The following is a 72,089-nucleotide window of genomic DNA, read 5'->3' as shown; positions in this document are numbered from 1 at the left end:
TTGGCTGTGCTAAATTGCTCCTTAGTATCCTAGGATGTGTAGGTTGGAGGAATTAGCAGGATAAATATGTGGGGTTACGGAGATAAGGCCTGGGTGGGATTGTTGTCAGTGCAGGCTCGATGGGCCAAATGGCCTCCTTCTGTACTGTAGGATTTCTATAATTCTTTGTAGGACACTAAGGGGCAATTTAGCATAGCCAATCCACCTAATCCATACATCATTGGAACAAAGAACAAAGAAAATTACAGCACAGGAACAGGCCCTTCGGCCCTCCAAGCCTGCACTCACCATGCTGCTGTATGAACTAAAACACTCTACCCTTCCAGGGACCATATCCCTCTATTCCCATCCTATTCATGTATTTGTCCAGACACCTCCTTAAAAGTCACTATTGTATCCACTACTGACCCCGGCAGCGAGTTCCAGGCACCCACCACTCTCTGGGTAAAAAAACCTGGACTGTGGGAGGAAACTGGAGCACGCGGAGGAAACCCATGCAGACATGGGGAGAACATGCAAACTCCACGCAGACAGTGACCCAAGGCGAGAATCGAACCTGGCTCCCTGATGCTGTGAGGCAGCAGTGCTAACCCACTGTGCTGCCCCATCGACTGAACCTTTGATGCTCCTTCTCCAATGTTCTTCGATTATTTTCGAAGGCGAAAGTAAGGAAATGAGAGTTTTTTACAGTACTCCAGGTGTAGTCACACCAAACACACAAGACCCTTCAATCTTATGCACCAGGCCCTCTCCGATACACGAGCATCCAAGTCTCTCTCGACAGCAACGATTACTGGATCTTCACTCCTTATCTGTCTCTGGATGTATACGCAGGAAAAGACAACAGGAAGCCAGATAAGACAGTATATCTCTTCATTTTGTAGAAATCTCGAGTAACCACTACAAACTGCACCGTTTTCTGCCTTCCTCACATAATCTAAGCAAATAGAGAGAAGCGTGTATCTCTCTATCTCCCGCATCCTGTAAAAGTTAAAACATGTTGACTTTCCAATCCGCTTGTTTGAGATTCAGAATGTTAATCCAATCTGTGCTGGTAAAATCCACGGGTTCCAGTTCCTCTCAAACACGACAATCTGATACATAAATATTTCAGCAAACTGACAAGATGTTTAGTGGAATATTTCATCAGCTGTGTGGGGTTTACAATCGAAAGCAAAAAAAAATGCCAGAGAGAAGATCCTATCCACCTGGATTTTATGGTGAATTGTCCACCAAGAAGTGGAGACAAACAGAAATTAATATTGGTCATAAATATTTCCCCAGCACGAGATGTGGTTGAGGTCCGAGTATTTGCGTCGCTATTAATATGCATCTTATCTCTGAGCACTGAAGTCGTGAAGTGTTGGGAATTGTGCTAATCCCTGATCGAATTATTAATGGAAATCTATTAACTATTCTGATGTGTGCGCCAGCTCTGATTAACATTACCAAAAGCTAACACTTCAACCTCATGATTTTATGCCCTGAATCCCACCGTCAGATCAGCAGAGACGTCCCCTTCCCCACTTTGGTCCATTGCACTCGCTGCTCCCAATGTGGTCTCCTCTATTAATGGGTCGCTCCGATATACAGGAGACCACATTGGGACCAGCGAGTGCAATGGACCAAAGTGGGGAAGGGGACGCCTCTGCTGATCTGACGGTGGGATTCAGGGCATAGAATCATGAGGTTGAAGTGTAGACTGGGTGATCGTTTTGCTGAGCGCCTACGCTCTGTGCGCAGTCAGGAGCCTGACCTTCCAGTTGCTTGCCAGTTTAACACACGATCCCGCTCCCGTGCCCACGTGTCTGTCCCTGGCCTGTTGCAATGTTCCAGTGAAGCTCAACACAAACTGGAGGAACAGCATCTCAGCTTCCGACTCGGCACTTTACAGCCTTCCAGTTTCAACATCGAAATCAACAACTGATTGCTCTACCCCACCTCGACCCCCTTGTTTTCACTCTATTTTGTTTAATTTTTTACTGTTCTCTATCTTTTATTTCTTTATTGTCTTTCTTCATTTTCTTCCCCACCCCTACTCTTTCCCTCTACTTTATCCTCCTTTCTTTTCTTTTTCTCCCCCTTTGCTTCTCCTTTCCCCCTTTTTTATCAATTTTATCTCTCTCCCATTCCCCTCTTTTCCCACATCTCCATCTGTCACAGTTTACCCTCTGATTTTAGTTTCTCTGCCGTTTGGCCATTCACACCCTTTATTCTCTCTCTGGGCTGCCATTAGCAGCCTTTCCCCTGGTTTCTGTGGCTCATCTTTCATTCCCTCCCCCTGCAGTATAAATATCTCCCACTTTCTCTGCCTTTTAGCTCCGACAAAGGGTCACCTGGACTCGAAACGTTAGCTCTTTTCTCTCCTTACAGATGCTGCCAGACCTGCTGAGATTTTCCAGCATTTTCTCTTTCTCTCCACTCTCTTCATGAACATTGTTAGCAATGGGCCAAATTTGGGTGATATTTCTTCCTCAACTTTTCACCTCTCGGCATCGGAGACGGTGGGCTCTATCTTTGCGGCCCACCCGCGCCGATGGATCAGTGCGGCAAGCCGGGGGAGTTAGCGCGCGAGGTTTCCTCACTGACCGTGAACCTGGTCTCGCACTGAAAGCTATCCTTCCAGCCCTGTTTCGATGGCACAATTTGCATTTTGGGTGCGAAGACAATTAGAATATAAGTGGGATGAACATCATTAATGGGGCTGGCACGGCTGCTTTCCCTCTTACTGGCAAGAGGTCTCACTGATGGGTGGCATGGTGGTACAGTGGGTAGCACTGCTGCCTCACATCACCAGGGACCTGAGTCCGATTCCCGGCTTGGGTCACTGTCTGTGCAGAGTTTGCATGTTCTCCCCGTGTCTGTGTGGGTTTCCTCCTACAGTCCAACGATGTGCAGGTTAGGTGGATTGGCCATGCTAAATTGCCCCTTAGTGTCAGGGGGATGAGCTAGGGTGATAGCTTAGATAGGAAATATACAGTAAATGGCAGAACCCTTAAGAGTATTGATAGGCAGAGGGATCTGGGTGTACAGGTACACAGGTCACTGAAAGTGGCAATGCAGGTGGAGAAGGTAGTCAAGAAGGCATATGGCATGCTTGCCTTCATTGGCCGGGGCATTGAGTTTAAAAATTGGCAAGTCATTGTGCAGCTTTATAGACCCTCAGTTAGGCTGCACTTGGAATATAGTGTTCAGTTCTGGTCGCCACACTACCAGAAGGATGTGGAGGCTTTGGAGAGGGTACAGAAAAGATTTACCAGGATGTTGCCCTGTTATGGAGGGCATTAGCTCTGAGGAGAGGTTGGAGAAACTTGGTTTGTTCTCACTGAAACGACTGAGGTTGAGGGGAGACCTGATAGAAGTCTACAAGATTATGAGGGGCATGGACAGATTGGATAGTCAGAAGCTTTTTCCCAGGGTGAAAGAGTCAATTACTAGGGGGGTCACAGGTTTAAGGTGTGAGGGGCAAGGTTTAAAGGAGATGTACAAACAAGTCTTTTACACAGAGGGTGGTGGGTACCTGGAACTCACTGCCGAGGGATGCCTCCTTCTGCACTGTAGGGATTCTATGATAAAGGACATTAGTGAACCAGATGGGTTTTTCTGACAATTGACAATGGCTTCATAGATTCTTAATTCCGGATTTTTTTTATTGAATTCAATTTCTGCTGTGGCAGGATTCGAACCCGGGTCCCCAGAACGTTAGTTGAGTTTCTGGTTAATAGTCTAGCGATAATACACTAGGCCATTCCTTCCCAATAAACTTAAACTGATGAACCCTACAGAGTCTCGAGTTCATCCTGGCCTCCTTTGGAAAAACTTGAGGAATGCTTTCTCGACCTGTTTCCAGATGTGAAGAGGTTTGTTTCGAAGCGAGTAAATTGTTGAGTATGTCTGGCTTCACACCTCCTGATTAATGTAATTTTGAAGAACCCTTACCAGCAATATCATTTATTCATATGTTTAAGCTGCGGATACTTAACATAATGAGCAGAAGGCACTATCACAGAGGTCCATCGCTGTTTGCTTAATGAGGACATTGAAATCTACCTGACTCAAGCAACAAGGGACATTCCAACAAATTGTCAATCGCTGTAATGAAGGCAAACGCGACAGACGCAGAAAGAATTGTATTTACTGCCCAATTAAAGGAACAGAACAGGATGGAAAATGAGGATGATTACATTCTTGTGTGTAACAGCTACGCCAGAATTCCAGGCTGGGGGTTGTCAACTCCAACTTCACCTCCTGAATGCTTGACTTATCAAAGCATTAATTAGTGAGGGCATCTCGTTATTAACAACGGGCACACCAACCTTCCTTCCAATGTATTTCCTACTTGCTGAAACGCAAAATACTGGGGGTGTTGGAATTCGAAATAAAAACAGAGAAATGCTGGGAAGTCTCGGCAGGTCTGACAGCACCTGTGGGGAGAGAATAGAGCCAACGTTTCGAGTCTGGATGACCCTTCGTCAGAGTGGAGGGCAAAGAGAATCAGAAAAGATTTACACTATGAGGGTGAGGGAGGGGTTAGAATGGGACAAAGGGAATGTTATTGAGGACACAGAAGGCTGAGAGGGAGCTTAGAAGTGTCCTGTAAGTGATCAGAATGCATAACTGGCAGAACAGAGGGACGTAGAAACTAAATAGGAGCAGGGTGAGGCCATTCAGCCCCTCGAGCCTGCTCCGCCATTCATCACGATCATGGCTGATCATCCAACTCAATAGCCTCATCCTGCTTTCTCCCCATAACCTCCCCAATCTCCCCAAGCGGCTCTTGAGTCGGTTGGTACGTGACCTCAGACTTTTGTATCTTTTTCCCGATGGAAGAAGGTGGAAGAGAGAATGTCTGGGGTGCGTGCGATCCTTAATTATGCCGGCTGCTTTGCCGAGGCAGCGGGAAGTGTAGACAAGGGTCAATGGATGGGAGGCTGGTTTGCGTGATGGATTCGGCTACGTTCATGACCCTTTGTAGTTCCTTGCAGTCTTAAGCAGAGCAGGAGCCCAGACCAAGCTGTGATACAACCAGAAAGAATGCTTTCTATGGTGCATCTGTAAAAGTTGGTGAGAGTCGTAGCGGACATGCCAAATTTCCTTAGTTTTCGGAGAAAGTAGAGGCATTGGTGGGGCTTTCTTAACTATAGTGTCGGCATAAAAAAGAACAAAGAACAACCCAGCACGGGAAACAGGCCCTTCGGCCCAACGAGCCCGCGCCGCCGCATCGCCCTACACCTATTCTACCCTGCATGTCTACGAATGGGACCCTACTCAGTCAGATTCAGGGAAGATATAGTGTCAATTTGGTGGAAACCAATTAGCCTAAGAGCACATCTTTGGCATGGGGGGACCAGGAGTGGTTGTTGGTGATCTGGACACCTAAAAACTTGAAGCTCTCTTGACCATTTCTACTTTGTCCCCGCTGATGTGGACCTGTCGTGGCTGCTGAGATTTTCCAGCGTTTTCTGCCTTTGTCCAGATTCCGTGGTATTTTGCCTTTATCTTTAAGGAGCTTAGTGGATCATTAAGTGGCAGCAAAGCAAGTCTCCCGCTCTCTGCCGCTGCCAGCGTTGCGAAAGCTTCAAGATCTCCCTGGAGGAGACAGGGTCCATCACACAATCCATCGGACCGCAACTGCACCCACACTGGGGCAACTGAAAAATCCTTTCCCTGCTCTCGCTCACCGCCGGAGGGCCGGCTGTATCCGTGCCTCGGGGAATCCTTCGCGGTGGGCGTCGGTAGAAAATAATGGGGGAGGGGCGAAATACCCCGAGCAGCCATTTAAATTTCAAATGACAAATCAGCGATGGTGACAAGACCCCGATTAATTGTTGTTTGCCAGAGCTGCCTGGGTCCAAACGTAGGTCATTGAAAAACACTTGCTTGTTTCTTTTGTGTTCATTTATCTCGAGCGAGGATTCTGTCCACAAAGGACGGAAATTGGGGTCTAACTCTGAGAAATTGCCTTTCCATTTTTAGATTAATTAAGTTGTTCATCAGATCAAAAAGATATTAATGTTCTGAAATATGTATACATTTAGATCGGCTGCGTGTAGGACAGAGCTGATTTCGGGCGCATACATTATCTCTCTTCTGCCTGAGATGAAGTAATTATCTTAATTGATGTCTGAGTGTATTTCACTCATTACAGAGCAGTAACTGCGTTCCCGCTATTATTGTGCGGTGAACTCTCACTTTGGAAGTCCCATTATCTTCACCAGCCAACTGATGGTGGGCTGGGAGGAGGAGGTGGGGAGCATTAATGCTGCACGCGTGCGTGTGTGAGTTGGGTCATCATTTCCCAGCCACACACAATGCTAGATTTCCACTGCCACAGCACCTTCCACTGGCACGGTGCCTCCCAAACCACTTCACGGCCAATGAAGTACTTTTCGAATTGCAGTCACTCTTCCAATCGTAGAATGGGATCATCGAATCCCTACAGTGCAGAAGGAGACCATTCAGCCCATCAAGCCTGCAATGACAACAATGTTACCCCTATTGCTATAACAACACATATTTACCCCACTAATCCTCCAATACTAAGGGGCAATTTAGCATGGCCAATCCACCCTAACCTGCACATCTTTGGACACTAAGGGGCAATTTAGCATGGCCAATCCATCTAATTTGCACATCTTTGGACACTAAGGGGCAATTTAGCATGGCCAATCCACCTAACCTACACATCTTTGGACACTAAGGGGCAATTTAGCATGGCCAATCCACCTAACCTACACATCTTTGGACACTAAGGGGCAATTTAGCATGGCCAATCCACCTAACCTACACATCTTTGGACTCTAAGGGGCAATTTAGCATGGCCAATCCACCTAACCTACACATCTTTGGACACTAAGGGGCAATTTAGCATGGCCAATCCACCTAACCTACACATCTTTGGACTCTAAGGGGCAATTTAGCATGGCCAATCCACCTAACCTACACATCTTTGGACTCTAAGGGGCAATTTAGCATGGCCAATCCACCCTAACCTGCACATCTTTGGATACTAAGGGGCAATTTAGCATGGCCAATCCACCTAACCTACACATCTTTGGACACTAAGGGGCAATTTAGCATGGCCAATCCACCTAACCTACACATCTTTGGACACTAAGGGGCAACTTAGCATGGCCAATCCACCTAACCTACACATCTTTGGACACTAAGGGGCAATTTAGCATGGCCAATCCACCTAACCTACACATCTTTGGACACTAAGGGGCAATTTAGCATGGCCAATCCACCTAACCTACACATCTTTGGACACTAAGGGACAATTTAGCATGGCCAATCCACCGAACACACACATCTTTGGTGTGTGGGAGGAAACTGGAGCACCCGGAGGAAACCCATGGGGAGAATGTGCAAACTCCAAGCAGACAGTGACCCGAGGCTAAAATTGAACCCGGGTCTCTGGTGCTGTGAGGCGGTAATGCTAACCACTGTGCCATCCAAATGTTGGAAGTGCAGCAGGCATTTTATTTTGCGCAGCAACCTCCCTCAATTAGCAACGCAGTAGCATCCAGGTAATTTTTTTTTTCTAAATTTCAGGAAATTTAGAATAAGAATAAGATTCTTGAGGAATACAAAGATAACAGGAAAAAGCTTAAACAAGCACTTAGGAGGGCAAAAAGAGGCCACGAAATGTCCTTGGCAGGTTGGAGGAGATAACAAACAGGTCCAAGAAAAAATAGGGTGGTAATATTAGGGGATTTTAACTTTCCCAACATTGACTGGGACAGCCATAGTATTAGAGGGTTGAATGGAGAGAAATTTGCTGAGTGTATTCAGGAGGAATTTCTTATTCAGTATGTGGATGGCCCGACTAGACAGGGAGTAAAACTTGACCTGGTCTTAGGAAATAGGGAAAGGCAGGTGACAGAAGTGTTAGAGAGGGATCATAATTCCATTAGTTTTAAGATAACTCGGGAGAATGATAGGTCTGACCCAAAAGTTAAAATTCTAAATTGGGGCAAAGCCAATTTTGATGGTATTAGGCAGGAACTTTCAAAAGTTAATTGGAGGAGTCTATGGGAAGGAAAAGGGACATCTGGTAAGTGGGAAGCTTTCAAAAGCGTGTTAAATAGGGTGCAGGGTAAGCAGATCCCGCTTCGAGTGAAGGGCAAGGCTGGTAGAAGTCGGGAATCCTGGGTGACTCGGGATATTGAGGTCCTGGTCAAGAAGAAGAAGGAGGCACATAACATGCACAGACAGCTGGGATCAAGTGAATCCCTTGAAGAGTACAGAGGGTGTAGGAGTAGAGTTAAGAGAGAAATCAGGAGGGCAAAAAGGGGAGATGAGATTGCTTTGACAGATAAGGCAAAGGAGAGTCTTAAAGTGCATCAAGGTAGATAAATCCCCAGGACCTGATGAAGTGTATCCCAGGACATTGTGGGAGGCTAGGGAGGAAATTATGGGTCCTCTGGCAGAGATATTTGAATCATCGATAGTCACGGGTGAGGTGCTTGAAGATTGGAGGGTGCAAATGTTGTGCCTTTGTTTAGAAAGGACTGCAGGGAAAAGCCTGGGAACTACAGGCTGGTGAGCCTCACATCTATGGTGGGTAAGTTATTAGAAGATATTTTGAGAGGCAGGATCTACAAGCATTTAGAGGCCTGATTCGGGCATGGCTTTGTGAGTGGAAAATCATCTCTCACAAATTTGATTGAGTTTTTTGAAGGGGTGACCAAGAAGGTAGATGAGGGCAGTGCAGTTCATGTTGTCTACATGGACTTTAGCAAGGCCTTTGACAAGGTACCGCATGATAGGTTGTTGCATAAGGTTAAATCTCACGGAATCCAGAGTGAGGTATCTAAATGGATACAAAATTGGCTTAATGACTGAGGGTGGTTGTAGAGAATTGTTTTTCAAACTGGAGGCCTGTGACCAGCGGTGTGCCTCAGGGATCAGTGCTGGGCCCACTGTTATTTGTCATTTATATTAATGATTTGGATGAGAACATAAGGGGCATGGTTAGTAAGTTTGCAGATGACTCCAAGATTGGTGACATAGCGGACAGTGAAGAAAGTTATCTCCAACTGCAGCAGGATCTTGATCAATTGGGCCAGTGGGCTGACCAATGGCAGATGGAGTTTAGTTTAGACAAATGCAAGGTAATACATTTTGGTCGATTGAACCAAGGCAGGATTTACTCAGTTAATGGTCAGGTGTTGGGGAGAGCTATAGAGCATAGAGATCTAAGGGCACATGTTCATAGCTCCTTGAAAGTGGAGTCACAGGTGGACAGAGTGGTGAAGAAGGCATTCAGCATGCTTGGTTTCATTGGTCAGAACACTGAATACAGGAGTTGGGACGTCTTGTTGAAGTTGTACAAGACATTGGTAAGGCCACACTTGGAATACTGTGTACAGTTCTGGTCACCCTATTATAGAAAGGATATTATTAAATTAGAAAATGTGTAGAGGAGATTTCCTAGGGTGCTACAGGGGCTTGATGGTTTGAGTTCTAAGGGGAGGCTGGATAAACTGTATGTTTTTCTCTGGAGCGTATAAGGCTTAGAGGTGATCTTATAGAAGTCTATAAAATAATGGAGGGGCATTGATCAGTTAGATAGTCAATATCTTTTCCCAAAGTTAGGGGAGTCTAAAATTAGAGGGCATTGGTTTAAGGTGAGAGGGGAGAGATACAAAAGAGCCCAGAGGGGCAATTTTTTCACACAGAAGGTGGTGAGTGTCTGGAACAAGCTGCCAGAGGCAGTAGTAGAGGCGGGTACAATTTTGTCTTTTAAAAAGCGTTTAGACAGTTACATGGGTAAGATTGGTATAGAGGGATATGGGCCAAATGCAGGCAATTGGGATTAGCTTCGGGATTAAAATAGGGGCAGAATGGACAAGTTGGTCCAAAGGGCCTGTTTCAATGCTGTAAATCTCTATGATTGAGGGGAATCCCAAGGCTTTTTATGTGTGTATCAGGAGGAAGAGGGTAGCTGAGGAAAGGGTAAATCTACTCAAGGACAGTGGAGGGAGTTTGTGTGTGGAGCCTGATGAGGTGGGTGAGGTCCTTAATGAGTTCTTTGCATCAGTATTCGTAAAGGAGAAGGATGGGGTGGATGGTGAGTGTAGAAAGGAGAACGTTGACATTCTAGGGCATGTTGGGATTAAAAGGGAGGAGGTATTGGAGGTTCCGAAAATCATTCAGATGGACAAGTCCCCAGAGCCAGAGAGGGTCTATCCCAGAATACTGAGAGAGGCGAGGGAAGAAATTACTGAGACCACGGTCAAGATCTTTGTATCCTCTTTAGTCGTGGGCGAGGTACCAGAGGATTGGAGAGTAGCGAACATTGTTCCTCTGCTTAAGAAGGGCAGAAGAGACAATCTGGGAAATTACAGGCCTGTGAACCTTACATCAGTGGTGGGGAAATGATTGGAGAAGATTCTTAGAACAAAGAACAAAAGCAGCCCGGGAAACAGGCCCTTCGGCCCAACGAGCCCGCGCCGCCATCTTAACACCACCAGTCCCCCTCCACCCATGACCCTTATCTAATGTTTTATGGCCATCCACATTGAGGGAAACTAATGTAGGGACAATTTATTACACCAATCAGCCTAATAGCACATCTTTGGGGTGTGGGAGGAAACCGGAGCACCCAGAGAAAACCCACGCAACCACAGGGAGAATGCGCAAACTCCCACAGACACCGGCCCAAATCCATGTGTCTGCACAGCAATCAGTGATAGTCACTGAGCTGTCGTCTTGCCCAGTATCTGGTCCAGTTTAAGCACACACTAACAACATGAAGCACTAGGCCAATCTCGGACAACCAAGAGCAGCCCAAGTACGACCCATCGCATGTATGCCCCTCGTTGGACACAAGGCGGACCGACTTCAAACCTGTGAATGAAAAAGAGAAAAAAAACATTATTATTGTACCATATCCATTTACCTTACCAGGGACGCCCCAATGCTAATGAACCTTATTTAAAACAATCTCCAACCCACTCATGTGCCTGTCTAAGTTACTCTTAAACAACTCTAGCGTGTTTGCCTCCACCACCTTACTTGGCAGAGCATTCCATACCCCCACTACCCTCTGTGTGAAAAACCTCCCTATAATATCTGTGTTGTACCTCTCCCCCCTCACCTTAAGCCCATGACCCCTTGTCCTGTGTGTCTCTATCGTAGGAAATAGCTTACCTCTGTTTACTCTATCTATACCCTTCATAATCTTATATACCTCTATTAGATCCCCTCTTAGGGACAGGATGTATTCACATTTGGGGGAGATTAGGCTTATTAGTGATTGGCAGCATGGTTTTGTGAAGGGGAGATCATGTCTTACAAACATGATTGAGTTCCTTGAGGAAGTGACAAGAAAGATTGCCCAGGGCAGTGGACTTTAGTAAAGCCTTTGATAAGGTTCCTCATGGCAGGCTGATACAGAAGGTGAAGCCATAGGGGATCCGCGGTGAGCTGGTAAGATGGATACAAAACTGGCTTGGGTGTAGAAAGCAGAGAGTCGCAGTGAAAGGGTATTTTTCTAACTGGAGGTCTGTGACAAAGCGGAGTTCCTCAAGGATCAGTGCTGGGGCTCCTGTAATATATATAAATGATTTGGAGGAAAATGTAGGTGGATTGATTAGTAGATTTGCAGATGATACAAAAATTAGGGGAGTAGCGGATAGAGAGGAGGATTGCCAGAGGATACAGATTGGCTGGAGACCTGGGCCGAAAGATGGCAGATGGAATAAAACCTGGAGAAATGTGAGGTGATGTGATTTGGAAGGTCTACTGCAAAGGGATAATTTAGCATGGCCAATCAACCTAACCCATGCACCTTTGTGCTGTGGGGGGTAATTGGACCACCCGGAAGAAACTCACGCAGACAACATGCAAATTCCACTCAGTTACCCGAGCCTGGAATCGATCCCGGCTCCCTGGCGCTGTGAGGCAGCAGTGCTAATCACCGTGCCGCCCTATAATAAATCAATCAATTTACTCTTGGAGACTTCAGACCAGCTCTAGAACTGGTAGGAATTGAACTGTGTAGGAATTAAACCTGGGCTGGCCACTGTCAACCTGAGACAGATTTGTTTAACCATTCCAATATAATATTCCTCTTCTCTCACTTACCTGAACTGGGAGAGTGAAGTCGTGAAAATAACTAACAGCCACTGACCAGTCACACTCCAGGGCCATTTCTCAGTTGATGTGTTCTGAATAAATGTTGTTCCTTAGCTTAATAAATGTAAAACTTATTACGGGTTCCATTGATGGAATGGGGTAAGTGGCTAGGATAAGTTTCCGCACCTACTGGGACTGAGGCAGCTCAGTCTCACATTCCCCATGATTTGATCCGGAATTCTCCTGAATTCTCCAAGCAGCCTGCATACTAGCGGTCGTCCTGCTTCCGTTCCGTACCCTGTCAGGCTGGGGAATGGATTGTTCTCTCACACTCCTGTCGAAGGAGGGCTCCCTCTTGTCTTCAGGAGCAGGGAGGTCTTGGTGCAACTTTATGAAACATTGGTTAGACCACAGATGGAGGATTGTGCGTAGCTCTGGTCGGGAGGGATGTGATTATACTGGAGAGGGTAATGTGGAGATTCACCAGGGTGTTGCCTGGGCGGCAGCTCTCAGGAGAGACTGGATAGACTGGGTTTGTTTACCCTGGAGCCGGGGAGGCTGAGGGAGGGGATCTGATATTTGTGATTTTTATCAATGACTTGGAAGAGGGAGCTGAAGGGTGGGTCAGTAAATTTGCTGATGACACCAAGATTGGTGGAGTAGTGGATGAGGTGGAGGGCTCTTGCAGGCTGTAAAGAGACATTGATAGGATGCAGAGCTGGGCCAAAAACTGGCAGATGGAGTTTAACCCTGATAAGTGCGAGGTGATTCATTTTGGGAGGACAGACTTGAATGTGGATTACAGGGTCAACGGCAGGGTTCTGGGGAATGTGGAGGAACAGAGAGATCTTGGGGTTCATATCCACAGATCTCTGAAGGTTGCCACTCACGTGGATAGAGCTGTGAAGAAGGCTTATAGTGTGTTAGTGTTTATTAACAGGGGGTTTGAGTTTAAGAGTCGTGGGGTTATGCTGCAACTATACCGGACGTTGGTGAGACCACATTTGGAATATTGTGTTCAGTTCTGGTCACCTCACTATAAGAAGGATGTGGAAGCATTGGAGAGAGTGCAGAGGAGATTTACCAGGATGCTGCCTGGTTTGGAGGGTAGGTCTTATGAGGAAAGGTTGAGGGAGCTGGGGCTTTTCTCTTTAGAGTGGAGGAGGATGAGAGGCGACTTAATAGAGGTTTATAAGATTATGAGAGGGATTGATAGAGTGGACGTGCAGAGACTATTTCCTCGGGTGGATGTAGCTGTTACTAAGGTGCATAACTATAAGGTTCATGGTGGGAGATATAGGAGAGATGTCTGAGGTATATTCTTTACTCAGAGAGTGGTTGGGGTGTGGAATACACTGCCTGCTGTGATAGTGGAGTCGGACACTTTAGGAATTTTCAAGCAGTTATTGGACAGGCACATGGAGCACTCCAGAATGATGGGGAGTGGGATAGCTTGATCTTGGGATTGGACATAGCTTGGCACAACTTTGAGTGCTGAAGGGCCTGTACTGTGCTGTAATGTCCTATGTTCTATGATGGAGGTTTAGAAAATTATCAGAGGCACTCATAGGATAGATTGTAAGAATCTTTTCCCCATAGCAGAAGTGTCTAAGACTTGAGTGTATGTGAGGAGTCAATGGTTTAGAGGGGATCTGAGGAAAAGGTTTTTCTGTAAAAGTTGGTGAGAGTCATAGCTTGATCTTGTCAAATTTCCTTAGTCTTCTGAGAAAATAGAGGTGTTGGTGGGACTTTCTTAACTATAGTGTCAGCATGGGGGGACCAGGACAGGTTGTTGGTGATCTGGACACCTAAAAACTTGAAGCTCTCCATCCTTTCTACTTCATCCCTGTTGATGTAGACAGGGACAAGTTCTCCTTTACACTTCCAGAGGCCAATGACAATCTCCTTTGTTTTGTTGACATTGATGGAGGGATTATTGTTGCCGCACCAGTTCACCAGATTCTCTATCTCATTCCTGTTCTCGGTCTTGTCATTGTTTGAGATCTGACCCACTACGGTGGTGTAGTCAGCAAACTGGAAAATGGAGTTGAAAATCGATTGGCAGCACGGGGATCTCCCATCCACACCTACAAGGAAGAAACGCCATGGTGATCTCCTGGTCAATCTGATTGACCGATGGCTCTGCAGCCCATCCAGGCAGAGCGCTGCAGTGGCCGGGAGGGGTATTGCGGCCCCAGGCATGGGACTCAGTGCAGGAAGTCAGTCTAAGTGGCAGGGGTCCTGGGGAGGAGAGATAGGGGATGCCCTGGGAGGGTTTGCAGTGTGCTGGTGTTTGGGGGTTAGTGGGGGTTGGTGAAGGGGTAATCAGTGAATTTGTGAGGCTTGAGGGCACGAGGGTGATCCAAAGATGCCCACTCTATGAGGGAGGAGGGTGCTGCCAGTCAGAATGGAGCTCCGGACGGAGATTGGAGCCAGTGAATTTTTTTATTTCCCACTTTCCAGAATTTGCCAGTCTGAAAATTAAAGCTGGATGGGAAAAGGCCCTCGAGTAGCCTCTTGGTTGGCTTTCCATCCAAGGCTTTTCCCACCCCAGCATAAAAAGGGGTGGCACGGTGGCCCAGTGGTTAGCACTGCTGCCTCACAGTGCCATGGACCTGGGTTCAATTCCCAGCTCGGGTCATTGTCTGTGTGGAGTTGTACGTTCTCCCTGCATCTGTGTGGGTTTCCTCCGGGTGCTCCAGTTTCCCCCCCAAAGATGTGCAGGTTGGGAGGACTGGTCATGCTAAATTGCCCCTTGGTGTCCAAGGTGTGTAGATCAGGTGGATTGACCTTGGTAAATTGCCTCTTAGTGTCCAAAGATGTGCAGTTTAGGTGGATTGGCCATGCTAAATTGCCCCTTAGTGTCCAAAGATGGGCAGGTTAGGTGAATTGTCCATGCCAAATTGCCCCTCAGTGTCCAAAGATGTGCAGGTTAGGTGGATTGGCCATGCTAAATTGCCCCTTAGTGTCCAAAGATGTGCGGGTTAGGTGGATTGGCCATGCTAAATTGCCCCTTAGTGCCCAATGATGTGCAGGTTAGGTGGATCAGTGGGGTATATACGTAAACCGCATCTAGTTCAGGGTGAGTTGAATCACAGATGGAATCCCGACTACTATTTCCAAACCCGCTGGGTTGGGGGTGTTAAAATTCAAACCCAAATGTCTGAATGGTTTGAGTGGGAAGGGGCTGGCCAGCCAATGGTTCAGAGCGCGATGTTGAGGAAGCAGTTCACAGGGTGCAATGCCCAGATTGTGCTGAGCTATTTGAGCCAGTTGGTCCAATATTACGGTTGACCTTCTGAAACCTCAATGCAATGAAGGAACAAATATCAGTGAGGGGTTTTAACCTTGAATGCTGTTCGGTGCTTCTGCAGGTTAGAGTGGCCCCTGCCCAGGACAGAATATCTACAGCTGCCATGTTCATAAGAGGGGAGGCTTTGAGGTATCGATAATGTCACTGGACTACAAATGTAGACAGCCAGGTCTATTGGAGCAACGCTGGTGGGATTTGAATTCCATTTATGCGACTGAATTCCACCATCCCTCCCGCCATGGGAATGGGAGCGGGCGAGGGGCGGACAACGGGAAGATCCATTGACCTTGGCAAGATTTTATGGTTTCGGGATGAACTTGGCAGTAAAATCCCACCCATGAAGTCTGGAATAGTGACCACAAAATACTGCCAATTGTCCAGAACAAAATATCTGCTCATCCGGGTCACTGATGTCCGGAAAGGAAATCTCCTGTCCTTTCCCGGTCTGGCCTACAGAGCCACAGCAATGTGGTTGACTCTCAACTGCCCTCTGAAATGGCCAAGCAAGCTACTCAGTTCATGGGCAATTAGGGATGGGTAACAAATGCTGGCCCAGCCAGCGACACCCGCGTCCCACACTGGACTGAGGGTATCCAGGTATGAAAATCAGTGCGGAATTTTCCCCAATTCCAGTGGCGGGTAGGACACGGACTGTGCAAAGATCTGTTGACCCCGGGCAGGATTTTCTGGGTTTGGGGTGAGCTTGGGCTGGAAAATTCTGCCCTTAGCCTCTCGGATGGAGATGGGAGCTGGTGAATTTTTCTATTTTCCACTTTCCAGAATTTGCCAGTCTGAAAATTAAAGCTGGACAGGAAAAGGCCCTCGAGTGGCTACTTCGAGGGATCCCGGGGGTCAAATTCCTGCAAAAACCTGCATCTCCGAGAAAAGAGAAAGACAAGACTCGAGCCTATTCCGCACCCTTTTTTCTGCAGTGGATATCTCAAGGCGCTTTACGCATCCAGTCAAATACTTTGAAATGTGGTCGCTGCTGGAATGCAGGAACAGCAATTAACTTGGCAGAGCGAGGGAGAAACACAGAGCCAGGGAGAAAACTGTGGGGGGGAGCATCAGAGGAACTTACACCAGATTCAGTCTAGCTGATACATGATGAGAATCAGCTGCAATCAGCCCTGGTTTGTAAACATCAAGCGTAGTGTTTAAACTGACAAAACGCACAATGCCCTATCAGATCTCCCCTAATTTACAGATATAACCAGACTGTTCCATGAACCTGCAATTTTTATCTAATTATTTCATAGCTGACTGTTCTAACCTCCACAGCTTAAGGCACAGCTGACAATCTGCCACCTTCCATCTCATTTCCTTATGACGTTCAAATTGGCCAGAGAAAAAAAAATAATGGATTCCACTTACTGGTGAGACTTTCCCTCTGGAATTAGAAATTTCTAGATCTTTGTTTGTTTAGCAGTGCAGGGAAAGTTCTGGACCAAATTGCCCAATGGTCATTGTTAAGGTCATAAGATATAGGAGCAGAATGAGGCCACTCGGCCCATTGTGGCTGATATTTTTCTCATCCCCATTCTTCTGCCTTTTCCCCATAACCCCTGATCCCCTTATTAATCAAGAACCTATCTATCTCTGTCTTAAAGACACTCAGTGACCCGGCCTCACAGTCTTCTGCGGCAAAGAGTTCCACAGATTCCCCACTCTCTGGCTGAAGAAATTCCTCCTCATCTCTGTTTTAAAGGATCGCCCCTTTAGCCTGAGGTTGTGCCCTCTGGTTCTAGTTTTTCCCACTAGTGGAAACGTCCTCTCCATGTCCACTCTATCCAGGCCTCGCAGTGTCCTGTAAGTTTCAATAAGATCCCCCCCCTCATCCTTCTAAACTCCAACGAGTACAGACCCAGAGTCCTCAACCCGTTCCTCATACGACAAGCTCTTCATTCCAGGGATCATTCTTGTGAACCTCCTCTGGACCCTTTCCAAGGCCGGCACATCCTTCCTTAGATACAGGGCCCAAAACTGCTCCAAATGGGGTCTGACCAGAGCCTTATCCAGCCTCAGAAGTCCATCCCTGCTCTTGTATTCTAGCCCTCTCAACATGAATGCTAACATTGTATTTGCCTTCCTAACTGCCGACTGAACCTGCACGTTAACCTTAAGAGAATCTTGAACAATGATTCCCAAGTCCATTTGTGTTTTTATGTTAAGGGCCCAGATCAGAAATTCCAAAGTGTTTTATGAAGTTAATATAGACCCAACTTTTAGATTTTGATTTTAGCATTAGGGTGAGTGTAAGGTGTTCACTCCAAGTATGATTCCAGTGACCCACTAGGGAGCTTTTACCAAACAAAGTTTATTTAGGAATTCAGTTGGATTTTAACAAAAAAAAATTAGCATTACTTTTACCAATCAAAATGTTTAAACATGACAAAATATAATTCTTAACAACTAGCTATTTCTGTTGTTCCAATTCAGCAATATTCCCTGTCATTGATATAAATCCGTTCTGTAGAACCAATATTTCTAGCTTTTTAATACTTCTGGTTAAAGATCGAATAGTTTTCAGAGAAGGATATATCCTCAAAACGGCAAAGCAATATCCTTACAAGAACAAAGTTTCAGCGAAGTTAACCTGAGGGTGGGATTCTCCTTCGTACTTGCCCCGAAACTGGAAAAGCCTGCCCAAGGTCAACAAACTGCTACAATTCCCATGGTGAGTGGAATGGGAAAATTTCCCTGCTAGTATCTGGCAGCTTCCATTGTCCAATCTTGAGGGAGACAATTCCTCTTCTCGTAAAAAGCAGATTGAGCTTGAGTTCCCCATGTAATCCCAGCTGTACCCAGTCATATAACCATACCTGTCAATCATCCCAATCAAGTCCTATTTTGTACAGTTCTAGGGCAATACCAAGAACAGCAGGACATGACTCAGGTACATTTATTAAAGGCACAGTATCGTCACAACATGCACTGGCCGCTCACCCCATAGCCAATGACCTGCTCCTTATACAGGTGAGGCCGACACCATCGGTATCTCCCCATGCTACTTTTTTATGGTTTTGGTGATGTGGCAATTTTGTAATCTCACCGGGTTGGCACAGTGGCACAGTGGTTAGCACTGCTGCCTCACAGTGCCAGGAACCCAGGTTCAATTTTGGTCACTGTGTGGAGTTTGCACGTTCTCACTGTGTCTGTGTGGGTTTCCTCTGGGTGCTCTGGTTTCCTCCCACATTCCAAAGATGTGGTGGTTTAGTGGATTGGCTGTGCTAAATTGCCCCTTAGTGTCAGGGAGATTAACAGGGTAAATATGAGGGCTTACGGGGATACGGTCTGAGTGTGATTGTGCTCAGTGCAGGCTTGATGGGCCGAATGGCCTCCTTCGGCACTGTAGGAATTCTATGATTCTATGATCTCAGTCAATGGAGGCTGCAAGTGGCTGTGGTGAGAAATGGTGTCCCCTGTGTTGTTGGAGATAACCTTCCATCCTGGGTTAGAGCACAGAGACTCTCATGATAATTTTGCCCTGTTTGAACCTGGCATGAGAGAACTTGTTGATGAAGACAATTGCCCAAAATGCAGAGAACTCATAGAAGAGGATAGAATCCCTACAGTACAGAAGGAGGCCATTCAGCCCATCGAGTCAGCACCAATCACAATCCCACCCAGGCCCCATCTCCATAACCCCAAGCATATGCCCTAGCTAGTCCCCCTGACACTCAGGGGCAATTTAGCGGGGCCAATTCCATCCATTGACTCTATCGACACTTTTTGCTGCCTCGGAAAAGCAGCCAGCATAATTAAGGACCCCACACAGTCCGGATATTCTCTCTTCCACCTTTCTCTATTGGGAAAAAGATTCAAAAGCCTGAGGACATGTGCCAACTGCCTCAAGAACAGCTTCTTCCCTGCTGCTGTCAGACTTTTGAATGGACCTACCTCGCATTAAGTTGATCTTTCTCTGCATCCTAGCTATGACTGTAACACTACGTTCTGCACTCTCTCCTTTCCTTCTGTAGCAAGGGGACGCTTTCTCTGAATACTGCGCAAGAAACAATACCTTTCACTGTATCCTAATACAAGTATAAATCAAGGCAAATCCGCACATCTTTGCAATGTGGGCGGAAACCGGAGTGCCCGGAGGAGGAAACCCACGCAGACATGGGGAGAATGTGCAAACTCCACACTGACAGTGACCCAAACCAGGAATCGAACGTGGGTCCCTGGTGCTGTGAGGCAGCAGGGCTAACCCACTGTGCCACCGCACTGCCCTAGGTGCAATTAATGCAATTAATGAGTTAATGTCCGTGTTCATTCACAAATTGAGTTGCTGGCCCAGGGCACAGAACAGGGCCTGGAATCCCAGTCGCCATGGGGAGAAATTTGACCCCTGGCATTAAAAGTCGTTGAGCAGAGGCAGCTTGTAGTTTGGATAATCTCGCTCTTGAAAATCATTTCACAATAAGACAGGGTGTTTTCTACAATAAACACAAACTAACAGAAAATAAATTTAGACCAAATATCAGAAAGAATCCCTTCGCAGCAAACGTCCAGAACATTCTGTGGGGTCATGGGGCCAAATTCAAGGGAGGGTGTCACAGATAAGATCAAACTGCAGAGAGCCATCTGTGATTCACATCATGGTTGAATTGCCCATCAACATACACTGTCCAACTCCGATGTGAAGGGTGGCCGTTTGTGTGAGTTATCGCAGGGACTTGCGTGGAACTCAACCCCAGCGAGAGTTGACGAGGGTCTGAGAGAGGCAACTGGCTGAGCAGTCATGATCGAAACTCTGTACAACTCGCTGAATCATCACACACTCCAATCGTGGTCAATGGAGGGGAATTCTCCAGTGGAATTGCTGTCTATCAGCCTGGGGGGGTCTTGGGCCTCCTGACTCTGTCATTAATCTTCGAATCCTTCAGTTTGTAACACTTACTCTGGACTGGAAGATGGAGAAACAATGCAAGAGCGCCTTGCTGGAATGATATGTTGACCGTACTAAGTCTTACACTCAATAATTCTCTTTAACCTTCTCCAACTCTCTGTTTACCTTTAAGACCCTCATTAAAGCCTTCAATCAGATCAAGTCATAGAACCACACAGTGCAGAAGAGGCCCTTCGGCCCACTGAGCCTGCACTAACCCATGAGAAACACCAAAATCCCATCTAATTCCATCTACCAGCGCTTGGCCCATAGCCCTGAATTTTATGACATGCCAAGTGTTCATCCAGATACTTTTTAAAAGATGTGAAGCATCCCGCCTTCACCACCACCACCACCACCACCCCCCCGCCTTCACCGCCGCCCCCCCCCGCCCCCCCTCCCCCCCCAGGCAGCACATTCCAGTCTCCCATCATGCTAGATTTCTCCATCTTTGGCTTCCAAAACCATTTTGCAATGCACTTTGAGGCATCTCAAGGGTGCTTTACTCATTTTCATTGTTGGTGCACTGAGATTGAATCTAGGGTTGAGTGACCACAATATCCTTCTCACTGGAATTCTTCTGCACCCTGGGTAAATGGCTTGGATCTTGACACATGCAACGGGATATTAATCAATTGTGCCAGTGGGCCAATGAATGGCAGATGGCGTTTAATGTAAATAAATGCGAGGTGATGCATTTTGGTAGATAGAACCAGGTTAAGATTTGCTCAGTTAATGGTAGGGTGTTGGGGAGAGATATATATCTAAGAGTACAGGTTCATAGCTCCTTAAAGTGGAGTCACAGGTGGACAGAGTGGGGAAGAAGGCATTCAGCATGCTTGGTTTCATTGGTCAGAACATTGAATACAGGAGTTGGGACACCTTGTTGACGTTGTAAAGGATATTAGTAAGGCCACACTTGGAACACTGGTCACCCTATTACAGAAAGGATTTTATTAAACTAGAAAAAGTACAGAAGAGATATACTAGGATGCTACTGGGACTTGATAGTTTGAGTCATAAGGAGAGGCTGGATAGACTGGGACTTTTTTCCCTGGAGTGTAGGAGGCTGAGGGGTGATCTTCTAGAGGCCTATAATATAATGAGGGGCACAGATCAGCGAGATAGTCAGTATCTTTTCCCAAAGGCAGGGGAGTCTAAAACTAGAGGGCACAGGTTTAAGGTGAGAGGAGAGAGATACAAAAGTGTCCAGAGGGGCAATTTTTTCATACAGAGGGTGGTGAGTGTCTGGAACAAGCTGCCAGAGGCAGTAGTAGAGGCGGGTACAATTTTGTCTTTTAAAAAGCATTTAAACAGTTACATGTGTAAGATGGGAATAGAGGGGTATGGGCCAAATGCGGGCAATTGGGACTAGCTTGGTGGTAAAACATGGGCAGCACGGACAAGCGGGCCTGTTTCTGTGCTGTAAACCTCTGAATCAATGGGTGGGATTTTACAACCTCGCTCAGGCGAGATTGGAAATTCCTGCCCCAGGTGAAGGGAGATTTCTGTTGTCGGACCCTTGCCCACACCGACCCCATGGCGGGCGAGGTGGTAGAGTTGGGGCCTATAACTCTCTGACATGTTCTTTGTTGGAGCTGAGGGTTGGGACAGGAACAGGCTGCGATGAATTTTCTATCAGAGGGAGAAACAGATCTTCAGTGCGATAGTGGCAGTGATCAGAAAATGAATCAGGTTCCTGTGTTTACGCTGATTGATGGATTATTTAATCACGCTGTGGAAAGGGATTTTTATTCCCCAACTGATGATGGATTTGCTCATCATTTCGATGGATGGATGTTGAATGGGAATGCCAGTTACTTGCACTCTGGGCTGCTTTAGTCTGAGGAGTGATTTAAAACCAAATTTTGATTTGCAGATCTGATCGCTGTTTAAAGCTATGAATGTGGGCTGTACGGTGGCACAATTGTTATCACTGCTGCCTCACAATACCAGGGACCCAGGTACAATTCCAGCCTCAGGTCACTGTCTGTGTGGAGTCTGCATGTTCTCCCTGTGTCTGCGTGGGTTTCCTCCGGGTGCTCCAGTTTCCTCACGCCGTCCAAAGTTGTGCAGGTTAGGGTGGATTGGCCATGCTAAATTGCCCCTTAGTGTCCAAAGATGTGTAGGTTAGGGAGATTAGCCATACTAAATTGACCTTTAGTGCCCAAAGATGTGCTGATTAGGGGGAATTGGCCATGCTAAACTGCCCCTTAGTGTCAGGGGGTTTAGCAGGTTAAATGTGTAGGCTTACTGGGATAAAGCCTAGGTGGGATGGGCAGAATGGCCTCCTTCTGCACTGTAAGGATTCTGTGATTCTCAGTCACTGTTGGAAGGGCAGATGGAGAGCATTTTCATCTTGTCCTGGAGATACCTGGTTCTGTTTCTCATCTGTTAACTTTACTTGGTGACAGAGATTTCTCTGTTCTGATCAGTCCAAGGTTTTTTTTCCCCCGGAGAGTGAGCAGAGTTCAAACCCCTTGGTTGTCAGATTGGTTTCCGCACTGTCTTGGTATCTGAAGCATCTTACCCAGGCCTCCCCGCACCCCCCCCCTTCAAAAAGAAAACCCATGAAGACACGGGGAGAACATGAAGACTCCACACAGGACTAGGGGGCACAGCCTCAAAATAAGGGGGCGGGGGGCAGTTTAGATCGGAGTTGAGGAGGAACTTCTTCACTCAAAGGGTGGTGAATCTCTGGAATTCTCTGCCCGTTGAAGTGGTGGAGGCTACCTCGCTGAATATATTTAAGTCACGGGTAGATAGGTTTCTGATAGACAGGGGAATTAAGGGTTATGGGGAGAGGGCGGGAAAGTGGAACTGATCCACTTCAGATCAGCCATGATCTTATTGAATGGCGGGGCAGGCTCGAAGGGCTAGATGGCCGACTCCTGCTCCTATTTCTTATGTTCTTATACACAGACAGTCACCCGAGGCTGGAATTGAACCCGGGTCCCTGTCAGGCAGCAGTGCTAACCACTGTGCCACCTTCCCGGCAAAATGACCGAGTTGAAACCATGGATACAGTTTGGTGATGATCACCAAAGCAGCACCGTTCCCCGCTTCCTAATTCACCTCAACTGCCGTCTGCCTGACATTTTCACCTCCAATTTCTCCTGAAGCGCTCTTTCATGGCAGGGGCATTTGTTTGAGTTCCCTGCTCTACCTGTTTTGGGGCACTGGTGTTCATTGGTGATCTGAGACCGTGTGCATTGGCCAAGGGAGGACGTCAAAGCTGAGTCTGGTCTTGCCTTCCCTTAATGCCCGCACTACCATCCTCACCTGATCCCCTGGCACTGGGTCCAATTATGGCTGAGATCAGGGGTCAAGCAGGGATCAAGCCAAGAGTTCCAAGCCAAACCACCAGCGAGAGCCACGTGACTGCAGCCCACGCTCAAATCTTCAGAGTAAAGCCCCAGTGCAAAACAAGACGGAAGCATCAAGCTTTGTACTCCAACTGAAATGTTATCCTTTCAATGTATGTATGTAAATATGTAGGGATATGGGGGTAGGGCCTTGGTGAGATTGTGTTTGGTGCAGACTCGATGGGCCGAAGGGTCTCTTTCTGCACTGTCTGGTTCTATGATGATTCTAAATAACATCTTCGACCTGAAGCTGTGGAAAGATCCTCAGTCGGGGCTGTAATTTCATTTGCCGGAGTAATGTGCAGGTTGTGTCCCCAGAGGTGTAGAAGCAATCTTCATCTCCTGCAATAAGGGCCTTGACTTGAGAGAAAATGGAACACAATCGATGCCTCAGGTCCCCTGAATTCATGCCTCACAAAATGCCTGTGGGTAGCAATTGCTCTGGCTACAGGCCAGACAGCAAATAGCTGAGAGCACGCAACTCAAAAGGCCACCCTACACTGGGGTTTAACCCCCCATCTTCGGAAATATTCTTTGGGTCTCCGGAGAGGCATGGAGGTGAAGTCTGTCAGATCTGAATGTGCTTATCTAAACACAGAGATTCCCCCTTCACATCCACAAGGAATGTAAGAAGGCCCGGCCGATGATATTATTTCCTTTTGAATGTTCCCAGTAGCAAGATTATTTTCTTACAGGAGAATTATCAAGCAAGGCCGCCTTTTTAAACAGAACCGTCTCAATACGGCTCACAGTTTAAGAGGCATTTGCACAGAAACTCCCTCTTTATTAGAACAAACATCTTTCTTTAATACCCCGCGTGCTGTCGTAAATGTCTCATCTCAGTGGACGCACAGTGATAGATAACATCCAATGTCACAACTGCTCAAAACCTCCATTTCTGGATCCTTCATACACATAACTTAATTATTTATTAGTGTCACAAGTGGGCTTACATTAACACTGCAATGAAGTTACTGTGAAAATCCTCATGTTGCCACACTCCAGTGCCTGTTCGGGTGCACTGAGGGAGAACTTAGCATCTGCGTGTGTTTCTTCCGGGTGCTCCGATTTCCTCCCACACGCCAAAGATGCGCAGGCTAGGTGGATTGGCTATCCACCTGGTGTCAGGGGGATTAGCAGGGCAAATATGTGGGGTGACGGGAATAGGGGCTGGGTGGGATTGTGGTCGGTGCAGAATAAATGGGCCGAATGGTCTCTTCCTGCTCCGTCGGGATTCTATGATCGTGCACAGGCAGTGACTCGACGCAGGAACTGAACCTGGGCACTGTTCGGGTAAACTGAGGGAGAATTTAACACGGCCAATGTACCTAACCAGCACGTTTTTCGCACAGTGGGAGGAAACGGGAGTACCTGGAGGAAACCCACGCAGACATAAGAACATAAGAAATAGGAGCAGGAGTCGGCCATCTAGCCCTTCGAGCCTGCCCTGCCATTCAATAAGATCATGGCTGATCTGAAGTGGATCAGTTCCACTTTCCCGCCCTCTCCCCATAACCCTTAATCCCCTTGCCTATCAGAAACCTATCTACCCGTGACTTAAATATATTTAGCGAGGCAGCCTCCACCACTTCAACGGGCAGAGAATTCCAGAGATTCACCACCCTTTGAGTGAAGAAGTTCCTCCTCAACTCCGTTCTAAACTGCATCCCCCTTATCTTGAGGCTGTGCCCTCTAGTTCCGCTATCCTTTCTAAACGGGAAGAGTCTCTCTACCTCTACCCTATCTATCCCCTTCATTATCTTGTAAGTCTCTATAAGACACATGGAGAACATGCAGACACCCCACAGACAATGACCTGAGGCTGGAATCAAACCCAGTGCTGTGAGGCAGCAGCGCTAACCACTGATGTGATTTGATTTATTATTGTCACATGTATTAACGTACAGTGAAAAGTATTGTTTCTTGTGTGCTATATAGACAAAGCATACCGTTCATAGAGAAGGAAAGGGGACAGTGCAGAATGTAGTGTTATAGTCATAGCTAGGGTGTAGAGAAAGATCAACTTAATGCGAGGTAGGTCCATTCAACAGTCTGACAGCAGTAGGGAAGAAGCTGTTCTTGAGTCGGTTGGTACGGGACCTCAGACTTTTGTATCTTTTTCCCGAAGGAAGAAGATGGAAGAGAGAATGTCCGGGGTGCGTGGGGTCCTTAATTATGCTGGCTGCTTTGCCGAGGCAGCAGGGAGTGTAGACAGAGTCAATGGATGGGAGGCTGGTTTGCGTGATGGACTGGGCTACATTCACTAACCTTTTGTAGTTTCTTGTGGTCTTGTCACTGTGCCATCGTTGTCTGAGTTGTGGTAAGGGTTTGTGGTGTGTTGGCCCACTGGAAGGAACTTCCAGTTGTAGGCAATAAAGTAAAACAAGACTTACTCCAAATTATACATCAAAGGGAAAGGTTTAATAAAGAAACTTCATTACTCCAACACTTGAGGCTTCACTCTGGGCCACTCTAAGCTCCTACAAAACCCAACAGCTTCTTATCTATACTGAGTCAGCTGACCCTTACAGTGTGTTACCATTGGTCACACTACAACAGAACTAGTGTTTTCATTAGTTACATTCCAACAGTGTGGGGCTCATTTCAGACCAAAAGGAACACAAAGGATTTCAAACAGTCAGACCTGGCCTCAGACAGTGACCAGTGTCCAGACACCCGTGACCGGGGGCAGTGACCAGGGGCAGTGTCCAGGAGCGGTGTCCGGGAGCGGTGTCCAGGAGTGGTGTCCGGGAGCGGTGTCCAGGAGTGGTGTCCGGGAGCGGTGTCCGGGAGCGGTGTCTGGGAGCGGTGTCCGGGAGTGGTGTCCGGGAGCAGTGTCCGGGGGCAGTGACTGGGAACTGTAACTGGGGGCAGTGACTGGGGTCGTCTGATGAGTGAAGGAGCGATGCTCCAAAAACTCATGCTATCAAATAACCTGTTTTCACTTTACAAAGAACAAAAAACAAAAACAGCCCGGGAAACAGGCCCTTCGGCCCAACGAGCCCGCGCCGCCATTTTAACATTACCAGTCCCCCCTCCACCCATGACCCTGATCTCTGCTTATGGCATTCCACATTGAGGGAAACTAATTTAGGGACAATTTATTACACCAATCAGCCTAATAGCACATCTTTGGGGTGTGGGAAGAAACCGGAGCACCCGGAGAAAACCCACGCAAGCACGGGGAGAATGCGCAAACTCCCGCACACACCGGCCCAAATCCATGTGTCTGCACAGCAAACAGTGATAGTCACTGAGCTGTCGTGTTGCCCAGTATCTGGTCCAGTTTAAGCGCACACTAATGACATGAAGCACTAGGCTATTCTTGAACATCCAAGAGCAGCCCTAATACGACCCATCGCGTGTATGCCCCTCGTTGGGCAACAAGGCGGACCGACTTAAAACCTGTGGATTAAAAGAGAAAAAAGTTAGTATCACTCCACATCCTTATACATTACCAGGGACGTCCCAATGCTAATGAGCCTTATTTAAAACAATCTCCTATATCCCTCCATCTCCAGCCCACTCATGTGCCTGTCTAAGTTACTCTTAAACAACTCCAGCGTGCCTGCCTCCACCACCTTGCTTGGCAGAGCATTTTAACCTGGTGTAGTGAGACTTCTTACTGTGCCCACCCCAATCCAAACTGGCAACACCACATCTTAAGTAGGAATGACATTATGATTTGCTGGAAGCAAACAGTCTGAAGGTAATACTGAACACAGAGCAAGGAGCAGAGGGCTAGGAGTTGGCACTAGGCCCATCAAGCCTTAAGTTGAGTAGCTTCACGAATACCGGTTTAATAAGTTTCCCATTTTAACTGTGGCATAAGGATGAGACGATCTTGAGGGAAGATAACTTGTTCGAGTCTCCTGTTTGAAATCTGAAGGTGAGAAAAAGAATGAGTTGAAGGTCTGTTTCTGCTCTTGCTCCACACGTGTCTCTCCAGCAAGGTTATTGCTTTGCTTTGACAGGAATAACAGGGTGTGAGAAATAGCAGCAAGCTCCAAGGCCATCGCCTCTGATTCACTGGTTCTGTGCAGTGTGTTAACTAAACTTCCTAATCTCGCTGTCAGGGTGAGATATACATCTTTATTTCCTCCACCCAGCCTCCGTTCCCTCCCCCACTCCCCCCACACCTTTTCTCCTCAGCCTCTGTGGTGTTCTTACATGCCAACCCAGATAGCGAATGTTGGCATCTTACTCACCCACCCCGTCATCACTGCCGTGTCTGACACCACACACGGTGCTCTTGCCGCTTTTGCTTCGAAGAGGCAGCAAAAATAATCAGGTTCTCTCCTCCTGAAAGTGGTATCTCCAGCAGGAAACTGGGCATGTACATATGGGAGGACAGGATTTGATTTATTGTTGTCACATGTATTAACATACAGTGAAAAGTATTGCTTCTTGCTCCCTATACTGTTCATAGAGTACACAGGGGAGAAGGAAAGGAGAGAGTGCGGAATGTAGTGTTACGGTCATAGCTAGAGTGTAGAGAAAGGTCAACTTACTGCGAGGTAGGTCCATTCAAAAGTCTGACAGCAGCAGGGAAGAAGCTGTTCTTGAGTCGGTTGGTACGTGACCTCAGAATTTTGTATCTTTTTCCCGCCAGAAGAAGGTGGAAGAGAGAATGTCCGGGGTGCGTGGGGTCCTTAATTATACTGGCTGCTTTTCCCCGAGGCAGCGGGAAGTGTAGACAGAGTCAATGGATGGGAGGCTGGTTTGTGTGATGGACTGGGTTACATTCACAACCTTCTGTAGTTCCTTGCGGTCTTGGGCAGAGCAGGAGCCCAGACCAAGCTGTGATACAACCAGAAAGAATCCTTTCTATTGTACACTGGTTAAAGTTGTAGCTGAATTTCCTCAGTCTTCTGAGAAAGTAGAGGTGTTGTTGGGCTTTCTTAACTTTGAGGTCTGCATCGGGGGGACCAGGACGGTTTGTTGGTGATCTGGACAACTGGAAACCTGAAGTCCTCGACCAGTCCAAAGATGTGTGGGCTCGGTTGATGGGCCACGCTAAATTAATCCTCGTGTCAGGGGTATTAGCAGGGTAAACGTGTGGGTTACAGGAATAGAGCCTGGGTGGGAGGTGATTAGTACAGACTCAGTGGGCCGAATGGCCTCCTTCTGTACTGTGGGGATTCTATGTTTCAATTCTATGATTTCCACTTCCTCCCCCCACTAAAGTTAACGCAGAGGAATGATACGAAGGGTAGGGTTTTGTGTGGCCTCCTCTCTTCCCCGCCTCCCCATGGTCTGTTGTGGAACGGCAGAGGTAGCCCACGTTGGCTGGCTTCAGAATCTCCCACTCCCGCTGATACCAACAGCTTTGTCCATAGCTGGCACCCTCTGCCGCTGTGGGACACAGCACGAGGGGTGGGGGAAGAGGGGACCAGACGATCCCGCCGGTGGGAAGGGTGGAAAATTTCAGCCTAAGTGGTGATGTTTGTTGTAAAGCAGGGGCAGACAGGATGGGCCAAATGGCCTCCTTCTGCATAGCATCATAGAGATTTACAGCATTGAAACAGGCCCTTCAGCCCTACTTGTCAATGCTGCCCTTCTGTTTAACAACACCTAAGCTAGTCCTAATTGCCCACATTTGGCCCATATCCCTCTATACTAATCTCACTCATGTAACTGTCTAAATGCTTTTCAAAAGACAAAATTGTACCCGCCTCTACTACTGCCTCTGGCAGCTCGTTCCAGACACTCACCACCCTCTGTGTGAAAAAATTGCCCCTCTGGACACTTTTGTATCTCTCCCCTCTCACCTTAAACCTATGCCCTCTAGTTTTAGACTCCCCTACCTTTGGGAAAAGATATTGACTATCTTGCTGATCTGTGCCCCTCATTATTTTATAGACCTCTATAAGATCACCCCTCAGCCTCCTACGCTCCAGAGGAAAAAGTCCCAGTCTATCCAGCCTCTCCTTATAACTCGCCTGAAGAACTATGCGGTTCTGTGAAGTTGCTGTCCATCCCTTGAGCGAACACTTTGTGAGGAGTGAACATTAATGGAACGATGCCTGCGCGATGAGCCGGTACCTTCACGGCAGATGGAGCAGGTGTAGCTGCGATCATTGGGGTGGTGATTAAGTTTGTTTTTCTTATTCTTACTAAGCAGAAATGTCAGGAGAACAATTTAAATCTGTACTACCTTCCTTGTCCAACGCAGAAAATGCAGCAGGAATTGATGAGGGAGGGTAGTGTATTCTGGAAGAGAAAGATATTCGTGATCAGAATGCTTGATATATCCTCAAATAGCCCAATTGTGAGTCAACCTGGGGAGTCATCTAGATGAGCAATCAGAAATATTACCTGGTGTTGGACACTCTCTGTAAAACCAATTTAATTCTGTCAACGGTTTGTAACGTTCTTGTTTTCCCCCCTCCAGCCTGACCGACGATGGAGAGGTTCCTCTTCTCTCTGCTCCTGCTCAGCCTGGCCGTCAAGGCCCAGATTTGCCCCAACCGCTGCATCTGCCAGAACCTGTCCCCCTCCCTCGCCATCCTCTGTGCCAAAACCGGCCTTCTCTTCGTGCCTCCCTTCATCAACAGGAAGACCGTGGAGCTTCGCCTGACCGATAACTTCATCACCACCGTCAAGAGGAAGGACTTTGCCAACATGACCAGCCTGGTCCACCTCACCTTGTCTCGGAACACCATCAGCCAGATCATGCCGCTGACCTTTGGTGACCTGCGTGGGCTGCGGGCTTTACACCTGGACAGTAACAGGCTGACCAAACTCGTAAACGACCACCTGAAAGGTCTGGTGAACCTGCGGCACTTAATCCTGAACAACAATCAGCTCAGCCACGTTGCGGAAGGATCCTTCAATGACTTTATCACCTGCCTGGAAGACCTGGACATGTCCTACAATAACCTGGAGCAATTTCCTTGGGAGGCCATTGCCAAAATGGTCAACTTGAACACTCTGGCCTTGGATCACAATCTAATTGACCACATCGAAGAGGGGACCTTCTCGGTTCTTCACAAGTTGGCCAGGTTGGATATGACGTCTAACAGACTGCATAAACTTCCACCGGATCCACTTTTCTTAAGGACTCAACTATTGGTCAATGCCAAAGGCGCCCAGTATTTCTCGTTGGTGCTGAGTTTTGGTGGAAATCCTCTGCACTGCAACTGTGAGTTGCTTTGGTTACGACGCCTGACGAGGGAGGATGACTTGGAGACGTGCGCGTCTCCGCCTCATTTGATGGGAAAATATTTCTGGTCAATCTCCGAGGACGAGTTTGTCTGTGAACCTCCTCTGATAACACGGCTTCATTCAACCAAGGCGTTTGTCATGGAAGGACAAAGTGTGACCTTGAAGTGTAAAGCGGTGGGGGATCCAGACCCCTCAATTCTCTGGAGCTCGCCAGAGGGGAAGTTGGTTTCCAACACGTCCCGGACCACGCTGCATGACAACGGCACCTTGGAAATCCTGATCACCACCCTCAAGGACAGCGGCGCGTTCACCTGCATCGCCTCCAACGCAGCCGGAGAGTCGGCGAACAACATCACCATTGGGATCATCCCCCTCCCTCACCTCGTCAACTTAACCAGCCACGTGAAGGAGCCGGCCCCTGGCTCCTCGGATATCACCACCTCCACCAAATCCGGATCACCCTCCAACAACACTGACACCAAGAGCTTACAGGATAAGAAAGTGGTGGCCACCGAACTCAGCACGACATCGGCACTCATCCGCTGGCCTTCCCAACGCCCCATTCCCGGGATCCGCATGTATCAAATTCAATACAACAGCTCCACGGATGACACTCTTGTGTACAGGTAAATCCTAAAACTTCCTACAATAACTTTCCTAAACTTCCTAAAACTTCGGGCGGCACCATAGCACAGTGGGTTAGCACTGCTGCTTCACAGCTCCAGGGTCCCAGGTTCGATTCCCGGCTCGGGTCACTGTCTGTGTGGAGTTTGCACATTCTCCTCGTGTCTGCGTGGGTTTCCTCTCCGGGTACTCCGGTTTCCTCCCACAGTCCAAAGATCTGCGGGTTAGGTTGATTGGCCAGGCTAAAATTGCCCCTTAGTGTCCTGAGATGCTGGGATTAGAGGGTGGGATATGGGGGTAGGGCCTGGGTGGGATTGTGGTCAGTGCAGTCTCGATGGGCCGAAGGGCCTCTTCCCGCACTGTATTCTATGATCTTCAATTCTAACTTAGTCAAAAAAAAATCAAGTGTGAATAGAATCAATAATTGTTTAATCTGCTTTTCTTCGTGTTGGTTTGGGGAGGAATGTTGGCCTGGAACCACAATGCAGCAAGAGGTCATTCGGCCCATCAGGTCTGCACTGGCTCTCCGACGGAGCATCTTACCCAACTACCCCCCACCCCCCAACCTCTCCTTATCCTATCACCATAATCCCATGCATTTACCAGGGTCAATCCACCTAACCTGCACAGGGAATGGGGAGAATATGTAATTTGCTCCCACAGGGAATGTGGGACTCTCTCCCACGGGGAGTGGGGAGAATGTGGGACTCGCTCCCACGGGGAGTGGGGAGAATGTGGGACTCGCTCCCACAGGGAATGGGGAGAATGTGGGACTCGCTCCCACAGGGAATGGGGAGAATGTGGGACTCGCTCCCACAGGGAGTGGGGGAGAATGTGGGACTCGCTCCCACGGGGAGTGGGGAGAATGTGGGACTCGCTCCCACGGGGAGTGGGGAGAATGTGGGACTCGCTCCCACGGGGAGTGGGGAGAATGTGGGACTCACTCCCACGGGGGAGTGGGGAGAATGTGGGACTCACTCCCACAGGGAGTGGGGAGAATGTGGGACTCGCTCCCACGGGGAGTGGGGAGAACGTGGGACTCGCTCCCACGGGGGAGTGGGGAGAATGTGGGACTCGCTCCCACGGGGAGTGGGGAGAATGTGGGACTCACTCCCACGGGGGAGTGGGGAGAATGTGGGACTCTCTCCCACGGGGAGTGGGGAGAATGTGGGACTCGCTCCCACGGGGAGTGGGGGAGAATGTGGGACTCTCTCCCACGGGGAGTGGGGAGAATGTGGGACTCTCTCCCACGGGGAGTGGGGAGAATGTGGGACTCGCTCCCACGGGGAGTGGGGAGAATGTGGGACTCGCTCCCACGGGGAGTGGGGAGAATGTGGGACTCGCTCCCACGGGGAGTGGGGAGAATGTGGGACTCACTGGGTTGAAAAAGTTTGTTACATTTAAGGGGGGAGCTGGGTAAACACGTGAGGGAGAGAGGATTGATGAATTTGGGGATAGAGTGAAACGAGGTTGGATGGGAGGGAGCTCGTGTGGAACAGTATGGAGCAGATGGCCCGAATGGCCTGTTTTTCTGCTACAATATTGATGTTGATGATTCCTTTTTAAAGAAATGGGAAGCAGTTGATTGGAACAGGAGCTGATGTTGCTGTAACTGCAGGGTGCTGTCGAGATACTTCACCCAACGTGGTGAGACGTTGGAGTGAAAATACCCCAGTTGCTGTTTGAATAAAAGGTGTCACCCTCACCGGGAGGAGGGGGGAGGGCACGGCAATGGGCTCCGTTGGGGTTCTTTGCTCCCAACATTCTGCACCATCGTCCCTGCCTCGATGAAATGTCCGGATCTGCTGAAAGGCTTGATGGGAAATGGACGTCTGTAACCTCAGGATGAGGCCCAGGGTGTGATGTCCCCCTCGTGTCCTGATAGCCTGCTACTCCTCATGGCTTAGGCTAACCTGTTCATAGGGTCATAGAATCCCTACAGTGCAGAAGGAGGCCATTCAGCCCATCCAGTCTGCGCTGACCACAATACTATCCAGGCTATATTCCCATAACCCCACATATTTACCCTGCCAATCCCCCTGATACTAGGGCCAATTTTAGTATGGTCAATCCACCCGGGGTCCCTGGCTCTGTAAGGCAGCAATGCTAACCACTGTGCCACCCTGCCACTGAGGAAGCAGTTGCCTTAGACAAGCTTGTTGAGGGAGGTGGGGGGGGGAGGGGGAGTGGGGGACGGGAGGGAGGTGGAGAGAGGGGGAGGGGAGTGGGGAGAGGGAGGTGGGGAGAGGGGCAAGGAGGGGAGAGGGATGTGGGGAGAGGGAGTAGGTGGGGGGAGGGAGGTGGGGAGAGGGGGAGTGGGGGGAGGGAGGTGGGGGAGGGGAGGGGGGAGTGGGGGGAGGGGGAGGGGGAGAGGGGGAATGGGGGGAGGGAGGTGGGGGGAGGGGGAGGGGAGGGGGGAGGGGAGGGGAGGGGGGAGTAGGGGGAGGGGAGAGGGGGAGTGGGGGGAGGGGAGAGGGGGAGTGGGGGGAGGGGAGAGGGGGAGTGGGGGGAGGGGGAGTGGGGGGAAGGAGGTGGGGGGAGGGGGAGGGGAGAGGGGAGTGGGGGGAGGGGGAGGGGAGGGGGGAATGGGAGGTGGGGGAGAGGGAGGGGGAGGGGAGGGGGAGTAGGGGGAGGAAGGTGGGGGGAGGGGGAGGGGACAGGGGGAGTGGGGGGAGGGAGGCGGGGAAGGGGGTTGGGGGGAGAGTGGTGGGGAGGTGTTGGGGGACAGGGTAAGAAAATCCTCCATTTTGAGTGTGCACTTCTTTCCCCTCGTAACCCTTTTCTCCGAGATGCTGCAGTGATGTTCTGTCTGGTTGTTCAGGACTATTCGCCCTCTGGGGTCTCTGAGTGGAGTGGGCTAATGAACAGAATAGGCAGTTAGTGCCGCAGTGTAATTACAGGCCAGGGTTAACCACCTTGCTGCCATCCCGTTATCGCTAACATCCTTTATTCCTTGAGACCCGACGCCCCGCAGGGGCAGAGCGGTCTTTCCCTGGGTTCCCATTTCTGGGAATTAATATTTGGAAAATCAATTGGCCCTTTCATCAGTTTTACTGGTTCATTTGTTGCCTGTTCCTCCGGAGTTGGAGTGTGGCTCTGAATTCCAAATGTGATGGATTGCAGGAAGGGGGGGTGGGGGGTACATGGGGTGATGGTGGGGGGAATCAATACTTTTCTAATTCCCGTTGCTGAAGTGCCTCGTTAGAAACTGCCCTCGGTCTAATTGCACAGGGTCATGGAAGGGTTAGCTCGGCCGATCCTAGCAGCCAAACCATTTATCCAGCAGTCACGGACGTTATACCCTTTACTACACTGAATTCCTGTAACACATAGAGAGGAATCACAGACTGGCATGGCCCAAGCACCAAGACAATTAGACCATAAGAATTGGGCCACTCGGCCCATCAATTCTGCCCCGCATATCAATCATGGCTGACATTTTTCTCATCCCCATTCTCCTGCCTTTTCCCCCTAACCCCCAATCCCCTTATTAATCAAGAATTTCTGTCTTAAAGACACTCAGTGACCCAGCTCCTCTGTGGCAAAGAGTTCCACACATTCCCCACTCTCTGGCTGAAGAAATTCCTCCTCATCTCTGTTTTAAAGGATCGTCCCTTTAGCCTGAGGTTGTGTCCCTCTGGTTCTAGTTTTTCCTACTAGTGGAAACATCCTCTCAATGTCCACTCTATCCAGGGTCTCGCAAGTAAGTTTCAATAAGATCCCCCCTCATCCTTCTAAACTACATTGAGTACAGACCCAGAGTCCTCAACTGTTCCTCATACGACATTCCTGGGATCATTCTCATGAACCTTCTCTGGACCCCCTCTAAAGCCAGCACATCCTTTCTTAGATATGGGGCCCAAAACTGTTCGCAAATGACCAGAGCCTTATACAGCCTCAGAAGTCCATCCCTGCTCTTGTATTCTAGCCCTCTTGAATGAACAATATCTTAAGACATTATTGGATTTCCCACTGCGCTATTCATGGTGAATCGATGCAGTGTGTTGGGATTAGAATTTCATTTTTTTTCTTCATTCTTTCACTGTGGGCGTCGCTGGCCAGCGTTCATTGCCCATCCCGAATTGCCCCTTGACCTGGCTCGTCAGACCTTTCCAGAGGGTGTTAAAGAGCCAGCCACGTTGCTGAGGGTCTGGACCCAGACTGGGTAAGGATGGCAGATTCCTGTCTCAAGAGGAAGCAGATGGGTTTTTATGGTGATCAGCAAAGGTTTTGTGGTAATTCTTTGCCATCTATCGTGGTAGGATTAAACCAAGATCCCCAGAACATTACCGGGGGTTCCTGGAATACCAGTCCAGTGACTCTGCCCCTGTAGAATCCTCCCCCCCCAATTTAGGATTCACTGAAAGTAGGCTGGAGTTGGTTTTTGGGGTCCAGGAGAACAAGTTACTAAATTGTGATGTAAGCTGGAATAATTGGGCACAGTTCTAGGCATGGCATTCTGAAAAGGTAACTTGGCCAATTGGTGGCACAGTGATTAGCACCACTGCGTTACAGCGCCAGGGCCCTGGGTTTGATTCCAGCCTCGGGCCACTGTCTGTATGGAGTTTGCACATTCTCCCCGTGTCTGTGTGGGTTTTTTCTGGTGCTCCAGTTTCCTCCCATACTCCAAAGATGTGTAGGTCGATAGTGAGGCAGTGGCTTGGTGGTATTATCACCTGACTATTAATCCAGAGATTCACTTTATATTCTGGGGACCCGGGTTCGAATCCCACCACGGTAGCTGGTGGAATTTGAATTCAATAAAAAATATCTAGAATCAAGAGTCTACTGATGACCATGAAACCATTGTTGATTGTTGGAAAAACCCATCTGGTTCACTAATGTCCCTTTAAGGAAGGAAATTTGCCATCCTTACCCGGTCTGGCCTTCATGTGACTCCAGAGCCACAGCAATGTAGTTGACTCTCAACTGCCCTCTGAACAAGGGCAACTAGGGATGGGCAATAAATGATGGCCCAGCCAGCGACGCCCATGTCCCATGAATGGATAAAAAAAGGTTAGGTGGATTGGCCATGTTAAATTGCCCATTAGTGTCAGGGGGTGGTTATGAGGATAGGGCGGTGGGATTGTTGTTGGTGCGGGCTCGATGGGCCAAATGGCCTCCTTCTATGTGCAGGGATTCTATGATATGGTATATGGATGCAGGAAGGTGGCATTAGAAAGGGCGTCCTCAGATTGGCCTGGAGAAGAGGCTGAATGGCCTCCTTTTGCGTTGTAATTTTGTTATGGTTCTAAATAAGGGGTGCGGTCGAGATACACCACAATGATACCCCAGTTCCAGGTTTTGAGGAAAAATAGTGGAGGCGATTCTCCCATCTCCCGGGAGTCTCTAGTGGAATCCTTTGTGGGCTCCAGCAATCCGGATGCCTGCACTGGGGGCCACTGCGCATGCGTCAGTCTCGGTGCTGACAGATCGGCGCACGCGCAGTGGCCCACTCAGCGCTGTGCTGCCGGCCTCACCAGCGGAAATAAGCCCCGTCACCTGGCTTTCAGCGTGATTCACGCTCGGACATTCCGCAGCGCACAGAGTGTGGGAGATCCATTCTGAAACTCCTGCTGAAAAATCTAGCAGAATTTACTCCAGTTTTTACGCGAATTAGGCACTAAGAATGTTTTTTGGGAGAATCGCCCCTTCTATAAACTAAGGTTGCATTCTCTGGAATATCGGAGTTAAGAAAGAATCCGATCGAAGCTTTGGGATGTTGAATGGACCTGATCAGTTAGATCATGGGAGGCGATTCCCAATGGTGGGTGGGCAAGAGCTGTTCTTGAGTTGGTTGGGATGTGATCTCAGAATTTTGTATCTTTTTCCTGACGGAAGAAGGTGATACAGAGAATGTTTGGTTGCTCCCATTCTTTCTGAGAGAACTAAAGGGTAATTAAATCAAACAGATTAGATGGAGTTAGACACAAGTCAGCAATGATCATAGAATTACAGAACCCCTGCAGTGTAGAAGGATACCATTCGGCCCATCGAGCCTGCACTGACTCTCTGAAAGAGAACCTTACATAGACCCACTCCTTCATCTCCATAACCACACACATTTAGCTTCGCGAATCAACCTAGTCTACAAATATATGGACAATAAGGGCAATTTAGAATGACCAATATCCTTAACCTACACATCCTTGGACACTAAGAGACAATTTAGCATGGCCAATCCACCTAACCTCCACATCCTTGGACACTAAGAGACAATTTAGCATGGCCAATCCACCTAACCTCCACATCCTTGGACACTAAGAGACAATTGAGCATGGCCAATCCACCTAACCTCCACATCTTTGGACACTAAGGGACGATTTAGCATGGCCAATCCACCCTAACCTACACATCTTTGTATACTAAGGGGCAATTTATCATGGCCAATCCACCCTAACCTACACATCTTTGGTCACTAAGGGACAATTTAGCATTGCTAATCCACCTAACCTACACATCTTTGGACACTAAGGGGCAATTTATCATGGCCAATCCACCTAACCTACACATCTTTGGTCACTAAGGGACAATTTAGCATTGCTAATCCACCTAACCTACACATCTTTGGACACTAAGGGGCAATTTATCATGGCCAATCCACCCTAACCTACACATCTTTGGTCACTAAGGGACAATTTAGCATTGCTAATCCACCTAACCTACACATCTTTGGACACTAAGGGGCAATTTATCATGGCCAATCCACCTAACCTACACATCTTCAGACATTAAAGGGCAATTTATCATGGCCAATCCACCTAACCTACACATCTTCAGACATTAAAGGGCAATTTATCATGGCCAATTCACCTAACCTGCACATCTTTGGAATGTGGGAGGAAACTGGAGCACTCGGAAGAAACTCATGCAGACACAGGGAGATTCAACACAGACAGTGACCCAAGGCTGGAATTGAGCCCGGGTCCCTGGCACTGCGAGGCAGCAGTGCTAACCACTGTGCCACCTTGCCAGTTTAAATGATCTCCAGGAATGAAGGAATGAGCTTGAGGGGCTGAATGGACTCCTGTTGCTGCGTGCTTCAATGATAATTGTTCCCCAAGCCGTGTTTCAAAATCTACTTACCAGGTCAATACATCCTCTCGAAAGTGCAGTGCCGAGGTCTCTGCACAGTAAGACCAGTTTGCATTGTGATTTGTGTAAAGTTTTAGATAAAGCAAAATATTTTCTTTGTGTGTGAAGCCTCAACTGGAAGAAAAAAACATTAAATCTATCTGCCGGTTTATTTCCAAATTATATGTGAGGACAGAGACACTGTTATAACCTCAGCGAGAACATCAATGCTGAGAAAATTAAAATACATTTGCTGTCAATGAGGGTTTATGGATTCTCAGGGTTGATCCATTAACATGAAGAGGGCACCATTATGATAGAGCTATCAATCAAACCAGAAAACTTGCTTTCGAGATGTTTGCAAAGTCTTATATTTCACACCTTGGAATCATTGGGGAACTCAGAATTTCTATTCCAACATCAGCAAGTAACCACGTCCGGTTTAATGCAATGTTTACAGGAAATTGCTACACATATTCTTGAATCCCAGGGAACACCAGAACTCCGGGCTGGAATATCAATCCAGGAGAATCCATAGAATCCAGACCACTGCTGAAGGAGGCCATTCAGCCCATCGAGTCGGCACTGACCCTCCAAGAGTCCATGCTGTCATCCTATCCCTGTATACCAGTGCATTTATCATGTGGCCATTTCAGCTAATCTATATATCTTGTGACAAACGGGCAATTTACTATGGCCAATCCACACATCTTTGGACACTAAGGGGCAATTTAACATGGCCAACCCATTTAACTGACACATCTTGGGACACTAAGGGGCAATTTAGCATGGCCAATCCACCTAACCTGCACACCTTAGGACACCAAGGGGCAATTTAGCATGGCCAATCCACCTAACCTGCACATCTTTGGACTTTGAGAGCAAAGAACAATTAACAACACAGCACGGGTAACAGGCCCTTCGGCCCAACAAGCCCGCGCCGCCATTTCAACATTGTGAGTCCCTTCTCCACCAATGACCCTTGTCTATGCTTATGGCACTCCACATTGGAAACCAGATTGAGGGGAGACTAATTTAGGGACAATCTGTTACACCAATTAGCCAAAGAGCCCATCTTTGGGGTGTAGGAGGAATCCAGAGAACCTGGAAGAAACACCATGCAGACACGGGGAGAACATGCAGACGCGACACAGACAGTGACCCAAAGCGGGAATCGAACCCGGGTCCCTGGTGCTGCGAGGCAGTGCTGCTAACCACTGTAACACTGTGAGAGATTTCCTGAGCATTCTCGATTGGTTCGACAGCACTTCAGTGACAAGGCGAAAATAACTTTTCATTTGGATAATGGAGTAAATGCCGACAAGACTAATTGCCACGTGATGTCTTCCTCATTTAAAGCAGTCTTAAAGACAGCTTCAACAAATGCCAGCACGTTGACCAAATGTTTATAAAGCGGAGATTCAAGACTCATTACTGGGGGGTAGTGAAAAGGAAGGTTTGTCCACACTCAAATTGTGCTGGGGACACTCAATGTTAATGTTAGTGGATTTAACAGTTCGAAGATGGAGTAGAAACACATAGATCTTCCCCATGCCCCTCTCGCACCATCCATTATCATAGGTTAGGCGAGGCATTCAGTCGATGGGCATACAAGCAACAACTAATCAGCTATTTCAGTGTCTGAAAGTTCATGGCATTGATTCATAGTTGCCCTGTGTGATTAGACTGAGAGTGATCAATGCCAATACTCAAATCCCCAATCCAATTTGCACTTGGGGAAAATCCACATAATGAAACAGCCATGATTTATGGATTGTCCCTCTGCTCCCTGATTGGATCATTTAGATCGGCAGTTGGCTGCCCCACTGCCATCAATCAAACTAAAAATTAATCCAACAAAAGTGCCGTCTTTTTAAATAAATGCCTAAATCGTAAATAAAGCAATGGGAACTTATTAAATTAAATGATTTTGTTCGCCTTGCTGCTTCCCGTCCTCCGCAGAATGAATATTCCGTTCTAGCTCTTTCTATCCGACTGATTGGCTGTCAAAGAAACTATTTACTTTTATCCGGCCCTGTTCACACCTTCTCATAATATTTTACAGCAGTTGAGTATTTGGAGCAGCACAGTGGGGTTAGCACTGCTGTCTCACAGCACCAGGGACCCAGGTTCGATTCCCGGCCTTGGGTCACTGTCTGTGTGGAGACTGCACCTTCTCCCCGTGTCGGCGTGGGTTTCCTCGGGGTGCTCCGGTTTCCTCCCACACTCCAAAGATGTGCTGATTAGGGTGCATTGGCCATGCTAAATTCTCCCTCCGTGTACCCGAACAGGCGCCGGAGTGTGGCAACTAGGGGATTTTCATGGTAACTTCATTGCAGAGTTAATGTAAGCCTACTTGTGACATTAATAATTAAAAAATTTAAAAAAACCTGCTTATGTTATTATGTACTCAGTGATATAGTATTTATATACCATATCCACTGACACAATGCACTTATAGTGTTTATGTGCTTAGCTATAAAGTATTAGGTGGATAGGCCATGCTAAATTGCCCCTTCATGTCCAAAGATGTGCCGGTTAGGTGGATTGGCCGTGCTGAATGCAGGGGGTTAGAGGGATAGTGTGTGGTTGCGGGCCTGAGTTAGATTCTCTTTCGGTAAGTCAGTGATGGGCTGAATGGCCTCCTTCTGCACTGTAGGAATGCTATAGATTCTATAGATTTGTCTATGGTCTTTTCCTCATCATATTTCTCATAGAATATATATGTAATTACCTGAGAATCAATCTTTAAATATATCTGCAGCTATTTATTCAATGTAGTGCCATCTGTAATAGACAGAAAAGTAGGGTGGAGATTGAGGACCAGTCATTAGTTTACGAACAGCAGCCTTGAAGGGCTGAATGGCCTCCTGCTGCTGCTATCTTTATGTAAAAGAATCTATTTATATTCTAAATTCTACAAATGGTCCCAGCTACGGGCTAGCCTGTAGAACCAATCTGTTTATCCATCTACACAAATCCTTTAACTCCCAAGCAACAATTAACCCTCACTGCACCTCCACAAGTAATAAATATCCCATTCCATTGGGGCTTTTCAACCTCAGCCAAGGGAATGTTTTCAAAATGCAGCCACTGGTGTAAATCTGCAGAATCTGATTCGTGCATCACAAGATCCATCAGGTTTGATACCCGGCTGGGGTCACTGTCTGTGTGGAGTCTGCACATTCTCCCCGTGTCTGCGTGGGTTTCCTCCGGGTGCTTCAGTTTCCTCCCACAGTCCGAAAGACATGCTGGTTTGGGTGGATTGGCCCGAACAGGCGCCGGAGTGTGGCGACTAGGGGAATTTCACAGTAACTCCATTGCAGTGTTAATGTAAGCCTTACTTGTGACTAATAAATAAAGCAAAAAAAGGATTCCACAAGTGGCAGAGTGATTAAGGGATAAATGTGAGTTCAGAGATGAAGGAATTCTCCCCAACTCCTCCCTCAAAAAACCATCCGTGGGATATTTCACCTTCAGCTGAGAGAAGAGGCAGCACTGACCTGGCTTCATCCTCTCAAAGACAAAACCTCCAACACTGCGGCGCTCCCTCAGCACTGACCCTCTGACAGTGCGGCGCTCCCTCAGCACTGACCCTCTGACAGTGCGGCACTCCCTCAGCACTGACCCTCTGACAGTGCAGCACTCCCTCAGCACTGACCCTCTGACAGTGCGGCACTCCCTCAGCACTGACCCTCTGACAGTGCGGCACTCCCTTATTACTATATTGAGGTGTTAGCCTGTATTTCTGAGCTCAAGTGTAGTTTGTTTGAAATCTGCACTCCTTGTCTCGAGACATGTACACTTCCCTCTGAGCTAGTCCTTGGCTGCACACTGCCTCACTATCAGGTATGAACTAATTGACATCTCTTCCTACTGAGTCCATTCTTTGGTTGGGGAAATCAGGAAATAAGACCACAAGACTGTCAGACACAGGGGAAGAATTAGGCCACTCGGCCCATCGAGTCTGCTCCACCATTCAATCAAGGCTGGAGATTCTGCTTCTGGCCACTGGTCAGTCAGTGCCCGTGTGTTAGACGGGGCAATATGTGGGTGGGGGGGTGAGGACGGCACTCGAGTACGAAACATTGAATGAGAGAAAGCTGCCACACACGTGACATCTGTCACACACGTGCAGCTAAGGTGAGGCACAGGGATAATGGTCACCGTTCATTAACCCAGTGGAGAGAGCTATCAGAATGGAAGAACACATTCAAACAGGAAAAAAGTCATTCCGATTGAAAGGGAAATAATGATTTGCTATTTTCAATTTAGCTTTGTGTATGAAATGGAAAGGTGCATTCATCAGCTGGGCAGTGAAGCGAGGTTCACAACTTTCACACTGCGGTCCATCCTTCCCTTTCCAACATCTCATCTCCCTCTAATGGCGAGTTATCTTCCAGACCAATTCTCACCATTTGTGGACCTGCAACACAAAACTGCCCAAATTCAATGCAGTTGGATTCTGTCCCTACCTCGTTCCTTACCTGTCCTGGGAATGTTTGATGGGGGGACAGTGTAGAGGGAGCTTTACTCTGTATCTAACCCCGTGCTGTACCTGTCCTGGGAGTGTTTGATGGTGGACAGTGTAGAGGGAGCTTTACTCTGTATCTAACCCCGTGCTGTACCTGTCCTGGGAGTGTTTGATGGGGGGACAGTGTAGAGGGAGCTTTACTCTGTATCTAACCCCGTGCTGTACCTGTCCTGGGAGTGTTTGATGGGGGACAGTGTAGAGGGAGCTTTACTCTGTATCTAACCCCGTGCTGTACCTGTCCTGGGAGTGTTTGATGGGGGACAGTGTAGAGGGAGCTTTACTCTGTATCTAACCCCGTGCTGTACCTGTCCTGGGAGTGTTTGATGGGGGACAGTGTAGAGGGAACTTTACTCTGTATCTAACCCCGTGCTGAACCTGTCCTGGGAGTGTTTGATGGGGGACAGTGTAGAGGGAGCTTTACTCTGTATCTAACCCCGTGCTGTACCTGTCCTGGGAGTGTTTGATGGGGGGACAGTGTAGAGGGAGCTTTACTCTGTATCTAACCCCGTGCTGTACCTGTCCTGGGAGTGTTTGATGGAGTGGGGGTCAATGTAGAGGGAGCTTTACTCTATATCTACCCTGTGCTGAACCTGTCCTGGGAGTGACGGGGAAACAATTAATCCAGGTAAAGTGTGAAGAGCTTTCGGGAAGTGGACACTTGCTCTTTCTGCACAATCTTGTTGGAGCACAGAACTGGGATGTTCACCGTCTCTGCTTACCCCTAGCTAGGCATCCTTCAGATGGAGTTTAGTGTGGAAAAGTGTGAGGTGATTCACTTTGGTAAGAATAACAGGAATACAGAATATAGGGCTAATGGAAGGACTCAGTAGTGTTCACGAGCAGAGAGATCTCGGGGTACGTGTGCATAGCTCCCTGAATGTTGGCACCCAGGTTGATAAGGTTGTTAAGAAGGCGTACGGTGTGTGTTAGCTTTTATTGGTAGAGGGATTGAACTTCAGAGCCGTGAGATCATTTTGCAACTGTACAAAACTCTGGTGCGGCCGCACTTGGAGTATTGCGTACAGTTCTGGTCGCCGCATTATAAGAAAGATGTGGAGGCATTGGAAAGGGTGCAGAGGAGGTTTACCAGGATGTTGCCTGGTATGGTGGGAAGGTCTTATGAGGAAAGGCTGAGGGACTTGAGGTTATTTTCATTGGAGAGAAGAAGGTTACGAGGTGACCTGATTGAGGCATACAAGTTGATCAAAGGATTGGATAGGGTGGACAGTGAGAGCCTTTTACCTCGGATGGTGATGGCTAACACGAGGGGACATAGCTTTAAATTAAGGGGTGGTAATTATAGGACGGATGTCAGAGGTAAGTTCTTTACTCAGAGGGTAGTAAGGGCGTGGAATGCCCTGCCTGCAGCAGTTGTGGACTCGCCAACTTTAAGGGTGTTCAAATGGTCAGTGGATAGGCATATGGATAACATTGGAATAGTTTAGGTTAGAGGGTCATTAGATTGGTTCCGCCGGTCGGAGCAACATCGAGGGCCGAAGGGCCTGTACTGCGCTGGAATGTTCTAAGTTCTATGTTCAGAGGATACGACTCCCAGAGAGGCGGGGAGGGGGCGTGGGTTCTAACTTGCCCCTTCCTCTAAAATCTCCTCCTGGGATTGAGAACCGGAATGCATCACAGCACACAGAGCGGGATCCTGGAGCCCTGAGCCTCTGTAACAGTAACCGCTCCATATCCCAGTGCTAACAATTCTCACCTCCATCAGCACCAAGCAGTCATAAATGTCAGCTTCTGTCTAGCGGAGAATTCAGTTATCATCTTTTTATGTCAAATCATCAGGAATGAATAATGCTGTTGGCATTTCCTGACTGCGTGCTGCCGCTATACAAAAGCCTTGCGTCTGCAAACTGCTACACCTCATTCTCTCTGCCTTCAGGTGACCTTCAGTGAGACTGAGAATAAATGGCAAGTGTAATCAAAATATTAGGAGGGCCCTGAGTCTCACCCAGGCCTGACAATACCTCCCTACGCGGTCCTGCAACGCACTGTCTCCGTCAGACATCTCGGCCTGACGAGATAGCGACAGCACGGGGAAAAAAATGGGCTGAATAGCTTCTCTGCGAGACATAAATTCTTTATACAGCTGTTGCTCCGTCAGCAACACGGTCGGCAAATAATTTATGGGCAAAGTGACGCTCGCTGAAGCCCTGATAATTTAAATATAGTCTGACTTTTATTGCCTGGTGCAGGCACACACTGCAGCAGCTCTCCTGCGATTTGTGAATTCATTCGTCAGCTGATTATCCGTGCAGTTCGCCACACTTTATTCCTGCTTTTGTTGCTTGATGTTTGGGAGTTCCCAGGGCCTGGTTGTGATTTTCCTTTTGTGTTCCACATTCTTCAGAACCCCGAGTATTTTACAAAGCATCGTTGGTGTATTATTTTATTCATTCCTGGGACGTGGGCATCACAAACTGGGCCAACATCCTTTGTTCATCCCTAGCTGCCTTGAACTAACGTAGCCCAGTCCATCACACAAACCAGCCTCCCATCCATTCACTCCGTCTACACTTCCCACTGCCTCGGAGAAGCAGCCAGAATAATTAAGGAGTTGAGTGGCACAGTGGTTAGCACTGCGCCTCACAGTGCCCGGGTCCTGATTTGGGTCACTGTCTGCACGTTCTCCCTGTGTCTGCGTGGGTTTCCCCCGGGTGTTCCGGTTTCCTCGCACACTCCAAAGATGTGTCAGTTAGGTTGATTGGTTAACCTTGGTGCCTCAGGATGTGATAGGTTAGAAGGATTAGCTTGGTAACTCAGCGGAGATATGGCCTGGGTGGGATTGTCAGTACAGACTTGATGGGCCGAATGGTCTCCTTCTGCACTGTAGGGTTTCTATGATGCTATGAATTTTCTAAGGACTCCACACATCCTGAACATTCTCTCTTCCAACTTCTTTTGTCGGGAAAAAGACACAAAATCTGAGGTCACGTACTAACCGACTCAAGAACAGCTTCTTCCCTGCTGCTGTCAGACTTTTGAATGCTCCTACCTCGCATTAAGTTGATCTTTCTGTACACCCTAGCTATGACTGTCACACTACATTCTGCAGTATCTCCTTTCCTTCTCTATGAAGTGAAAACAAACCAAAATTGTCCAATCTCTCCTCATAGCTAATACCCTCCAAACATAGATCATAGAACATTACAGCACAGTGCAGGCCCTTCGGCCCTCGATGTTGTGCTGAGCTATGTCCAAACCCAAGATCAAGCTATCCCACTCCCTATCATTCTGGTGTGCTCCATGTGCCTATCCAATAACCGCTTGAAAGTTCCTAAAGTTTCCGACTCCACAATCACAGCAGGCAGTGCATTCCACACCCCAACCACTCTCTGAGTGACAAATCTACCTCGGACATTCCTCCTATATCTCCCACCATGAACCTTATAGTTATGCCCCCTTGTTACAGCTACATCCACCCAAAGAAACCAGGCAATGCCCTGGTAACCTTTCCTGTACCCTCTCCAAAGTCTCCACATCCTTCTGGTAGTGTGGCGACCAGAACTGTATGCAATATTCCAAATGTGGCCTAACTAACGTTCTATACATGTCTGCAACATGACCTGGCAATTTTTATACTCTACCCTCTGACCGATGAAGGCCACATCCCCTTGACCACTTTGACTGATCTAATTCGAGCAGACTTCTCCTGTAGAAGAAGTTGTGTTGGTGAGGGTTTTCATAACTTGTCTCCGTGTCATGAGCTGTCTTGGCCAATTCCTCTGAGCCACGAGTGGCGGCCTCTGATTGGCTGCCGGTGAGCACGGTAACACATTCTGAGAATTGTCAGCTCATTTCCCTGACAAATTTAGACAAATCTTGAAACAAATTCTTACAAAAACTGCCTGGCAAATGCAAGAAGGAATATGACGGTTGATGTGAAGAGTAATGAAGGAAGGTTATCAGTCCCATGGAAGAACAGAAAGAGAATGCCAGATAAACTCCCAGAGATAAATAAACCCCAAAACTGATACAATCACCAGGAATAATCATTTTTCAACCATGGGCAGCACAGTGGCAGCATAGCACTGCTGCCTTACAGCACCAGGGACCTGGGTTCAATCCCAGCCTTGGATGACTGTCTGTGTGGCGTTTTTATGTTCTCCCCGTGTCTGCAAGTGTTTCCTCCGGGTGCTCCGGTTTCCTCCCACACTCCAAAGGTGCGCTGTTAGGTGGATTGGCCATGCTAAATTGCCCCTTAGTCTCCAGAGATGTGCAGGTTAGGTGGATTGGCCATGTTAAATTGCCCCTTAGCCTCCAGAGATGTGTAGGTTAGGTGGATTGGCCATGCTAAATTGCCCCTTAGCCTCCAGAGATGGGTAGGTTAGGTGGATTGGCCATGCTAAATTGCCCCTTAGTCTCCAGAGATGTGCAGGTTAGGTGGATTGGCCATGCTAAATTGCCCCTTTGTTGCAAGAGGTGAAGGGTTGAGGAATTAACAGGGGAACATGTGGAGTTGCAGGAAAAGGGCCTGGTCTGTTTAGTGATGGTGCAGACTTGATGGGCTGAATGGCCTCCTGCTGCGCTGCAGGGATTCTATAATCCTAAGAGGAGGGAGCGAAGAACAGGAAGGGCGGGAGGCTGGCCTGATGAGTTATTCTATTCCTAGAAACATTGCAGTGATTCCGTTCCAAAGCAATATGATTCGGATAATGAAATGAACCCATCAAAAAGCTGTTACATTGCTTTAACTGCCTTGAATCACATCGCACTCACTGTTTCAGGAGAAAGCCCTGGTAACTACATCCCCAAAGAAAGGTTCAAACACAATCACACGTGTTGAGTGAAGCCTGAAGACATTTTCACCTATCACTTTCAAAGCTCTGATGATGAGATCACACTACAATGATTTCAGAACCGTGTATTTGTATAGTACAAAAGCTACGGACTCTGCACAAAATATAGGTTTTCAAAAGGATTTCTGGGCAATCTGCAGGTCAGATTTCTCTCTTTCTAGTGCACTCAGTAGCAGCAGTCTGTACCATCTACAAGATGCACTGCAGCAATTCACCAAAGATCCTTAAACAGCACCTTCCAAACCCACCACCACTTCCATCTAGGAGGACAAGGGATATATGGGAACACCACCGCCTGCAGTTTCCCCTCCCAGCCACTCACCATCCTGACTTGGGAAACATATTGTCATTCCTTCGCAATCGCTGGGTCAAAATCCTGGGATTCCCACGGTGGCACAATGGTTAGTACTGCTGCCTCACAGCACCAGGGACCCGGGTTCGATTCCGGCCTTGGGCCACTGTCTGTGTGGAGTCTGCACGTTCTCCCCGCGTCTGGACAAATGTGAGATAATGCATTTCGGAAGGTCTAATACAGATAGGAAATATACAGTAAACGGCAGAACCCTTAAGAGTATTGATGGACAAAGAGACCTGGGTGTACAGATACACAGGTCACTGAAAGTGGCAATGCAGGTGGAGAAGGTAGTCAAGATGCTTGCCTTCATCGGCCGGGGTATTGAGTTTAAAAATTGGCAAGTCATGTTGCAGCTTTATAGAACCTTAGTGAGGCCGCACTTGGAATATAGTGTTCAATTCTGGTCGCCACACTACCAGAAGGATGTGAAGGCTTTGGAGAGGGAACAGAAAAGATTTACCAGGATGTTGCCTGGTATGGAGGGCATTAGCTATGAGGAGAGGTTGGAGAAACTTGGTTTGTTCTCACTGGAACAATGGAGGTTGAGGGGAGATCTGATAAAAGTCTACAAGATTATGAAGGGTATGGACAGAGTGGATAGTCAGAAGCTTTTTCCAAGGTGGAAGTGCCAGTTACTAGGGGGGGCACAGGTTTAAGGTGCGAGGGGCAAGGTTTAAAGGAGATGTACGGAGGGTGGTGGGTGCCTGGAACTTGTTGCCAGGGAGGTAGTGGAAGCAGATGCGATAGTGAGTTTTAAGAGGTGTCTTGACAAGTACATGATTGAGATGGGAATAGAGGGATATGGTCCCCGGGAGGATAAGGGGCTTTAGTTCAGTTGGGCCGCATGGTCAGTACAGGCTTGGAGGGCCAAAGGGCCTGTTCCTGTGCTGTAATTTTCTTTGTTCTTTGTCTGCGTGAGTTTCCTCCGGGTGCTCCGGTTTCCTCCCACAGCCCAAAGATGTGCGGGTTAGGTGCATTGGCCATGCTCAATTACCCCTTTGTGTCCTGGCGTGCATAGGTTAGAGGGATTAGTGGGGTAAATGTGTGGGACTATGGGGATAGGGCCTGGGTGGGATTGTTGTCGCTGCAGACTCGATGGGCTGAATGGCCTCCTTCTGCACTGTAGGGACTCTCTGACTCTATCCTGACTTACATCAGCCCAGTTATGGATTTACCATCCAGTTTCAGTCTTGCTGTGAGTCTCCACAGTTTGTGGATGTGAAGAAAGATCCAAGTAAATCCAGCTGAATCCTAAATGACTTGTGAATTGCATTGGGTGGGATTTCACCGTCCCGCTTGCCAGAGTAATTGTCCTGGGTGGAACAGGGACCATGCAAGGACTGCTGACCTTGGGTGGGATCTTCTGGTCCCGGGGTGAGTGCGGCCAGAAAAATCCCACCTAATGATTGGAACAATATGGGAAATGCTTCCAGAAGAGAAAAACGCTGGAAAATCTCAGCGGGTCAGGCAGCATCTGTAAGGAGAGAAAAGAGCTGACGTCTCGAGTCCAGGTGACCCTTTGTCAAAGCCAAAAGGCAGAGAAAGTGGGAGGTATTTATACTGCAGGGTGAGGGAATAGAAGATGAGTCATAGCCACAGAAACCAGGGGAAAGGCTGCTAATGGCAGCCCACAGAGAGAGAATAGAGGGTGTGAATGGCCAAATGGCAGAGAAACTAAAATCAGAGGGTAAACTGTGACAGATGGAGATGTGGAGGAAGAGGGGAATGAGTGAGAGAGAGATAAAATTGAGAAAAAGTAGGGGGAAAAGGAGAAGCAAATGGGGAGAAAAGGTAAAGAAAGGGGGATAAAATATAGGGAAGTGGGGAAGAATAATGAAAAAAGACAATAAAGAAATAAAAGGTTGAGAACAGTAAAAAATTAAATAAAATGAAAACAAAGGGGGGAAATGCATCCTGGTCAGTGTGTCTCTCCTTCTTGGCTATGAGGAGAGATTGGGTAAACTGGGGGTTGTTCTCCCTGGAAAGACGGAGAATGAGGGGAGACCTAATAGAGGTGTATAAGGTTATGAAGGGTATGGATAGGGTGAAGAGTGGGAAGCTTTTTCCCAGGTCGGAGGTGACGATCACGAGGGGCCACAGGTTCAAGGTGAGGGTGGTGGGGGGGGGGGGGGGGGGGGGGTGTGGGGGGCGAGGTTTAACACAGATATCAGAGGGACGTATTTTACACAGAGGGTGGTGGGGGCCTGGAATGCACTGCCAGGTAGGGTGGTGGAGGCGGACACGCTGGGATCGATTAAGACTTATCTGGATAGTCACATGAACAGACTGGGAATGGAGGGATACAAACGAATGGTCTAATTGGGCCAATGATCGGCACAGGCTTGGAGGGCCGAAGGGCCTGTGTCCCGTGCTGTACTGTTCTTTGTTTTTTTGTACTATTAACTAATTTAAGTGTCTCATATCTTTCAGAATGATTCCGTCTGCAAGCAAAACCTTTTTGGTGAATGATTTGGCCCCTGGCAGGGACTATGACCTGTGCATTTTGGCTGTTTACGATGACGGGATCACTTCGATGACGGGGACTAGGGTTGTGGGCTGCGTTCAATTCACCACGGAGCAGGAGTATACCCAGTGTCACTCGGTGCACACCCAGTTCCTTGGTGGGACCATGATCATCATCATTGGAGGGATCATTGTGGCCTCCGTGCTGGTCTTCATCATCATCCTTATGATCAGGTATAAGGTCTACAATAACACGGGAGAACACAAGACTGTTGTGAGCAACATGTGCTCACAGACCAACGGGGGTCAGAACGGAGGGATGACTCGCTCCAGCTCCAAGCTTGCCGAGGGTTCAGGTGAGTCAATTCCAGAGATTTTTAACGAATCCTCCAAGGGCTCGGTGACTGTGCTTTTAAACGTGTCTCGGGAAAAGGGCCACTTACCGCAAACCAGAACTGTGCTGACTGCCGACACTTTGTCTCACGCGCAATGCAGAAGGACAAAGCCAAGCGTAGACTCCCAGAAAGAAGCTCAGTTGTCTTCTGAAGAGGGGCAGACAGAAGGGAGCACTACTGACTCCAGTTTGTCCGTGTGTTTGATTAGACCGAGCAAGGGCACTCTACCTCAACGGGAGAAACAATCTAAACTAAGCAATGTATCTGTTCTGCCCTCTGAAATCTCGAGAGCTCAGCATAGACACTCGTTTGATGGAGACTATTCTCTGTTCCAGAGTCACAGTTACCCCCGGAGGGCACGGACTAGGATAAATCTGACTGGCAGTGGGCAGAATTTGAACTCTGATGACACTGTTCTGGAAAGCAAGAGAACAACCTTTAGCAGCACTGAATGGATGTTGGAAAGCACGGTGTGAGTCTCAACCTCACTCGCGGGACAGTATCACCAGTCCGTCATTCAATGCGGGGGTTAGCGTTCGCACGGAGGTAAAACCTTTCGAGGGAGCGAGGAAAACCCTCGGGATGTGACCCCCCCACCACCCCCCCCAACCTTTGCATCCGCAGTGGTGCCTTATACGAGCACGATGATGAAACCTTTGGAACGGGAAGGTTCATTGCTGCCAACATCAGTGCCCCAGAAGACACGGCACATTTCCGCGAGAGGAGTCCGTCACTTTCTTGGTGTTTTCTTTCCGTCGCTCCCGCCAGGTGGTCACGGCCAACGGCGATCCGGATTTCTGTGTTCAATAAAAGGTGCATTCCGGATACTTCACACATCACCGGCGGGGGAGAGCCAGTCACTGAAAATAAAACAAATAAACTCCTGTCATTAACACTCTCATCTCAAAGGAAGACGCACACAGTTTTGATGTTTATCGGAATCAAAAAGTAAGAAGTTGTACAAGCAGAAACTCACGGGGAAAAATGAGGAAGGAAAGATTGAAGTACGCGGACAGTGTGTCCAACTCAAAATGACTTCATGGTTGATATTTGTAGTATCTGGCTGGTCTGGATAGATTTCTGTGTCAGTGTATGTACAATATCTATATATCTGTCTGGATATCAATGTACAGATATTTATATGGATATATGTATCTGTATTCTACATTTATATATCGTAAAGAGTTGTATCACCCATGACTTTTTTAACCAATGCTGTTGATGAACATGTTTTTATATTAAAAACTTGTGCCATCATCTTGTCCGCTGCATTTTCTTCCTGCTGTGAGTGCGTCTAATACAACCTGGGAGAGTTTCAGGCAGAGGATGGCCTAGTGATATGGAATCCTACAGTGCAAAAGGAGGCCATTCAGCCCATCCAGTCTGCACCGACTACAATCCCACTCAGGCCCTATCCCCATAACCCCGCGCATTTACTCTTGCTAATCCCCCTGACACTAAGGCTCAGCTTACCGTGGCCAATCAACCTAACCTGCACATCTTTGGGCTGTGGGAGGAAACTGGAGCATCTGGAGGGAACCCACGCGGACATGGGGAGAACGTGCAAACTCCACATAGACAATGACCCGAGGCTGGAATTGAACCTGGGTCCCTGGCGCTGTGAAGCAGCAGTGCTAACCCACTGTGCCATCATGCTGAAGAAGGCATAAGGCATGCTTGTCTTGATCTTGTTGGAAAGGCTTGTCGAAGTTGTACAAGACATTAGTAAGGCCACACTTGGAAGACTGTGTGCAATTCTGGTCACCCTATTATAGAAAGGATATTATTAAACTAGAAAGAGTGCAGAAAGGATTTACTAGGATGTTACTGGGACTTGATGGTTTGAGTTATAAGGAGAGGCTGGATAGACTGGGACTTTTTTCTCTGGAGCGTAGGAGGCTGAGGAATGACTTTATAGAGGTCTATAAAATAATGAGGGGCACAAATCAGCTAGATAGTCAATATCTTTTCCCAAAGGTAGGGGAGTCGAAAACTAGAGGGCATAGGTTTAAGGTGAGAGGAGAGAGATACAAAAGTGACCAGAGAGGCAATTTTTTCACACCGAGGGTGGTGAGTGTCTGGAACGAGCTGCCAGAGGTAGTAGTAGAGGCGGGTACAATTTTCTCTTTTAAAAAGCATTTCGAGAGTTACGTGGGTAAGATGGGTAGAGAGGGATATGGGCCAAATGCGGGCAATTGGGATTAGTTTAGGGGTTTCAAAAAAAAAGAGGTCGGCATGCACAAGTTGGGCCAAAGGGTCTGTTTCCATACTGTAAACCTCTATAACTCTATAACCTCTATGATCTGCTTGGGCATTGAGTACAAGGATTGGGAAATCCTGTTGCAGCTATATAAAACTTTAGTTAAGCCACATTTGGAGTATTGCGTGCAGTTGGGCACTTTACAGCCTTTTGCACTCAACACTGAGTACAACAACTGCAGGTACCCTGATCCAATCCGCACACTGCCACTTTTCCCATTGCCCCAGTCCTATCCATTTTCAGCACCCTGGATAGCATCAACATTCCCCAACACCAATTCCACACCTTGCCTTGGCATGTGACCAGAAAGAACCCAGGAAAGATTTACTAGGATGCTACTGGGACTTGATGGTTTGAGTTATAAGGAAAGGCTGGATAGACTGAGACTTTTTTCTCTGGCGCGTAGGAGGCTGAGGGGTGATCTTATAGAGGTCTATAAAATAATGAGGGGCACAGATCAGCTAGATAGTCAATATCTTTTCCCCAAAGGTAGGGGAGTCTAAAATTAGAGGGCATAGATTTAAGGTGAGAGGGGAGAGATAGAAAAGAGCCCAGAGGGGCGATTTTTTCACACAGAAGGTGGTGAGTGTCTGGAACAAGTTGCCAGAGGTAGTGGTAGAGGCGAGTACAATTTTATCTTTTAAAAAGCATTTAGACAGTTACATGGGTAAACGGGTATAGAGGGATTTGGACCAAATGCAGGCAATTAGGATTAGCTGAGTTGTAAAAACTGGGCGGCATGGACAAGTTGGGCCGAAGGGCCTGTTTCCATGCTGTAAACTTTTATGCCTCTATGTGGTCATGTACCTCTCAGTCCCAGTCCCTGATTACATTCCTTCTCCTGGTCTGATCTCTCACTTTTACATCCCTGTTCCCTAAGTCTCCTGCTCTGGTTCATCTTTGTTGAGGCTGAGTTTGTGGCCAGAAGTTTGTGGGAAGGTACCGAATGAACATAGGGAAGGATATGCACATATATAAATGTTCCCTACTCCCATGAGTATAACCTTTATGTATCCACCAGCACGGTAGCACAGTGGGCTAGTGCTGCTGCCTCACAATGCCAGGGACCTGGGTTCAATTCCCGGCTTGGGTCACTTTCTGTGTGGAGTCTGCACATTCTCCCTGTGTCTGCATGGGTTTCCTCCGAGTGCTCCGGTTTCCTCCCACAGTCCAAAGATGTGCAGGTTAGGTGTCGTGGCCATGCTAAATTGCCCCTTAGTGTGTAAGTTAGGGGGATTCGCAGGGTAAATACGTGGAGCAATGGGGATCAAACCCGGGTGGGTTACTCTGTTGGGGAGTTGGTGCAGGCTCGATGGGCTGAATGGCCTCCTTCTGCACTGTGGGGATTCTATAAAGTTGGAATATGCAACTCAGCCCCAAAGCCGAGCAGGACAATGGCCTCTGCAAGCTGATATTATCAAAGAATCGATTTTACCATCAAGACCATTGATTAATGGCAGTCACTGCCTCGTGCTGCCCTCTCCGAGTTCAGCCTCTTCCCTTCTTCCGTGTCCGTTCCGTCGACAATGCTAATGCTGCCCTGGAGGAAGTGAAGAAAGCAGCTCATTGCTCTGGTGAATACATTTTCTTTCTTAATGCCTTTTAATCATGAATTAGCGTTTGCATTGTTAATTTTCTTTTTTGCTAAGTATAAATTCATCTCTGGAACTTCTCCAAGCCTATTAAAATTACACAGATACACACACACACACATTCTCACACTCACACACTCACTCACACACTCACTCACACACTCACTCACACACTCACTCACACACTCACTCACACACTCACTCACACACTCACTCACACACTCACTCACTCACACACTCACTCACACACTCACTCACACACTCACTCACACACTCACTCACTCACACACTCACTCACACACTCACTCACACACTCACTCACACACTCACTCACACACTCACTCACACACTCACTCACACACTCACTCACACACTCACTCACACACTCACTCACACACTCACTCACACACTCACTCACTCACACACTCACTCACTCACACACTCACTCACTCACACACTCACTCACTCACACACTCACTCACTCACACACTCACTCACTCACACACTCACTCACTCACACACTCACTCACACACTCACTCACACACTCACACACTCACACACTCACACACTCACTCACACACTCACTCACACACTCACTAACACTCATACACACTCACACGCACCCTCATACACACACACAAACATGTACACGTACACACTCACATTCATACATTCACACATGTACACACACACATGCACATGCATGCACACATACACACAGTAATTAACAGTAATTGCCCAGCAACAGGGAACATCCCTGTCTCCCGGAGTCGCACACACCAGATGGTGCAGTGCTGTGTGTCAGATAGAGATAAATGGATGCCTGAGAGTGACTTTACAAGACTGTCACCTAATGGAGTGAAACACAGGCAGTATCTAACAGCCAGCTGTACCCCCTTCAGTCGTCAATGTCTCTCCGCTACCGTTACGTCTCAGGTACTGTAACGAAGGTGAGTTGAATTTAGAAGGCAGCCGCGTGAGAACACGTCCTCGAGGCATTGAGAACAGATTGTCTTTGAACTGGTGCCTCAACCCTAGAGCGATCGCCACGGACTGTCAGAGGACAAGCTGTGCCAATCAGCTCCTCCCTTGCAGAATGACCTTGAGGAAGTGGTTGAATCAGGGCCAGGGAATCTGACTTTTCATAGGGGCAGCCACGCTACAACTGAACTTATATTACACTCCAAGGAGAGGCAATGGCCTGGTGGTATTATTGCTAGGCTGTTAATCCAGAAACTCGGCTAATGCTCTGGGGACCCGGGTTCGAATCCTGCTACAAGACCCCTATTGTACAGAAGGAAGTCATTGGGCCCAATGATTCTGCGCGACTCTCCAACACAGCAATACGCTCAGGCTCTAACCCTCAACAGAACAACCCCCACCCAGGGTCTATCCCCCAACACAGAAACCCACCCAGGTTTAATCCCCTGACACAGCAACCCACCCAGGTTCCATCCCCTAACACAGTAACCCCCCCAGGTTCAATCCCCCTAACACAGTAACCCACCCAGGGTCTATCCCCCTAACACAGTAACCCACCCAGGGTCTATCCCCCTAACACAGTAACCCACCCAGGTTCAATCCCCCTAACACAGTAACCCACCCAGGTTCAATCCCCCTAACACAGTAACCCCCCCAGGTTCCATCCCCCTAACACAGCAACCCCCCCAGGTTCAATCCCCCTAACACAGTAACCCACCCAGGTTCAATCCCCCTAACACAGTAACCCACCCAGGGTCTATCCCCCTAACACAGCAACCCACCCAGGTTCAATCCCCCTAACACAGAAACCCACCCAGGGTCTATCCCCCTAACACAGCAACCCACCCAGGTTCAATCCCCCTAACACAGAAACCCACCCAGGTTCCATCCCCTAACACAGTAACCCACCCAGGTTCCATCCCCTAACACAGTAACCCACCCAGGTTCAATCCCCTAACACAGAAACCCACCCAGGGTCTATCCCCCTAACACAGCAACCCACCCAGGGTCTATCCCCCTAACACTAACCCACCCAGGTTCAATCCCCCTAACACAGTAACCCACCCAGGGTCTATCCCCCTAACACAGAAACCCACCCAGGTTCAATCCCCCTAACACAGTAACCCACCCAGGTTCAATCCCCTAACACAGTAACCCACCCAGGTTCTATCCCCTAACACAGAAACTCACCCAGGTTCTATCCCCTAACACAGTAACCCACCCAGGTTCTATCCCCTAACACAGTAACCCACCCAGGTTCTATTCCCTAACACAGTAACCCACCCAGGTTCTATCCCCTAACACAGAAACCCACCCAGGTTCTATCCCCTAACACAGAAACCCACCCAGGTTCTAATCCCATAGCCCCACAGCAAATGGTGGAATTTGAATTCAATAAAAAATATCTGGAATTAAGAATCTACTGATGGCCATGAAACCAATGTTGGAAAAACCCATCTGGGTCACTAATGTCCATTAGGGAAAGAAATCTGCTGTTCTTACCTGGTCTGGCCTATAGGTAACTCCAGACCCACAGTAATGTGGTTGATTCTCAACTGCCCTTGGGCAACTAGGGATGGGCAATAAATGCTGGCCCAGCCAGCGATACCCATGTCCTACGAATGAATAATAAAAATATGCCATAACTATAATCTATGATTATGGGGTGGCACAGTGGCACAGTAGGTTAGCACTGGTGCCTCACAGCGCCAGGGACCCGGGTTCGATTCCCGGCTTCGGTTACTGTCTGGGTGGAGTCTGCACGTTCTCCTTGTGTCTGCATGGATTTCCTCTGGATGCCCCAGTTTCGTCCCACAGTCCAAAAGATGTGCTGGATAGGGTGCATTGGCTGTGCTAAATTCCCCCTCAGTGTACCCGAACAGATGCCAGAGTGTGGCAGCTAGGGGATTTTCACAGTAACTCCATTGCAATGTTAATGTAAACCTACTTGTGACACTAATAAATAAACTTTAAACTTTAAAACAGATAGCATTAGCTGTGATTCCACCCACGGTTGAATGGCCTGCTGGCAGAAGGCTAAATTTGACTTCTGGAGTGTGTGTGGGTCATCCCATGAGAATGAGGAAAGGAGGATAAAGGGAAAAGTAAAGTGAAAGGGTAAAGCAGAAGCCAGTGAAGTAATAAAATGAGTAGCTGTTAACTACAAGTTGTGATGGAACATATCCCTGGCCGTATAATCAGCTATTACTTTTCGCAGTCATTGCCAAGCTATTAAACAACCACTTGAATCATGTTATTAACCAGTACATTTATATCAGCATGTAAAACTCCTTTCTAAAACATAAATTTACAATATATGGGTGATTTTATAAGAGCCTAAACTCTCAGGAACTCTCCCGAGTGGAACAAAGTCACAACCAGTTCCTCTGGAAATTGAATGCTGCAACTGGAGTTTCTACATGGCACAGGCTATTAACACCCGACTGTGGGCGGCACAGCAGTTAGCACTGCTGTTTCACAGCGCCAGGGACCGAGGTTCGATTCCCGACTAGGGTCATTGTCTGGGTGGAGTTTGCACATTCTCCCCACGTCGATGTGGGTTTCTTCCAGGTGCTCTGCTTTCCTCCCACAGTCTGAAAGACATGCTGGTTAGTTGCATTGTCCATGCTAAATTGCCCCATAGTGTCCCAAGGTTGGCCATGCTAAATTGTCCCATAGTATCCTAAGATTAGCCATGCTAAATTGCCTCTCACTGTCCCAAAATAGGCCATGCTAAATTGCCACTTAGTGTTCCAAGATGGGCCATGCTAACTTTCCCCTTAGTGTCCCAAGATTGGCCATGCTAAATTGCTCCTTTCTGTCCCAAGATTGGCCATGCTAAATTGCCCCTTAGTGCCCCAAGAGGTGTAGGTTAGGGGGATAAGCGGGGTAAATATGTGGGAATATGATTTGGGTGAGAAAATCAGTGCAGACTCAATGGGCCAAATGGCCTCCTTCTGCACTGTAGGGATTTTATGATTCTAGGGGCTGGATCCTCCGACTTTGCCGGCTGCTGGGATTCTCCAGTAACGCTGCAGTGAATAGAGATTTAGCTGAGTGTCGAATTCTCACTGGCTGTGCAGTGGTGTGTAAACGGCCAGAGAACTCAGACCTCCGTCTATCTGTCGCACATTCATCCTGCACCCTTACCTGGTTGGACACGGTTTGGATTAAGCATTCGATACACTCTGTCATCTCTCCATGCGGTTCAGAGACAGGTTTATGGGAAACGGTTTTTGTTCCATTATTTGCCCAGGAATCAGAGTAGAACCAGGCAGACGCTGGTGGGAAGTTCCTCAGGCTGGAGCTGGTCCAGTTTTGTGAGTGTGGAACAGTGTGGGGTATTGTTACAATTCTGTGTCAGCTCTCCGGCAGTCCTGCTGTGTAACCGTCACGCTAGCTCACAGTGGCCTCTGACCCAGAGCTTTGAAGCAGAGGTTTCAGCAGATAACCTCCACTGGATCTCCATGGAGAGCGCTGCACTGTCAGAACTGCCCACCCTTCACTTAAAATATTAATCTGGACTGTTTCTTCAGGAGGAACTCTTTAAAATGCAGCTAATAAAATACAACAAAACTTACTCCAACTTGTAACAGAAGGGTTTAATAAAGAAATATCATTACTCCAAACTTGGGCCTTATCCTGAGCTACTCAAAACACAATTCTACATAGTTCTTTCTTTATAATGAATCAGCTGGTCAGCTGACTATTGCCCCACTCTGTGATTGGTTCCATGGTTTATTGGGTCAGCTGACCCTTACATCTTTTTCCCATTGGTCACATTACATCCAATACAAAGTTGTCACTGGTTATGTTCTAACATGGACATCTGACCACCCCGAAGCCAGCAGAATTCTCCCCATTGCTGAACTAATCACTTCTTCCTTCATAAACATGTGAAAATCCCAGAAGGAAAAAGCAGCGATAACCAGGACTGATCCTGACCAGAAATATCGGCACGTACATTGGGGTCAACCAAAAACCCGCCAGTAACCAACCAGAAAGCATCAAGCCCCTGATTTGGCAGCAAGACTTAAACTATCATAGAGTCATAGAGGGGAGTCTTCTCCTTCTGCCCACCATCGGTATTGTAGCAGGCAGGATGGGAATTATCCAGCTGCGGAAGAGAGTTACAAAGACTAGCAACCCTCAGAGAGAAAATAATTCTCCTCATTTCAATGCGAGACCCCCATGGCTGGAATTCTCCCACCCTGCCCGCCACTGGAGTTTGAGTGGGCTGAGGGGCGGACCATGTAAAGGTCCAATAAAGTCAGGTGGGAATCTCTGGTTTTCAGGTGAGATCGGCCACAGAATCCCGCTCCTTATCTTTAAACCATGTCTCCATGTTCCAGACTCTCTCATAAAGTGTCAAACATCTCTCTCAGCATCTATCTTGCTAAACCCCTTCGGGGCTTTAGATATTTCATCAAATCGTAGAATCCTGAAAGTGCAGAATGAGGCCATTCGGCCCATCGAGTCTGCACTGACTCTTCCCAGGCTTAGTCTGTAACCCCATGTATTTACATCACTTATCCACCTAACCTATACATCTTTGGAGATTAAGGGGCAATTTAGCATGGCCAAATCACCTAATCGATATGCCTTTTGACACTAAGGGGTAATTTAGCATGGCCAATCCAACTAACCTGTACATCTTTGGATACTAAGGGGCAATTGAGCATGGCCAATCACCTAACCTACACAACTTTGGGCACTAAGAGGCAATTTAACATGGCCAATCACCTAACCTACACATCTTTTCAATAAGGCCCCTCGAAATCTTCTAAACTCAGATGGATAAAGGCCCAATGTGCCTTTCCTCATAGGATGACCATTTCATTCCAGGAATCAGGTGGATTGGCCATGCTTACATTGCCCCTTAGTGTCAGGGGGAGTAGCAGGGTAAGTAAAAGCACCTGGATGCTGGAATCTGAAACCAAAAGAGAAAATGCTGGAAAATCTCAGCAGATCTGGTAGCATCTGTAAGGAGAAACAAGGGCTGACGTTTCAAGTCCAGATAAACTTTTGTCAAAGCTAAAAGGCACAGAAAGTGGGAGGTATTTATACCGCAGGGGGAGGGAATGAAAGATGTGTCATTGCCACAGAAACCAGGGGAAAGGCTGCTAATGGCAGCCCAGAGAGAGAATAAAGGGTGTGAATGGCCAAACGGCAGAGAAGCTGAAATCAGAGCATAAACTGATTTCTTTACTTTGGAAGAAATAACAGTAGGAAGGAATATTATTTAAATGGTGAAAAGCTGCAGCATGCTACTGTGCAGAGGGATCTGGGGGTCCTTGTGCATGAATCGCAAAAACCCAGTCTGCAGGTGCAGCAGGTGATCAAGAAGGTGAATGGGATCCTGGCCTTTATAGCGAGGGGGATAGAATATAAAAGCAGGGAGGTCTTGCTGAAACTGTACAGGGCACTGGTGAGGCCGCAGCTGGAGTACTGTGTGCAGTTTTGGTCCCCTTATTTGCAAAAGGATATATTGGCCTTGGAGGGAGTTCAGAGAGGGTTCACCAGGCTGATACCGGAGATGAGGGATTTAGCTTATGAGGAGAGATTAAATAGACTGGACCTGTACTCGTTGGAGTATAGAAGGCTGAGGGGGGATCTTATAGAGACTTACAAGATAATGAAGGGGCTAGATAGGGTAGAGGTAGAGAGATTCTTTCCACTTAGAAAGGAAACAAGAACTAGGGGGCACAGCCTCAAAATAAGGGGCGGGGGGCAGTTTAGATCGGAGTTGAGGAGGAATTTCTTCACTCAAAGGGTGGTGAATCTCTGGAATTCTCTGCCCGTTGAAGTGGTGGAGGCTACCTTATTGAATATGTTTAAGTCACGGGTAGATAGGTTTCTGATAGACAAGGGGATTAAGGGTTATGGGGAGAAAGCGGGAAAGTGGAACTGATCCACTTCAGATCAGCCATGATCTTATTGAATGGCAGGGTAGGCTCGAAGGGCTAGGTGGCCGACTCCTGCTCCTATTTCTTATGTCCTTAACTGTGACAGATGGAGATGTGGGGGAAGAGGGGAATTGGTGGGAGAGAGGTAAAATTGAGAAAAAAGGGGGAAGGGAGGAAGTAAAGGGGCAAAAAGGTAAGGAAAGAAGGGGAATAAAAATATAGGGAAGAATGGGAGAGGGAAGAAAAGTGATGAAAGACAATAAAGAAATAAAAGGTAGAGAACAGTAAAAAATTAAATAAAACAGAATGAAAACAAAGGTGTGGAGGCGGGGTAGAGCGAATCATCTGAAGTTATTGAATTTGATGTTGAGACGGGAAGGCTGTAAAATGCCGAGCTGGAAGATCAGACGCTGTTCCTCCAGTCCGCATTGAGCTTCACTGGAACATCTTTTTTGATAGCAGGGTAAATACGTAAGGTATTTAAGGTATTTGGGGATAGAATGCAATTGTCAATGGGTCGAATGGTCTCCTTCTGTGCTGTAGGGATGATGCGTTGGACTGGGGTAGACGCTGTAAGAAGTCTCACAGTAAGTGTCCTCCATCACCCGATGAAGGGGCAGCGCTCCGAAAGCTCGTGACACCAAATAAACCTTTTGGACTTTACCCTGGAGTTGTGAGGTTTCTCCCTGCACTGTTGGAACTCTGTGACCCTTCCCAATGAGTCTGGGTCAATCAAAATGTTTAAGGCCGAATTAGGTAGATTCTTGAGTGAACCTTCCCTGCACTGAGTCCAAAAGAGTTAAATCCTTGATAAAGACTTTGCTTAATCTCTGCAGAGCAAGATCCCACAGCAAGGTGATAACGAACAGTTAATCTGTTACTTTCGAGTGAATTTTATTGAAGAATTAGTACTACACAGGAAACTTGGAACAACTCCCCCATCCTTCTTTGAAATAGAACCATGAGATCTTTTATATCCACTAGAGGAAAAAATAGGGGCCTTGGTTTATGAAATCACTGACAGCTCAACACTCCCTCAGTAATGGACCCAAATGTCCAGAGCGGGATTTGAACCCTTTGCTTCCTGACTTAAAGGAGAGAGTATAGCCAACACTGAATATGACCGGCGTGAGGAAAATACCTCAGCTTTCAGTAAGATTCCTACCTACATGAGTTTGGGAAATTTCAATGTGCGCCCTCAGTGTTTGAGTTGATTTATTATTGTCTCATGTATTGGGGTAGAGTGAGAAGTATTGTTTCTTGCACACTATACAGACAAAGCATACCGTTCATAGATTTTCACAGTAACTTCATTACAGTATTGGTGTGCACCTACTTGTGACTTGTAAATAAACCTTACTTTAATAATTAGAGTGCAGAGGGGAGAAGAGAGAGTGCAGAATGTAGTGTTACGGACATAGCTAGGGCGCAGAGAAAGATCAACTTAGTGCGAGGTAGGTCCGTTCTAAAGTCGGGAAGAAGCTGTTCTTGAGCTGGTTGGTACATGTCCTCAGACTTCTGTACATTTTTCTCGACAGAAGAAGATCGAAGAGAGAATGTCTGTGGTGCATGGGATCCTTAATTATGCTGGCTGCTTTCCCAAGTCAGCGGGAAGTGTAGACAGAGTCTACGCTTGAAGAAGGGTTGAAAGCACACAGCTACTTCTAATTGCCATTAATTGGTATCAAACCTCACTCAGAAAGACCTGAGGGTCATGAATAATGGAAACCGGTTCAACTGGGGATACTGAAAGTATTACCAGAGCTGGATAGAAAGAGATTTAGTCCAAATCTAACCCAGGAGTTTGATTTTGACCCAAGTCTTCTATCAGTATTGGAACTGTTACTGACACGCACAGGGCTGTCCGGACCTGACACAATAATGTAGAGTAAAGTTAGGTTCAGACAGCTCTCCGCATGTCAGTAACAGTTCCAATACTGGTTGGAAGACTTGGTCAAAATAAAGAAACATTAACTCTGTTTCTCTCTCCACAGATGCTGCCAGACCTGCTAAGGTTTTCCAGCATTTCCTGGTTTCATTGTGCACTTACCCAGTTACATTTAAAAGGGTCTGAGTTATAGTGGAGCTGCTAGAGTGATTGATGTGGGTGAGATGGGGGGGGTAGGTGGATGAGGTGTGTGAGGTGGGAGTTGGGTAGATGGAGAGCTGGGAGGTGGATGAGGTGTGTGAGGTGGGAATTGGGTAGATGGAGAGCTGGGAGGTGGATGAGGTGTGTGTGGTGGGAGTTGGGTAGATGGAGAGCTGGGAGGTGGATGAGGTGTGTGAGGTGGGAGTTGGGTAGATGGAGAGCTGGGAGGTGGATGAGGTGTGTGAGGTGGGAGTTGGGTAGATGGAGAGCTGGGAGGTGGATGAGGTGTGTGTGGTGGGAGTTTGGTAGACGGAGAGCTGGGAGGTGAGTGAGGTGTGTGTGGTGGGAGTTGGGTAGATGGAGAGCTGGGAGGTGAGTGAGATGTGTGTGGTGGGAGTTGGGTAGATGGAGAGCTGGGAGGTGGATGAGGTGTGTGTGGTGGGAGTTTGGTAGACGGAGAGCTGGGAGGTGAGTGAGATGTGTGTGGTGGGAGTTGGGTAGATGGGTAGCTAGGAGAGCTGGGAGGTGTGTGTGGTGGGAGTTGGGTAGATGGGTAGCTAGGAGAGCTGGGAGGTGGGTGAGGTGTGTAGGTGTTTAGGTGGGTGATTGGGTCGGCTCAGGTGGGGGTTAGTTAGGTTGAGGTGGGTAGTCGTGTCGGGTGTACCGGGTCTAGGTGAGGGTGGTAGCCTTCCCCGGGTCACAGGCAATTGCTCAGGCATGGGCGAGTCAGGGGTTCACGGGGAACGAATGTAAGGTTGGGGGCAGGGGTTGGCGGGGGGCTATTGGAGTTACTGGGGGTTCCGTTCCAGTGTCACTCAGGAGTTAGACTAGGTTTAAATCAGTCTAATATTCCCTGGGTTAGCGCATCAGAACTGTCCAGAATCTCTGACAATAACTCAGAGTTGGAGACATTCGTGGAGGATTATCCCAGCAAAATGTGAAAGTTCCCGGATAATTCCCATGGTGATCATACCAGGTTTTCCACAGGGTCCCAGTGCACACCTTCAGTTGGATATTTGGTCTCAGACAATCTAACTTGGGGAGATCTGGCCCCATTAATTGTGTTTTATTAGCATCTCTTATTTCAATTAGCATAAAATACATAAACTGCAAAGCTACGTAGCCGTGTTTTAAAACATCAAAAACTCTCTGAAGTTATTTTTTACATAAAAGTTGATGACTAAAGTAGATTCTTAAAATGACTAATGCATCCCCTGCCTTCAGTAATAACAGATACATTAAGTGAAATCCTGGTTATGCCGTGACTACGTGCTATGATTACAGTGGTTAGCACTGCTGCTTCAAAGTTCCAGGGACCCGGTTCGATTCCCGCCTTGGGTCACTGTCTGTGAGGAGTCTGCACGTTCTCCCCGTGTCTGCGTGGGTTTCCTCCGGGTGCTCTGGTTTCCTCCCACAGCCCCAAAGACGTGCTGGTTTTTAGCATTGGTCATGCTATATCTCCCTCAGTGTAACCGGAGTGCGTCGACTAGGGGAGTTTCACAGTTACTTCATTGCAGTGTTAATGTAAGCCTACTTGTGACACTAATAAGTAAACTTCATCTATGAACAGATGTTGAGCTTTGGTTTTAACCAAGAACGTTTTTTTGCCATTGGTTGATTTTCATGTCCTAGATGTACATGGGGACACTCGTTTGAGCCAATCCCAGTGAAGGTTAAAGTTCCTTTCTAAATCATAGGATCATAGAAAGAGGCCACTCAGGCCATCGAGTCTGTGGTGACTCTCTGAACGAGTATCGAGGCTCTCTACCCTACTCTATCCCTTATCCCCTTTCCATGGCTGATCCCACACCCATGTTGGAACTGTGGAGGAAACCTGAGCACACGGAGGAAACCCTATATTCCCCATGCCTTTCCTATAAACCCATCCGTTAATTAGATTGTTAATCAGTTCATTGCTTCGACAACTGCTTACCACAACTGGGTACAAAAGAATCCCTCCCTTTGACTTGGAAATTGAGTTCCTTCCACATCTAACAGGGTTAGATAGGGTGGATTCAGAAAGAATGTTCCCGATGGTGGGGGAGCCCAGGACTAGGAGTCAGAGTTTGAGGATAAGGGGTAAACCTTTTAGAACTGAGGGGAGGAGAAATTTCTTCACCCAGAGGGTGGGGAATGTGTGGAATTCACTCCCACAGAAAGTAGTTGAGGCCAAAACGTTGTGAGATTTCAAAAAGAAATTAGATTTCGCTCTTGGGGCTAAAGGGATCGAGGGATATGGGGGGAAAGGGGGAATCAGGATATTGAATTTGATGATCAGCCATGATCAAAATGAATGGCGGGGCGGGCTCGAGGGATCGAATGGCCTCCTCCACTTTCTAGGTTTGAAGTTTCCATCTATGATCAAATCGTAGAAACATAGAAACCCTACAGTGCAGAAAGAGGCCATTTGGCCCATCGAGCCTGCACCGACCACAATCCCACCCAGGCCCTACCCCCATATCCCTACATATTTACCCGCTAATCCCTCTAACCTACACATCTCAGGACACTAAGGGTCAATTTCAGTATGGCCAATCAACCCAAACCGCACATCTTTGGACTGTGGGAGGAAACCGGAGCACCCGGAGGAAACCCACGCAGACACGAGGAGAATGTGCAAACTCCACACAGACTTCAATGAGTTTGTGTGAGCACCATCACTTAAAATAAAGGGATTAATTATTGAATAGCAGACAGAGAGAGCTGCACTATTTATATTCATTGATTAATATTTTGATGTCCAATTTGTGGGGATTGATTTCAACATTGTGTCAAGGGTCCATCTTCTAATCAGCTCTGAAAAAATATTTGTCACCAATTGCACCGAGCTGTGATCTATCAGGCGTGATATTTATACTCAGGGAGATTCCCTGAGTACCACATTCAACAACAGAATAAATCTACTTACAATTGTAAGGCACCCTGGGCACTCTTTCTCCGCAGACAGTACAAGGCTGCCAGTGTCCACCTGTCACGGTTCATGGTTCTGCATCAGGAACAAGTGGAACACAACACATTCCCAGCGTCAGGAAGGAGACACAGTTGCATTTTCCGACTTGGATTTCACTGGCAAAGAAAGATTATTCTGCAATGGAAATGCTTTGCTTGGCAGTCAAGAGTAATTGGAGTTTGAATATGGAACCAGAAACTGAACGAAAGATTTACTAATTAAAATAGAACAGGGAAGGACCATCCGCCCATTGACCACCTCCACCCCCACCACCACCTCGCCATCTGCTATCCTAACCTACTTTACAACTGCAATCTGAATATTCATAACCATCGCTACAATCACAGAACAGCAAGCCCCTAACCACCAGAGTAGTGATTATAATCAGCGCCGCTCTCAACGAGTTACTGCCATGTTCAAAAGATGCAGCGAGGAAATGCTGCCTCACAGCGCCAGGGACCCGGGTTCGATTCCCGGCTCGGGTCGCCGTCTGCGCTGAGTCTGCACATTCTCCCCATGCCTGCGTGGGTTTCCTCCGGGTGCTCCGGTTTCCTCCCACAGTGCGAAAGGCGTGCTGGTTAGGGTGCATTGGCCGTGCTAAATTCTCCCTCAGTGTAAACCCGAACAGGCGCCGGAGAGTGGCGACTGGGGGACTTTCGCAGTAACTTCACTGCGGTGTTAATGTAAGCCTACTTGTGACACTAATAAATGAACTTTAAAACTGAATTTGCCTTGCAAGGATTGCCTTTTCCACATCTGAAGGCACACATCAGGGAGAGTAAAGCATGAATCTGTGATTCCTCGAAATAAATCGGAAAGAATTGGACGGAAGCAAAGGCAGCTTCACATTCTGTTTGTTCCATCAGCTCCTGATTCTAATGAGCCACAATAGATCCTATTGATGCATAATGCATTACCATTTAATAGATTTTCCTCTAAGAAGCACGAGTAAGATGCAGTGGGGTAGAAGAAGACATTCGCCTGAAAGGTCAAGAGAAAATTTTCTTCTGTAAATTTTACAGAGTAAATTATGTAAAAGATGTCAACATTAATGAATTGACCTGCCTGTATCACTTTCAATAATAAGGAGCCTTACATTGTTTTGCTGTCATTTCCTAATCCACAAACATAGTCAACCAAGCCATTATTAATTCAGTTGCTCCTCACCATCCAGGTCCTGAAATATGCGGTGAGATGAAACCTCCGAGAATTGACACAAGTAATTTCTGTCTCCTTGACCGTATCAGCTGCTTATCTCACTCGACTATCATTAGTCGTGAAATTAACACATTTACGTTTCCGAGCACTGGACCCGTGATGGCTGAGCGCTTTTATTGCCAGACTGTTAACCCACACTGTTAATGACACACAAGGTATCTCACACACCAGAGCAGGCTAGGTCTAAGATGAGACTATCCTCTTGTACATTTACAGGTCGGAATTTTACCAGCGCACCCACCCTGATTCCGGGGGCGGGCGAGGCTTGGGGAACAGCATTCTCTATTGGCCTCGGGTGGATCGTACGAACCTTGGGCAGACGTGCTGATAAAATCCTGCCCGTACAGTCAGAGGTTTACAGCATGTCAACAGGCCCTTCAGCCCGACTTGTCCATGCTGTCCCTTTTGTAACCATTAAGCTAGTCCAATTGCCCACTTTTGGCCCATATCTGTCGATTCCCATCTTACCCATATAACTGCCTGTACGCTGTTGAAAAGACAAAATTGTACCCGCCTGTATGACTACCTCTGGCAGCTCATTCCAGACACTCACCACCCTCTGTGTGAAAAAATTGCCCCTCTGGTTCCTTTTTGTATCTCTCCCCTCTCACCTTAAGCCTAAGCCGTCCAGTTTTAGACTCCCCTACCTTTGGGGAAAAGATATTGACCATCTAGCTGATCTGTGCCCCTCACTATTTTATAGACATTTATAAGATCACCCCTCAGCCTCCTACGCTCCAGAGAAAAAAGTCCCAGTCTATCCAGCCTCTCCTTATAACTCAAACCATCAAGTCCCAACAGCATTCTAGTAAATCTTTTCTGCATTCTTTCTAGTTTAATAATATCCTTTCTATAATAGGTGATCAGAACTGCACACAGTATTCCAACTGTGGCCTTACCAATGTCTTGTACAACTTCAACAAGACGTCCCAACTCCTGTATTCAATGTTCTGACTGATGAAACCAAGCATGACGAATGTCTTCTTCACCACTCTGTCCACCTGTGACTCCACTTTCAAGGAGCTATGAACATGTACCCCTCGATCTCTTTGTTCTGTAACTCTCCCCAACACCCTACCACTAACTGAGTGAGTCCTGCCCTAGTTCAATCTACCAAAATGCATAACTTCGCATTTGCCTAAATTAAACTCCATCTGCCATTCGTCAGCCCACTGGCCCAATTGATCAAGATCCTGTTGCAATTGAAGATAACTTTCCTCACTGTCCACTATGCCACCAATCTTGGTGTCATCTGCAAACTTACTAACCGTGTCCCCTATATTCTCATCCAAATCATTAGCATAAGGCACAAATAACAGTGGACCCAGCACTGATCCCTGAGGCGCACCACTGGTCACAGGCCTCCAGCCTCTCCCCAACATTTGTCAGTCATCAAACTCAACCAACTGTGCAAAAAGAAAATGCCGTTCAATTTCACATCCTCCTGGGATGGCCTGGTGGTATTACCACTAGATTATTAATCCAGAAACTCAGCTAATGTTCTGGGGGCCTGGGTTCGAATCCTGCCACGGCAGATGGTGGAATTTGAACTCAATAAAAAATATCTGGAATTAAGAAGCTACTGTTGACCGTGAAACCATTGTCCATTGTCGGAAAACCCATCGGGTTCACTAATGTCCTTTAGAGAGGGAAATTTGCTGTCCTTACGCAGTCTGGCCTACATGTGACTCCAGAGTCACAGTAATGTGGTTGACTCTCAACTGCCCTCTGAAATGCCCTTGCAAGCCACTCAGTTCAAGGGCAACTAAGGATGGCAACCAGCGATGCCCATATCCCATGAAGGAATAAATAGAAAACTGGACCAAACCCCCATCCTTAGGTAGCACCTTCCAGACCCATCACCACCTAGAAGGCTAAGGGTAGCAGTTTCCGTCTAAGTCACAGTCCTTGGAAATATATCCGCCGTTCCTTCATTGTTGCTGGAACTCCTCACATCACAGCACGGTGGGTGTACCTACACCACATGGACTGCTGCGGTTCGAGAAGGTGGCTCATCACCATCTTCTCAAGGGGCAATTAAGGATGGGCAATGGACTTGCTAACAATGCCCACGTGGCAGGAATGAATTGAGAGAAAGGAGACTGAGACAGCGCTGTAAAAATGATGAGGAACAAACAGCAGGAATATTCAGAGTCTGCAGATTATCCTGGAAGATGACACTGATCTTAAGATGTTGATGTGACTGAAATAGCTACAAAAATATAGCCTTGTCATCAACATTCTTTTAAAGTTTACTTGTTACTGTTACAAGTAGGCTTACATTAACACTGCAAAGAAGTTACTGTGAAAATCCCTTAGTCACCACACTCTAGCACCTGGTTGGGTAACACTGATGGAGAATTTAGCACGGCCAATGCATCTAACCAGCGCGTCTTTCAGACTGTGGGAGGAAACCAGAGCACCCAGAGGAAACCCATACAGACACGGGGAGAACGTGCAGACTCTGCACAGACAGTGATCCAAACCAGGAATCGAACCCGGGTGAAGCAGCAGTGCTAACCACTGTGCCACCGTGCCGCTGGAACAATTCCTTGAACTCTAACAGCACTATGGGTGGACCTACACCATAGGGATTGCAGTGATTCAAAAGGGCTGCTCACCACCACCTTCTCAAGGGGCAATTAGGGATGGGCAATAAATGCTGGACTGGACACCGACTGGAAAAGCTTTCCCTGATTTCACTCGCGAATGGCCTGTCCCTGTCTTTAAGATTTGACTTCCTTATTTTGGACTCCGCAATGAAAGGAAACAGTTTCTTTGGCTGAAGTTTTCTGGCCGTTTACACCAGTGGGATCTTCTAAACCTGCTTACAGCGCAGCCTCAACGTGGGTTTCCCAGCAACGGGGCATTCAATGGGAAACCCAGAAGGTCCCAGTACCGGCCTATTCACCGCTGGAATCTCCCAGTCCTGTCAAAGTCAACGAGGATTTCAACGGATCACGGCAGGAAAACCTGCTGGAAAGTCTCATCTCCAGATTGCCACTGCGAAATAAAAAGACAGACCGGAGGACAGGCTGGTGCCAATGGAAATTAAAGCAAGATATTGCAAAATATTTAGAATGAGCCAGACATTGAAGAGGTAAAGGCTAAATTAGTGGAAACATTTACATTTGGCTGTTTGGTGTAATGATTTGATTTGATTTGATTTGATTTATTGTAGTCACAAGTATTGGGATACAGTGAAAAGTATTGTTTCTTGTGCACTATGCAGACAAAGCATACTGTTCATAGAGCACATAGGGAGAAAGAAAGGAGAAGGTGCAGAATGTAGTGTTACAGTCACAGCTATGGTGTAGAGAAAGGTTAATTTAATATATGATAGATCCATTCAAAAGTCTGAGAGAAGCAGGAAAGAAGTTGTTTTTAAATCGGTCAGTCAGTCGGTCAAAGGTGGAAGTCCCGTCACCAAGTTACTTTATTTACACCATGTATCTGTAAACAGCCAGCTCTCCAGTCGCTCCCTGCTGAATGCAGGCAGGGAATCTGACACACCTGCTTTAAATAGGGTGCATGAAGCTCACTGATTTAACCATCAGTTAGGACCCATCGGGTATCTCTTTTTGACACCAACCAAATAAACTAACTCGAGTTAACTTAGGGACAAATTAAAAGGCACAGCTCCCCAAAAGGAAGGGGAACAGCCCAAACAAAAAAAACAAAGTCAAAAGGAAACTTAAAACATCAAATCAAAAGCTGATTGTTGGGGTCTATAATGCACCCCTGCCCCTGCGGTGCCCAGCAGGTGCGGAAGGCGTCAACTGTGCCCGTGGACATTGCATGTTCCCTGTCCAGGGACACTTGGTAGTGGGGCAGATAGTCACGACCCTGTCGATCGCCCGCTGCTAGGACCTATTGATGGCGCGTCTCGCCAGGCCCAGGAGAAGGTTCACGAGGACATCGCCATCCTAACCAGCCCCTCTCCGCACCAGGTGCCTGTAGATCAGGGGCGTGGGACTGAACTGTGAACAAAACATCAATAAAAGATGTTTCAGAAA

At 47.7% G+C, this 72,089-nt stretch overlaps 1 protein-coding gene across 1 annotated transcript; it reads left to right on the top strand.

Annotated features, from left to right (window-relative positions):
* Positions 1-30,058: 30,058 nt before the first annotated feature.
* On the top strand, positions 30,059-51,552 carry LOC145362105 (leucine-rich repeat and fibronectin type III domain-containing protein 1-like). Its single transcript, XM_080218144.1, has 2 exons — positions 30,059-31,446; positions 50,649-51,552. The coding sequence occupies exons 1-2, from the start codon at positions 30,059-30,061 to the stop codon at positions 51,550-51,552; spliced, it is 2,292 nt and encodes a 763-aa protein (XP_080074270.1).
* The last annotated feature ends 20,537 nt before the right edge of the window (positions 51,553-72,089 follow it).

This window comes from Carcharhinus amblyrhynchos, unplaced genomic scaffold, assembly GCF_965287045.1.
Source record: "Carcharhinus amblyrhynchos unplaced genomic scaffold, sCarAmb.v2.hapA scaffold_37, whole genome shotgun sequence".
Lineage (NCBI taxonomy): Eukaryota > Metazoa > Chordata > Chondrichthyes > Carcharhiniformes > Carcharhinidae > Carcharhinus > Carcharhinus amblyrhynchos.
This window is presented reverse-complemented; position numbering and strand designations above follow the sequence as displayed.

Coding starts and splice junctions, on each gene's coding strand:
- LOC145362105 (XM_080218144.1), top strand. CDS start 30,059: ATGGAGAGGTTCCTCTTCTCTCTGCTCCTGCTCAGCCTGGCCGTCAAG. Junction 31,447..50,648: donor GATGACACTCTTGTGTACAG/GTAAATCCTAAA, acceptor CATATCTTTCAG/AATGATTCCGTCTGCAAGCA.